This window comes from Ixodes scapularis, unplaced genomic scaffold, assembly GCF_016920785.2.
Source record: "Ixodes scapularis isolate PalLabHiFi unplaced genomic scaffold, ASM1692078v2 PGA_scaffold46__3_contigs__length_2488377, whole genome shotgun sequence".
In the NCBI taxonomy this organism is placed as follows: Eukaryota; Metazoa; Arthropoda; class Arachnida; order Ixodida; family Ixodidae; genus Ixodes; species Ixodes scapularis.
In genome coordinates, this window is record NW_024609875.1 from 1,044,766 (window position 1) to 1,115,742 (window position 70,977).

General features: G+C 47.1%; 3 protein-coding genes across 3 annotated transcripts; 2 read left to right on the top strand and 1 right to left on the bottom strand.

The window, feature by feature from the left end:
• Window positions 1-13,601: 13,601 nt before the first annotated feature.
• LOC115308895 lies at window positions 13,602-18,015 on the bottom strand. Its single transcript, XM_040215249.3, has 11 exons — window positions 17,826-18,015; window positions 17,591-17,727; window positions 17,066-17,158; window positions 16,764-16,971; window positions 16,064-16,126; window positions 15,248-15,319; window positions 14,650-14,709; window positions 14,445-14,537; window positions 14,146-14,207; window positions 13,853-14,075; window positions 13,602-13,781 (listed from the first exon to the last, which is right to left on the bottom strand). Exons 1-11 carry the CDS (start codon window positions 18,013-18,015, stop codon window positions 13,651-13,653), a joined length of 1,332 nt encoding a protein of 443 aa, XP_040071183.1. The 3' UTR covers window positions 13,602-13,650.
• A 404-nt stretch (window positions 18,016-18,419) lies between these two features.
• On the top strand, window positions 18,420-22,874 carry LOC115333113. Its single transcript, XM_029995685.4, has 3 exons — window positions 18,420-19,600; window positions 20,137-20,254; window positions 20,733-22,874. The coding sequence occupies exons 1-3, from the start codon at window positions 18,545-18,547 to the stop codon at window positions 21,986-21,988; spliced, it is 2,430 nt and encodes an 809-aa protein (XP_029851545.2). The 5' UTR covers window positions 18,420-18,544; the 3' UTR covers window positions 21,989-22,874.
• Window positions 22,875-46,030: 23,156 nt separating this feature from the next.
• LOC120843814 lies at window positions 46,031-67,789 on the top strand. Its single transcript, XM_040215250.1, has 4 exons — window positions 46,031-46,413; window positions 66,576-67,393; window positions 67,510-67,585; window positions 67,681-67,789. Exons 1-4 carry the CDS (start codon window positions 46,031-46,033, stop codon window positions 67,787-67,789), a joined length of 1,386 nt encoding a protein of 461 aa, XP_040071184.1.
• The last annotated feature ends 3,188 nt before the right edge of the window (window positions 67,790-70,977 follow it).

The following is a 70,977-nucleotide window of genomic DNA, read 5'->3' on the forward strand; positions in this document are numbered from 1 at the left end:
ATAGAAAGTGTCATTCAGTTAAAAGAGATGTTTCGAATGCTCAGTGAACAGCCTGAATGGCTGCCTGTTCTGGAAAGCCTGGTTGTCATGAAAGAATTTTAAATCACGTACTCCGGCCGGGGACTGGCCGGCGTTATTTTTTTACCTGTCACGTTTGTAAATGTGTGTCAATATGTAGCAATAAAGACAAAGAGTAGCCTAGCTTAGTGGGATTCTTCTCCCGGCTGCGAAAGCGGACGGACGCAGAATCATGTGCTCTGCAGGAGCGGTGATAACGGCCCCCGTCGGCCGCGGTGAATCGATTATCTCAGGAGACGAAGATTTCAGGATGATTTTGCCCGCACTGCCATCAGGGGAATCGATGAAGAACGCTGTCGTGCTGCACGGCGACATCGCTTGTCGCCCGTACCGCATAGAGGACTTCAGGCAACCACTGGGCGAAGCAGGTGTCCTCGGGGAGGTGGCCAAGATAGGGTCATTTCAAATGTCCCACGTCTGGCTGCTAGACCTGAAGACCTACGCGGCCAAACAGAAACTTCTGGCGGGGCGGCTTACAGTGAAGGGTCCGAAATGTGTCGTGGTCGACCCGTACAAACAGGAGATCCGTATTAAGCTGCACTGGGTGTCGTTCGGCGTCACGAACGACACCATCCAGCGGGCCTTCAACGACTACGGGGACGTGAAGGAAGTGGCGTACGAGAAGTGGAAAGTATCAGGATTCGACGGCGTCGAGTCAACAACCCGCACCGTGCGTCTCGTTTTGCGGGAGGGCGTCAGCCTTGAGCGTCTGCCGCACCAGCTTCGGCTGGGCGGCGGCATGGTGCTCGTGGTTGTGCCTGGACGGGCCCCTGTGTGCCTCAGGTGCCATAGGACAGGCCACATCCGACGCGAATGCCGGGCCTCTTGGTGCAGCGAGTGCCGTGCCGTCGGCCACGAGCGGGCCGACTGCGTCCGCACATACGCTCGAGCTGCAGGACGAGGTGCGGGTGACGATAACACGGACCACCTCATGGATGAAGAGGAGGCAGAGAAAGTGGCAGCACCCATGGAACCGACGACTAGGCGGGCGAAGGATGGCGAGCCTGGCGCCGTCCCTGAGGTGGTGAGCGCTTCGCCTCCTGCGGGGCCGGCGACGGAGGCCCCCCCTTCGCAACTGGCGGACGAGGTCCAGTCGGCGACGTCTTCCGGAAACGACGAGACAGGCAAGGCTCCGGCTCCTGACGCAGACCCCACTGGGCCAGAGATGGACGTTGTGGAAGGCTCTGCAAAGCGCCCGTTCGTCGACGACACGGAGTCTTCTCGGGACCGACGGCTGCGCCAGCTGGAGCACAAGCGGAGGTTGGTGGAGGGCCGGAGAGGCAAGGACGGTCGGTTGCGGTCCTTGTCACCAAAGGGCCGGGTGAAACTGACTCAGTGAACTTCTGCGTGAATGCACCACCCTGTAAAACGACGACGAAGGTAAGCCCCGTACGCTCGGTCTGGTCCCGATAGCCCATGGTCCCTATTGAACGGCCTGTACGCCTGGCGACCCTCAACGTGCGGGGGCTCGCGGACCACCGACGGCAGAGACAAGTATACCGCCTCGTCGTTGAACACGACCTCGACGTTCTAGCCTTACAGGAGACCAAGGTCGAGGGGGCGGATCAGACCGAGCGCATGGTGAGGCCTTTCAGGGCACGCTACGACGTGTGCGTTTGCCACGCTGTAGGGACGTCGGCAGGGTGCGTCTTGCTTGTGCGGCGGAGTTTAGGTGCAGTGGTCCAGGCAGTTACGACCTGTGATGCGGGGCGGTAAATCGTCTGCGACCTCTCTTTTTCGTGCCTAGAATGGCGTATAATTTGTGTTTATGCGCATAACAACGCTGAAGAGCGGAAAGTATTTTTCAAGTTTATTCGTTCTTATTTTGACACTGACCGTATGACAATATGCCTTGGTGATTTCAACTGTGTGTGTTCCGCGCGAGATAAATCCAGTGTAACGCCTTTCAGAGACGCGAGTACCAGCATTTTAAATGAAATTGTTAATGAGTATGGGTTGGAGGACGTTGGGGAAGTCTTGGGGGATGCTTTGAACTGTCGCTTTACTCATTTTCAAGGATTTAGTCATGCCCGTTTGGATAGGTTGTATATTTCCTTAGAGCTGATGCCTCTGAGCTCCAGCTACTGTGTAACCCCGGTTTCATTTAGTGATCATTGTCTGGTTTCTGTCATTCTTGGCAAAGCCAAGGAGAAGGGAAAGAATTTTTCTTGGGAGCTGTGGAAGTTAAATAGTAAACTTTTGGACGATAAAACTTTTGTAAAGGCTGTCAAAGACAGCATCGAAAAGTTAATGAAACAAGATGAAAATATTTATGCTGCTAAATGGGATACTTTCAAACAAGAAGTTAAAATGATAGCCATGGAGCGAGGAAGCGCTATTCAGAATAGTGTTAAAAAACGGGAAGAACTTCTGCGCAGCACACTTAAGATTTTGATTGGTGAGGAAAGCCGTACGCCCGGCGTATTCAAAGATGATATCTGCACCGTCAAAGCCCAGCTTGAAATCTTGGATAAAGAACGATATCATGGTGCACTAGTACGGGCGCGAGCAGGAAAAATGTTGCTGGGCGAAGCGCCAACAAAGAGAGCAGTCGGGATGGAAAAGAAATATGCTCCCCGCAATGAGATAGCAGAAATTGAGATTAGCGGGGTGGTGACGAGTGAACTCGCGGAAATAGAACGCGCTTTTTGAGATTTTTATAAAAACTTGTTTTCTTATCGTCCTGTAGACTTAGATCACTTCAAAAAAGAATTCTTGTGCTTTTTACCGCGTTTGGATGACGATGTAGTGTCAAGGTTAGAAGAATCAATTACTGTAGATGAGATTGAAAGGGCAATGGACGGATTAAATGCGGGGAAATCGCCGGGCCCAGATGGCCTTAGTGCGTCCTTCTACAAGATGTTTAAGCGTGAGATAAGCCCTTTGATAAGTCAGGTATTTAATGAAGCGTACGACCAAAAAATGCTGCCACTCTCGTTTTCTCGCTCTCACACGGTCCTTATCCCGAAAACTGACGATGGAATTAAATTGAGACAAGTATCGGCCTATCGCCCCATTTGTCTAACAAATGTCGATTACAAAATTTTAATGAAAATCCTGGCCAGGCGATTACAGTCGGTTATCCAAGATGTGGTTGGACCCCACCAGACGTGCGGAATAAAAGGGCGGTCAATTCTGTCAAATATACATACCGCTAGGAGCGTGCTGGAATGCTGTGATTGTATGGCTCGTGTGGTCGCAATACTCCAGATCGACCTGGAAAAAGCTTTTCATCAGGTGTCACACAAGCTTCTTTTTAATGTCCTGGAACATGTAAATGTAGGTTCTGTCATTCTTGAGGGCGTGCGTATGGCGTATAAAGGGTGCACTACTAATCTTATTTTAAACAAAGCTGTTGGTGAACGTATCCCAGTCCATCGTGCTGTGCGCCAAGGGTGCCCTTTGTCCCCCCTTCTTTTCTGCATTTTCATTGAATCTTTTTGTAGGTATATTCTTAATAGCCAAAGAATTCATGGGTTTCAACTACTATCGAGTGAAGTGCGCGTATTGTCATATGCTGACGACATTGCCATTTTTTGTGTAGATAAAGGCAGCATAAGCGAGTCAGTGAAAGCTATTAAACTTTTCTGCAAATATAGTGGTAGTTCGGTAAACTGGCAGAAATGTCTTGGCCTCTGGCATGGTGAATGGGACCCGGCGCCCAGTGCATTTGAAAACATGAAGTGGGTAACAAAGCCTCCAAAATACCTAGGTGTACCTTTAGAAAATTATCGGTATAGTGATCTGTACTGGAGAAATCAGGCTGTAGAGCTGCGCGACAAAGCCGAGAGATGGAAGGGCAGGGATTTCTCAATGTTTGCACGTGCCACGGTGTGCAATTTGTTTTTGTCAGCAAATTGTGGTATGTACTTCAAGTGTTACACTGCTCGCGCGTCAACGTACAGAAATTACATAGAGTTTTTGCCGTTTTTATTTGGGGATCGACCTGGGAGCGGACTAGCCGAACGAATCTTTTTCGGCGTGTCCGTTCCGGAGGCTTGTCATTAGCGCACTTATTCCTGAGGCAAGTGGTAAACCGATTTATTTTTGTTCGTGATGTGAAGGATTGTTTCCTACGTACGATGTGTCAACTGCGCTTAGGCAAAGCTTTGCCACATTTCGTTGTTTCTTCTGCGTGTCCCCCCGCCGGAGGAATCCGTGGTTACTGGCGAGAGGTTGCTCAAGCAACACAGTTTTTGAGCACTCGTTTTTCTATGGAGTATTTAAGTGAAGTGCCGCGGAAAAGATTGTATAGGGATCTTGTTGATGTTGCTCTCCCTGTTCCCTTATACCGATCACTCTATAGTGCGGGCCCTGGTCAAAACGTGCTTCAGCGCGTGAAGAGAATGGCAGTGCCTCCGTGTGTGAAATCTTTTTTCTTTAAACTGCATATTGGAGTGCTGCCGGTTAAGACATGGTTGGAGGAGAAGGGCTTGTTTGTTGCATGGGGGGTAAATTGTCTTTTGTGCAAAAAACCGGAGACGGTAGAGCACGTGTTTCTAGAGTGCTGGGACGGTGTTTTCTTTTGGGACATTCTCCAACGTACGTTGAAGAAGGATTTACCTTTGGACCCACATGGCATTCGGTACCTAGCCGTTGAAAACGACAATAACGTACCGTTCGATCTCGTTTTTCTTGTGGGGCTTCATAGCATTTGGAAGTCACGCATGGCCGTGCGCCACGCAGAAATTGACGCAAAACAGGTTCACGAGTACTTTTGCGAAATGATGCTGCAAATTGTAGAGGTGTGGAAGTCTCAAAGTTGTGTACCTGACTGGCTACCCGTGCTGGAAAGTGTGACGCATTTGAGTTGATTTTAACCTTGCCATGTTGGCCGCCGTAAGGCCAACATAGTTTTTATCATTTTACAGTGCTTTGTTCTGTTCTTGTCAAAAACCGGCAATAAAGAAAAAAAAAAAAAAAGTAGCCTAGCTTAGTGGTAAAGTTGTCTGCCTCATGCGCAAGCGGTCCCGGGTTCAATCCTAAGTGCGGGCTTACTTTTTTTTTTTACGTTTTTGTTTTTTCGAGGCTTCTGACAATACTTCCGACATTTCTTTATTACGATTAACACTGAAAAAAACAAAAAAAAACACGGAAGTTATCGTTTTTGGGTATGGGACTTCCTTTCCGGAGGTGCATGCGGGACGGCGGGGCTTGGGTTACCGGCTGGACGCCGTGAAGTGTGCGACGGGGCCAATTGGATTAATAGTGTTGTAATTAGCAGCCGCATACTGTCGCCGCAAAGCTGCGTGAACGCAGGCGGGGGTGTGTTTTAACGAGCTCCGCAGTGATAGAGGCGTCGTTTGACACTCTTTCGGACGGCATTGTAGGCGCGAGTGGAGTGCCGTCAGATGGCACTGTAGACACAGCCTTTAATATTGTTACAATTTCTGCTTTCCTTTTTAACTGGTTTAATCACCGCACAGAGAGGTCCGACATCTTCGATGGCTGTCTTCCAACTGCCTCGCGCACACGCACGAGCACGACGAGCGTTCCCTTCGTCACGTGCCGGTTGCTTCTCTTTTATGTTTTTTGTTCACCCGGCACTCAGCGTCTCCGCTACACTATCCCCCTCCCGACCTTTGAAGACCGAGCAAGTCCTACAGAAGTCCCTGATACAAACACAGCCGGTCGCGGTGGACCACGAGGGCCCGTGATCTATCCTTGCGACGTATGCGATAGACCACATCACTGAGACGTTTGATGACGATGAAAGGTCCTTGCCAGTTACGCTGCAATTTCGGAGACAGTCCTTTTTTGCGAATCGGGTTGTAAAGCCATACTCTTTCACCTGGAGAGAACGGGCGCGTTGTGACATGCGCGTCGTACCGGGCTTTCATGCGATCCAAGCCGCTCGCCAAACGCTGTCGAGCAAATGCGTGCACCCGCTCGAGGTTTGTTCTCAGTTCACCTACGTAGGACGCAGGGTTTGTGGTCGGCTCTGATGCTCGTGGAAGGGCTAAATCACAGGGCATGCAAAGGTCATGACCGAAGAGCATTGTGGCAGGCGTATAGCCAGTGACCTCATGAGCAGACGTGCGATATGCATAAAAAAAACAAAGGCACGATGCTATCCCAGTCATCTTGCTGATCACTGACGAACATGGACAGATGTTGTAGGATAGTTCGATTCATCCTCTCGACTAAACCGTTTGACTGCGGGTGGAGAGGCGTCGTTCTTGTCTTTTTGATGTTGAACAATTCGCAGACTTCTTGGAACACCCGAGATTCGAAGCTCCTGCCTTGGTCCGAGTGGATGCTCAGGGGAACTCCATACCGTGTAATCCAGTTCCTCACCAGAGCGTCGGCGATCTCGGAGGCGGTCTGGCTCGGTATAGGAATGACTTCCGGCCACTTCGTGAAATAGTCAACAATGACCAGCAGGAACCTGTTGCCAAGCTTAGATCGAGGAAACGGTCCAAGCACATCAATGCCGACGCGTTCAAAAGGTGCTCCCGTGACATGTTCTTGAAGCGGTGCTCGCTGTTTTACGTGAGGACCTTTCCGTGAGACGCACATGTCACATAGACGGCACCATTGCTTTACGTCATTATGGCACTGCAGCCAGTAGAAGCGCTGCCGAATCTTTTTCAGGGTGCGGTTCACGCCGAAATGTCCTCCTTCAGGGCTTGTGTGCAGCTGATGAAACGCTTGAGAGCAGAGTCTTCGTGGCAGCACCAGTTGCCATACAACAGAGTTGCCCGCAGCGGACTCCCAGCGTCGGTAAAGAACACCGTCGCGCAGCAGCAAAGAGTCCCATTGCGCCAAGTAACTCTTGAGGGCCGGAGACAGGCGAGATACTTCCTTAGGAGGGGGCCTGTTATTCTGTCTCTTCCATCTTACCAATGGGCCGATGTCCGGGTCGTCAAGTTGAGCGTTTCGGAGCTCTTCTGGCGTCCACGCTTCGTAGTCGCAGGGTAGGTTGGTTAGTGCGTTAAGCGTGTCGAAGCTGCGCTTTTCAATGCTCAAGCACTGCTTGCACTTTTCACTACATGGCCTACGAGAGAGACCATCGGCATTGGTGTGCTTTGAGCCGGAACGATGTTGTATGTCGAAGTCGTATTCATGCAGGCGTTCCAGCCAGCGGGCGACCTGACCATCAGGTGTTTTGAAGCTCAGCATCCATGTCAGCGATGCGTGGTCTGTTCGAATAACAAACTTCCGGCCCAATAGATAGTGGTGAAAATGGGTGATGGCTTTGATGATGGCTAGCAACTCCCGTCGGGTGGTGCAATAATTGCGTTCGGGCTTCGTGAAGACCTTGCTATAGTAAGCAATGACGCGTTCTTGTCCGTCCTGCTCTTGTGATAAAACTGCGCCAATTGCCGAGGCGCTGGCGTCGGTGTCAAGAATGAAGCGTCCAGTCTCCTTCGGATACGCAAGTGTTGGCGGAGACGTGAGGGCTGTTTTGAGCGTCTCAAACGCGCGCTGACATTCCGAGGACCAGGCGAACTTCGCTTTTTTCTCAGTCAGAGCATACAAAGGCTTGGCGATGTGAGCGAAATCGGAGACGAATCTTCGATAGTACGATGCCAGTCCAATGAAGCTCTGCACGTCCGTGGTGGATCTCGGGGTTGGCCAATCAACGAGAGCAGAGAGTTTCCGAGGGTCTGTGGAAACGCCATCCACCGAAATGATGTGGCCGAGGTATTCCACTTGCCTTGTAAACAGCGAACATTTCTTCGGTGTGAGCTTCAGGTTCGCATTTTGCAGGCGTGAAAAAACCAAGTTTAGATTCGCCAGATGGTCTGTGACTGCCTTGCCGAAGACGATGATGTCGTCAAGGTATACAAGGCAAATAGTGCCTATGAGCTCGTTCAAGACCGATTCCATTAGCCTCTGAATTGTAGCTGGAGCATTGCAGAGTCCAAATGGCATTACTCTGAACTGATACGAGCCGATACCTGTGGTGAAGGCGGTCTTCTCGCGGTCTTCTGGTTGCACCGGGACCTGCCAATATCCGCTTTTGAGGTCGAGTGTCGAAAACCATGTGCACCCAGCGAGGGCATCCAAGATGTCATTAGTCCGAGGAAGTGGAAAAGAGTCTTTCTTAGTGACGTCGTGGAGTTTTCGATAGTTTATGCAAAATCGAGTTGTACCGTCCTTCTTTGTCACTAGCGTAACTGGTGATGACCAGGGGGAACATGCTGGTTCAATCACGCCCTGTTGAAGCATTGTCTTCACCAAGTCGTCGACGTGAGACCTCTGTGTGAGAGGAATGCGCCGAGGGGGTTGTCGAATGGGAGAATCCTGTCCTGTCACAATCCGGTGTGTCGCCACCGATGTCAGCCCTATATCTGCGTCTCCCGTGCTGAAAAGGCTTGTGAATTTTTCAAGCAGCTGGCAAAACCTCTCAGCATCGAGTTTATCGAGACAAGTAGACGCGCCTTCGTATAATGGTAATACGTGCGCAGCTAGCTTGATAGAGGATGTGCGAGGACAGATATACGGGAGGGTGTCGTTTATTGGCAACCCAGTGTCGTAGAAGACCGTCACTTTGGCGGCGCCTAGGAGAAACGAGTCAGTTCCGAGATGCAGCAATCCAGCGTTGAAATCGAGCACGCACTTGTGTGCTTTGAGGAAATCGACGCCCAGGATGCACTGCTCCTCGATAGCGGCAACGACAACAGGCAGCGAAGCGTGAAAGCTACCCACGGTGAAGGGTACAGTTGTGGAGCCTAGTACGGCTACCATGTCTCCCGTTGCGGTTTGCAGAGCATAGCTGTCAGAGCTTTGTGGAACAGCACGATTCGCTTTCATCAAAACTTCCGGTCTAATTACCGAGGTTGTAGCTCCGGTATCAACAAGTGCGCGTACCGAAACTCCGTCGACGACGCCCTGAAGGTAGATAGATGTAAGTGGTGCTGTCAGGACACGTGTTGATGTGATTATCCGCGGCAATGTTGCTGTTGGGTTCCGGCTGCTGGGGTGATACGTGGGACATTGTGCCCGCGTGTGGCCCTGCTGATGGCAGTTCCAGCAAGCTGGGGCTGGAGGCGCATGTGTTGCTGTTGTCGGGGCTTGCGGCTGCGTAGGAGGCCCCAGAACCGTAGATCGTGATGCTTGTCGAGCAGCTTCTATCTCCAGCGCGCCCGTGTGTGCTGCTCGGAGAGTCTTGGGGCGTGCTAGCCGAACCGCATCCTGCACCTCAACGGAGGAGATGGCGTCAATGAACGCCATGGTTGCCACAGCGTCAATTGTGTCTTGTGGGCAACCAGGAAATGCAAGATGGGCGAGGCGCTCGATGTCGTCGGCGACTTGAGAAACTGTCTCGGTTGCAGACTGACGACGGTTGCGAAGTTGGGCGTGATGAAGAAAGCGGAGGGGTCCTTCCCCGTAGCGCTCGTTCAGTGCCGCGACCAAGGCTTCGTAGGAATCGCGGGTGTCGGGTGGTAGGTAGTGTAGTACTGTCAAAGCTGGTCCGGTTAGATGGGCGGCCAAGGCTTGTGCCTTTTGAGCCGGAGACCATTGGTTAGCGTCAGCAATGAGGTTGAACTGGGATACGTAAGGCGCCCAAGGAACGGTACCGTCGAATGTCGATGGCTTGAGACGCAGGGTTGAAAGTCGGGTAGCGTTCTGAACCGGGGGGCTTGCGGTGCGCTGCTCCTCGAGTTCAGGGAATCGAGACTCCAAGCGGTGAAGACGTTCTGTCATGGAGGCAGTGAAGTCCTGAATGGATGATGTCATAGTTTGGAGAAGCAGGCTCTCTCGTCGAGCGTAGGACGCTTCGGCTTGTTGGAGCCAGCTTTTGAAGAGGGCCATGGGTTCGGACGCTGTCGGGTCTGAAGAAGCGAGATTTTCGGCGCCGGTAGTTGCGGTGTTGTCCCCTTCGGGACTGGTAGGAGGTTCCATTGCCCGGGGAAGGCGTCGGCCCGAACGGAGCTCCACTTCTGACACCAGTGTTACAATTTCTGCTTTCCTTTTTAACTGGTTTAATCACCGCACAGAGAGGTCCGACATCTTCGATGGCTGTCTTCCAACTGCCTCGCGCACACGCACGAGCACGACGAGCGTTCCCTTCGTCGCGTGCCGGTTGCTTCTCTTTTATGTTTTTTGTTCACCCGGCACTCAGCGTCTCCGCTACAATATAATCTATTGATTGTGCCCTCGAACAGATATGAAGCCGTATAAAGGTAATCCAAAGCAAAGTGTTCCCATAAAGAAAAATAAACCTAGAGCAGTCCATACAAATATTTTAGGTCGTAGACAATTATTCTAGTTAAATCTAGAATTTAAAGACATTTAAAATCATAATATTGCGGGTCATTATATGTACGTAAAGAGTCACGGCTTTATTCAGAAATCGTGTGTAACATCCCACTTTGAAAGGGTGCTTGCCCCTTAGCACAGCAGTGGTCATTTTGTTGTACCGAACCGAAACTCTTTTTGGTTCAGTTCGGGTTACGGTTCAAATATTTCGGTTCGGTTTCGGTTCCGTTCAAGTTCATCCCCGGAGCGAAAAATATAACGTTTCGAACCCCTTTAGACCGGTTCATACGGGTTCCTATAACGGCATAAGGAAAAATGTAAAATTCAACTGAGTATTCACACACCACAACTTCCATATAGTGGATTACTGCGGTGTGAAAAAAGCGATCATTTATTGTTGTTTTTTTTTTTCGTTCTTGTTCACGAAACACAAAATTGAAGATATCTAATGCAAGAATGAACGAGTGCCTCTCCAAACCTGTTAAATGCACAGCCTTTTAAAACGGGAACGCCCTCGCCGAAGATACGGCAAATACTTTGCCGGGAAGCATAGGCGTAGATTATGGAGGGGGGCATGGGGGCTCGTCCCCCACCCCCTGGTGAGAACAAGAGGGAGGCCTTTACCGAGACGCTCTTTACGTGCCAGGTATAAAGTTTCTTGTAGTGGCATGTAAAAAAAAAAATTCCCACATTGTCTTGATTGACAAAAAAAAAAGACATGAAACATGGAATTTCAGCATGCTTCCGGGGGGGGGGGGGGGGGAGGGGGGGGGGGGCAGGGGGGTTCCTTCGCGCTTCCGCGGAAAAGGCACCCCCCCCCCCCCCCCCCGGGAAAATGGAAACTCTACGCCGCTGCTGTGAAGTGAACATCCCAATATGGCATAATTGTCGGGATTGTCTTGCTCATCGCCATACCCTGCCAGTGGGTTTTAGCGCTTTTACGCCCAGAAAGCAACCAGGGAGCGAGCTCCGAAACCATCGTGCAGACGACAAACAGGCTTGTATATGACATAAAAATTCACGGCCTCCGATTTCGCTCAATTTCGTATACCTCTATACCTAAAGATTGCGCACTAAAAATGTTTACAAAAATCTTTTTGCGAAAAGGTGTGTATATTTAGAATTCGACTCTTGCATGGCGTATCAAATATCTTTGTCCGTACGGCCCACCCGTCATATTGTAAAACGTATTTGGTAAACTACATATCATCATATAAATAACCATGAGCCCATGTCGTAATTTTATGCAAAGCAATTAATTGCTTAGTTTAAAAGCACCACTACGATTTCGCTTTCATATTGCGATACAAAGTTTTTTCCAATCACGGGTATTTTAGTTGAGATACCAGACTTCGCGAGAACCCTTCGATACTGATGTATCTGGCTAATGGAAGATATTGCAAGTTGAGTCGTACAAACACAACCATTTGTACGTAAATCAAAATTCTTTTACTGTTTCATCGAAGTTAAACCACACAATTTTTTTTTAATTTTTGGTACTTAAAACTAAAAGCGGATTGTGCCAACGATGAAGAACTATGCGGAGGGCAAGTTCGTCTGCTTCTCGCGCAGCGGGTAGCGGTGACGTCAGAACGCCGAGCCCTGATTGGCTGATCGCGCCCCCCTATCTGAGCGTCGTCTGCTCCTTTGCAACGTCGTCTGCTCGCAACGTCGTCTGCGTCTGTCTTACCTTTCCTGCGGCTTTCGGAAGTGCAGAGGCCAGATTCACGAAACGATCTTACGCCAAAAATGTGCGTAAGACAAAACTTAAGAACAAATTCGTATTCACGAAACGAAATTTTCGTAAGTTTTGCGCAGGTTACGACAAAATCCTACGACAGCTCCGAAGCTGTCTTACGCACTTCTTACGATCAAATCAGCATGGCCGACAACGTCGCGGTCGCGACGACCCACAGACGTTTATTTTTTTACGCGCGGTTCTGACGCGTCCCGACTTCAAGCAGCAAGAAAAAAGTAAAAAGTACTTGAAACAGACTACGACGAACAAGAACGCTGGATCCACAAACACCCGGGAAAAGCTCCCACGGCCACGATCCCACCGAACGCGACCAAACGAGCTGGGCAGTTAGGCCTAGCAGGCTCTCCGCGACTCGGCGACCGTCTGCCCACGACCGGCTGGCGTGCTGAGTGGAATATGCCCGCGCGACCCTTGTGAACCCTTCCCGTATAATATTTTGATTGCTGACCTCAGTTTTAGATTAAAATGTCAATTTCTTCCTCTTGTTATATCCTTGTTTCCCGAGGCAACGGTGACTCTCGCCGATGAAAAAGCGGTGAATCTCCGACAGACGCAGCAAAGGTAAAGCAGCCATCGCTTTGACCGCTTTGACTAGCAGACGTAAAGCAGACGACGTTAACTGCGCCAACCCGCCGACGCCGTTAAAGAGTGAGGGGTCTCGCCGCACACGAATGGAAGGAAAAAGTATTTGGGAGGGAACTTGCCTCGGTTCTAAGCAAAAAAACCTCGACGCCCCGGGACACCTCGCCAGGGAGTCCTTTCCCTCCTTGATGCGCGTCTGCTGGTTGTTAGACAAAAACAACGTACCGCTCGAGTTATTTCGTCTGCCCTCTCTTAAAGGCGAGGTCAAGTTCGCTCCGAAAGTCGCAGGAAAGGTAAGACAGACGCAGACGACGTTGCGAGCAGACGACGTTGCAAAGGAGCAGACGACGCTGAGATAGGGGGTCGCGATCAGCCAATCAGAGTTCGGCGTTCTGACGTCACCGCTACTTCCTTTCTTATGCGCAGAAGACGAAAATGAGCCCGCTTGCGAGGCGTATACTCCGTTCACCCCTAAGATGAGGCTGTGGTGGAAGCTACGTCCTCGTTGGAGCAGTTATACGTCCGTTTTCCGCCACGACTTAACGAGGTCTTGCCTGCATAAGATAGAAGACAACTTTAGTTTGCACGTATTGAAGCTAAAGGAAGGAAGCTTTTGCACCTACGCTTCTTGTGGGAGTGGCAGACGGCCTGTTAACCCAGGTGAAAATTCAAAGTGGGACCATTTTAAGTGGTTTATGGAACTGGGACCACTTTACAAGTGGGACCACTTTGAAAGTGGGACCACTTTGGAAGTGGGACCAGTTCCATAAACCACTTTGGAAGTGGGACCACTTTGGAAGTGGGACCACTTTGGAAGTGGGACCACTTTGGAAGTGGGACCACTTTGGGAATGATACCACTGTGGGAATGGTACCACTTTGGAGCCAGGAACAGTCCCTTGTCCATAGTTCAGTGACATCATATGTAATCGTGAAAACCAGTTCAACATATGCAGATGAGAATATAAAGAATCGGCAGTAGTGAAATATAGTTTATTTCCTAGCTCCAGATGCCGTCTTACACTACTGCAGAAGGGCCCTGCGCTTGAAAGCTTTTCGGGTGTCTTGTATTTTTTCTGACAATACAGTATTCATGTTTGCAACTGTACTTGTGATGTCTACGTTCTCTGTCCGACCCCAGTGTGCCAACGTTTCTGAAAAATAGTAAGGCAAAAACAAATGTTAGTATTAAATAATGACACAATCTAGTTCTTAACTCACTTACCAAAGACAAGGGAGACCTTTTCTGGGGTGAGCTCTTTGCGAGCAGTAGCATCCAGATTTTTGCGGTCCTTCGGGGCCAGCCTTCCCCCATAGGTTCTTTCATTGAGCTTTTTCGAGCCCCAGAGAGCTTGTGCGGTGTCTTTAGCCGTCTTTGCTGCCTTTTTGTTTGCATAAATAGTTTTCCTTTGAGTTTCGGAGATGGTAACTCCTCCTTTGAGATGGAACTACAAAACAGACCAAACATAAAGGAACATTTAAAAAGGTAAACTGAATGAAAGGCTGAACTGAACTTACTCTGCCATTTTCCAAGGTGCTGAACGGTGGAGCATTCTTTGGCCCGTTGTAATCAGCGACAACTGCATTAAAAAAATTTGTGAAATATCTTAAGAGACCTTTTTGTGCATTGAGTATGCTAACTTTTGAAAGAGTTTTGCCCCTGTTCTTTAATCTAACTATATAAGAAACAGAAAAAAATTATGAGCTATGGAAAGTTTCAACAAAATTTCTACAAGCAATCATTTTATATTTTCCTAATTATGGCAGTCTTTGTACTTTCCAGGTAAAGGCAGTTTTTCTCTTAATTATAATATTACCATCAGTAGACTGGGGTTGTCGCTGGCGGCCACTGTCAGCGGAAGACAGCCAACTTGACGTTTTCGTCTTGCTTTTGGCCACCCCATTAGAACCTGAAAAATATGTTCTTTTCAGTCTGATTTCTTGCACAATAATAAGGCAGACGAATAAGAGACTGAACTTCAGCTGATCGCAAATCATCCTGAAGAAATAAGAACTGGTTACCCGTGGCTGAAGCTGTCGAAACGGCAACGGGGGCACCAAATCCCACGGTGACATCTGAAACTTAAGAAACGGCTTGTTTTTATAAAGCACTGATGTTTTTTTTTGTGCTAGCCTCGACAAGGACTGGAGCTGTCAATAAAGCGTTCATGCAGAATGTTGTATAACATTCTGAAGTGCTATGACGCTATGTATTTTCTCAAGTATCCACTGGTTGCTAAATTTGTGCAACAACTGTATGTACAGTATAATTATCTGGAAATAAATAATTAGCAGTCTGCAAGCGTGAATTTAGAAAATGAAGCTTGCAAAGAGAGTCGAAAGGAACTTTATAAATAAGATGTTGCAAAGTAGACACTAGCAAATACACAAGAGAATGACTAAAAAAATAAAATTATGGCAAAAAAAGAGGAATAGAGCAATGTAGTAGTTGATGCTGCAGGAAATAAGAGAGCATGCATGTTTGTACAAAGAAGGTTCCCCTGCGAGACTTAAGGTAAAAGTATTTAATGGACACTCTAGTACTCCTTTTGCAAAACAACCGGAGCAAAACTGATGTTAACTGTTTATCCTTCCGGTTAAGTAAGAAGTGAACATTCACCAGGGGCAGTGGGTTCATCCCATGAAGGACTTGGATGTGCATCTTCCATCCAACTAGCTGCTGACGTGTGATCTGAAACATAGACAATTTCCCCAGTGTATACTGGACGAGCAAAGTAACACATGAAGGGAATTACAAAACATGTCATACAAACTATGCATAACCATAAACATACTAGTAGTGACAAGTAAGCAGAAATCGAAAGAAAGGGCATGAGCCCATATTTTAGTTTGAATGTAAAGAGATTCATAACTCTAGAACTGTACAGGGTGTTTCAAGAAAATTGGCCTAATTCGTTTGTGCAAAACTATATGCATCACACACAAAAAAAGATTGACGTCGTTTTGGTCTGTGCTGAAGGGCCTATTTAGTGAAAGTACTAAAGTTTGGAATTAATGAGTTTAATTATTTTGAGAAATTAAATTAAAACATTTTTAAATTTAAGGACAAAGTTTAGTTAGAAACTTGTCGGGCATCATCCAAAGTTACATACTCAATTAATTGCAGAAAGATATAAGGTACTATATCAGCCACAAAAGTTTATGGGAACCATGGGAATTAACTAAAAAATTTATTTACTGCAAGTCTGGGCTTGCTTCCCCAGTGCGGATGATCTTTGGGGGATGAAAAATCACCCACACCCATAAAGTATGTTCAAAGTGCAAGGTTGCACCACAGATAAATTTTTTAGTTTCCTCCTGTGGTCCATAAACCTTTGTGGCCGATAGTACATGTAGCATTTGGTAACCTTCCGAAAAACCACTAAAATTGGAAACATTTTTGTGTTTTAGTTTTCTACCAGAGTGCACAACTCACCTGGGCTTAGCTTGAGGGGATTTAGCTGCTGGGCTCGTCCCTGTCTCTCTAGAAGCTTCAGCACTAAGGTGTAATAGAAAAAAAAAAAAAAACATGTAAACACACTACTTAGTGTCCATATCTTCATTGCTTGTGTTTTGTAGCTTATCATAAAGTGTATGCAAGAAGAGAACTATAACCCCAGTGAATTTGTACTTACCAAGGTTTAGGAAAACAAATCATGGAAAAAACCTGCTTTGTGATACATTTCATATTGCGGAACATAGCACTATGTATATTAGAGCAGACAATTGGGTCATGTCAGCATTTCTCCTTCAGCCCAGCACTGGATGGTAAACTGGATAAACTCTATACTGTTTGTTATTGCGAGGTGGCAGTTCGCTAGCCGCAGCGCCCTTGGATATCGTAGGACTTGTACGCCGTTTACTTAGGGGGCTGCACAGAAGCTACCATGACAATTTATTTCTAAGACATAACAAACAAAATAACAGCACATGGATAACTGAATATTTCATGCGGATGCGAGCGGTAATGGCAATTTCCATTATTGTACCCTCTACTAGTGGCCTTCCCATTGCACATCTGTTACTAGAGCTGGCGAAGTTTACTTCCCCAGTGTGGCACACCAGTGCAAAGTATCATTTGAATCAAATTGAACGAGCTTATAACAAAGAGTAGGAAGAAAGGCGACTATGCTCACTTGAGTCAAGTTTGCCATCCATGCCATTTTGCAACGACTCTATGACTTTCTGCAGCCTTGCATTCTCCCTGCTCTTTTCTTCATATCGTTGACGCCAGTGTTTGATTTCCTGGTTTTTCAGCTTCAGCTGTGATGATGACACAGCCATTATGCTGTCATCCGTCTCAGTGTCAGAACTAGCAACCTTTTGCCTCCTCTTCTTTGGGACCTACAAAATTATTTTAGTGGTATGCAACTCCAAATCAGGGAGAAAAGAAAAAAAAAAAGCTCTTACCGGCGCATTTAAATGTATAGACTCAGCATTTTTTTTTCAAGCTCTCCAGCTGCTTCTTCAAGATATCGGCGTAGGCGCTGTCTTTCGCGCTCTGCCGGTTCTCCTTCTGTGTCTTCTTCTCCTGTTGTGGTAAAGAAGTGCACCAGAGTTTCCTCGCATAAAAACATCGTTACTGTGCAAGCGCTGCTTGCATATGCTTATATTCATGCAAAATAGGGGGTAATTAAATGGCAAAGCATCTCTCTGCAGTTATTTTGATGCCACAGCCAAAATTGTGCACCGAAATATGGAAAGCAAATCTGGCTGCCATTCAACAAAACAAAGCAATTAATTAGGCTCGTGTGCGCGCGTATCGTCGCCCTAACCGCAAGTCGAAGCAGTCCAAACGGGTCCAACCAACGAGCTTGAGCAGGAAGTGAAATTCATGCAGTATACGGCTACTACAAGAACACTCGAGCTTGATCTGATCACAATCTTTCAGAGGCAAGGAAAATAGATGCAAGCTTCGAATCAGCATACGCGCCTAGCTTTTTTGCACCGTGAAGCAACGTACCTGTCTCTCTTTTCGTTGTGCTGCTTGGGAGGTCACAGGCTCGTCAATGGCCTCTTCAGCCTCATAATCCGAAGCGTAAATCCGTGCCTTCCGGACACGCTTTGCAGATCTTTTTTGTTGGAGGCCTTCTTCGCTTTCTGTATAAAACAATTACGATAATTAAATAATGCACGGTGAACAGCAGTTGCGTTCTCAAATGTTCTCAAGCTTTAGCGCAGATTTGTCAGATACATACCTGCCATCATTAAGATTTGGGCCGAGTAGTAGCCAGAGTTTTCATGCTCGGGGTCGTCCCAGAAGGCTTGGTACACAGCCGAAGGGTCGAAGTCGGTGTCGTCGGATGGGTCAAATTCTTTTATGTTGCGTGTAGAAACAACATACACCTTGTCTCTGAACTCATTTGGGAAGCGAACGAGCGCAAACATATTTTAAACTTCCTATTCACTTCACGCGCCAGTGAACCCGCACGTGGAGCGAAAGTGCACGTACGGTAATTATAAACACATGGCGCACGCAACAAAGAGCAGAAAAAAAACACACACACACAAAACGCAGTCTTGGCTAGGCTTGGCTATAAATTTTAGGTATATCACGTCAGTAGCAGAGGTCAGTTGGCAGTAGTTTAAAACAAAGTTTTTAAATACTGTTTTCCGATCTAACAATTAATAATATTTGATATACTCAAAAAGATGTGAATTTAAAACGAAATTTACTATGCCCTGCGTAGTTCCGCTTAAGCCCGTAACTAGACGGATGAGACGGATGCTTTTTGTTGGATATAGCCAACAAGTGGCATCCATAGCCTCCCTGCTCCCTGGCCTTACGGCATTAGGCATCGGGTGCTCCAGGTTCGTTGTTCCATCCGTCGTAAACAACAGTTCTAACCGTTCTTTTTTTTTTTGACGCTTTGTGAAATTTGTTTTCACGCTGCACAAGAACAGTAAGACAAAAGAAATGCTTTCCAAGCACAAGACTCGGAAGCGTTACTTAGAGCCGGATGCTGAGCCACATGAGCGTATGCCTAAATCGACAACTCACAGACTCAAAACTGCAAGAGCACCAACCCCTTCAACTAGTACTGGCTCTTCCACGTCCTCTACTTCCTTTGAAGCTCAAGTACCGGACTGCGCAGATGGCCCAGAGGGAGATACCTGCACCGAGGAAGAATGTAACTCGCCGGAGCACGAAAGTGCTCAAGGTTCAAACCATGATCGGCCGTTCGTCGAGTTTGTCACGCCTCTGGGGAACGGTACTTCACTCTCTGTTGGCGACGCTCTAGTGTTAATCATGGACTATGCAATCGAAGTTGGACTTGCGTGGACCGACATCGAAAAGCTTCTGAAGCTACAAAACCGGCTGCTGGGAACGAGCAGCCTCCCAGAGAGCAAGCATTTATTTCGTAAGTTTGCCAGTGCCTCCCCGGATGACGTCACGTTTCACTTCTATTGCCCGACGTGTGAAACTCTGCTCGGAAAAACAACAGGGAGCCTAAAAGAAAGACAGGCCATCTCGCCTACCTGCTCGGTGTGCGGTGAGCGCTACACCGGGAGAGATCTCATGTCGAGAGGAAATTATTTCATCAGTCTTCCGCTGGAGAAGCAACTTGAATCGGTTCTGGCTGACGAAACCGTGCGAATCAAGCTAGCGGAATCCCTGACGACTGCCGCTGCACCGAGGTCATCCACTGTGAAAACGGACATAACCGACGGCGATTTCTACCGCGACCAGCGTGCTAAACTTGGTTGTGGGGTTCATGACCTCACCGTTTCCATGAACGCGGATGGCAGCCCGGTGTTTAAGTCTGCGAACTATTCCATTTGGCCCGTCCAGTTGACGCTGAATGAGCTGCCACCATGCTTGCGCTGGCGTTCTGTCGTCCTGCCATTGTTATGGTACGGTGCAAAGCATCCAAATATGACCCTACTGCTTCAAGCCTTCACAACCCAGATGGAAAGGCTAGCCGAAGACGGGGTCACCTGGAATGCTGGGGGCGTAACCGTAAACTCCAAGGTGAGTTTCCCGCTTGACACACTTGTAGCAGCTAAAATGTAGAAGCCTCTCTTGTTGTAGCTGTCTGCATAGCTGCAGGAGCTCCTAGTTGTGTGCTCATACAATTATAACATCCATCTGCACGCATGAATGCAGCTCCACGATAATTGCTGGCATTTTTATAGGTCTATCACAGATCTGCTGTACATAGTTTTCACATGACGTCATTCTGTTCGCCATACCCAGGTACTAAGTGTCCCCACAATACAGTGGACCATACAATGTCGTGCACTTCCGCGAGCATTAATGCTCTTGAGGCTTGGCCGCCTGTGCAAAGGACTGGGTACTGAGTTATGTGGGTGCAAATTATTTAATCGGACAAGCTTTTATATCGCTTGTTTAACACCATCAGATCTGTTGCAAATCTATAAAAGGTTTTACATCAGTAATAGCCCCGACTATCTGACACAGATAACTTATAGCAGATCTTTTTTCCAACTTTTTTATTTGTATAGATTGTGGTCACAGGGAATATTAACAGAAAAGCTTGTTTGCAGGTCTACTGCATCAGCTGTGTGGCAGACTCCCCGGCAAGGGCAGCGATGCAGAATGTTATGCAATTTAACGGTTACTATGGATGTTCCTGGTGCCTCCACCCCGGAGTTTGCATAAATGGTAAGAAAACAAAATGTGATTTTACTCATTTGAAGCTATTTATAGGATACATGCATATATTCCAAGCTAGGGAGGCTTTCTCCAAAAAGGAGAAAGCCAGCCTCTCTAGCGTTTTGTCTGATTCCTCCTGCCCATCCTTCCTTTTCCTTGCCTGAAGATCTAAACCTATCAGTGACTACAGGAATACTATTTTAGACAATTAGACAAACCCTTTTTCAATAAGCACTGAAATTTTATGCTTTATTACTTTCAGGTTTTATATTCTCTGTTCATTTTGTGCTATTAATATCAACTGGAAATAATTCATACAAAATAATCATTCACATCACCTTCCCTGCAACATGAGAAATCTCTACTGTAAGCATCTTATTTTTGCGATTCGTGAAATTCACAATAATTAGGTCCTCATGAAAATTAAGTTGTTCACAGCATTTGCATACTGCTTGTTATTTATAATTTTGTGGACTCCCTCATGCAGGTTGCATCAAGTATCCTGCAAGTGCTGGTGCTATGGATGACCGGACCGAGCGTGGAATGGTTGAGGACATGAAGGAGGCTGCAGCAAGCAACCGCACCATCCATGGAGTCAAGGGACCATCGCCCCTTCTGAACGTACCAGGCTTCGATATAGTCTGGAGTTTCCATCCAGACTATATGCACGGCGCCCTTCTGGGCGTAACGCGGCAGTTTGCGGAGCAATGGTTTTCTGCTGTGGGTGAGGATTTTTACATTGGGCAGCCTTCACGGCAGTCTATTGTAAACGAAAGGTTGTGCAGCCTGAAGCCACCGCAGTGCTTGAACCGTCCGCCACGAGCACTGAAGCTCAGGAAATATTGGAAAGCGGCCGAGTGGCAGGCCTGGTTATTTTATTACTGCCTGCCATGTGTGAAGGGTGTTCTGCCAGATGTTTACTACGAGCACTTCGAGCTCTTTGCCTCCGCTTTGTACATTCTGACGAAGACAGAGGTGACACGTGAAGATGTAGATCTTAGCACGGAGAAACTGACAGAGTTTGTTGTTGCCACCGAGTTCTTGTATGGCAAGACGCACATGAGTTCGAACCTGCACATGCTCCTGCACCTTCCGAAGGCTGTGCTCCTCCATGGGCCATTATGGGCACTATCATGTTTCCCGTTTGAGTCCAACATGGGGCATCTTTTGAAACTCATTTCCTCGTCGAATGGTGTGCCCTTCCAGATCTTATCTCGGATCCTCCTCCGCAACAGCTTTTTCGAGCTGAGGAGTATGGCTTCAGATGAGGTCCGGGAACACCTTTCGACGAGGAAACCTGACAAGCCAGGTGACTTGCACCTTTTTGGCAAACCTAGGCAGCTGCCCGACTCTCTGCTTGGACTTGTTGAGGAGCTGGCCTCGGAAGTGATGCAGGACATTGTCGAGTACGACCGTGTGCGTGTTGCAGGGCACACATTTCACAGCACGCAATACCGTGCTCCCATAAAGCGGGACTCCACAGCCCTAAGGCTGGGGGATGAGTTCATAAGAGCTGAACACATCCTCTCTTCAAGTGGTGAGAATGGCAGTCGGAATGTGTATGTTGCTTCATATGCTTATGATGTCTCTGCCTTTGGAGGTGTGCAACACCTCCAGCTTGCTCAAAGGCGACAGACTATGCAGTTGCATAAGGTTCGTGGGTGTGTGCGTCCATGTATGTATTTAGACATTGATGGCACAATCATCTTCGCCGAACTGTGCAATAAGTATGAATGGTCATAGAAGTCTAACACTGGTCACTATAATGGTGACAGGTCAAGAGTAAAAGATGAGCTGGAGAGGAGGAAGCAGAGCGAAGGTTGCACTTCAGCCTTCGTTCTGCTTCCTTCTCTCCAGCCTATCTTTTACTCTTACCTGTCACCAACTGTGGGCATCTAGGACAAGGAACACTCCACCGATTTTTTTCATGGTCGCCAATTTGCCTCACTTAGCCCAACACACCGATAGGCATTGCAGAACTCCTAACCATGATATTTTGTTCAAGTAATATTTTGTTGTGAGGTTGCTGCATTATCAAACCTTAAAGGAGCTGTGCAACAATTTCAAGGCTTTGCTTAAATAATTGTGGAAGTTGATGCCTGACACTTCTGAAGTGAACTACAGAATACAGATTTTGCCTGGATACCTTAGTTTTTATTTTAAAAAGTTAAAAAGATCCAGTTTTTCGCCGCCTCTCGACCTGTACATCGTCTTCCGGGTCACGTGCGCAGTGACACGATGGGGTAGGCGCGGGGTTCCGGTAAAGTTCTCTCTCTAAAGCCACCAGTGAGCAGCGAGAACTCATCCGCTCGCAACCGCATGACCACGTGCTGGTGGGCGCAGCGCGAATAATATGATGAAAGGAGGAAAGTCTCATCCGGGTCCGGCCATACCCGTCCACCTGTCCCCCTCCCCCTCCGGCTTGTGGCGGCTGTTCGCAGTAGCAGAGAGGGCTGGTGGTTTTGTGGACCTAGGATAGATGGCACCATTAAAAATCTATATAATAAAAGTTCTGTCGATAATTACCAGGTTCTCGACGCATTTATATTTATGTTGGAACGACAAGATTTATAGAAAAGTTATCTCTTATCGAGCACATATTCGCACAACTTGCTATATTTCTACAAGACCCCCCGTTGACATCACTTCGCGTGTTTCTCATGGCCGCCGCTCGCGGCTGCAGGTCATGGAATATTCTAATTTTTTCCTCTTGATTATGCGGCGGAATCGCAACATTTCGAAGGGAAGAGGTGCGTTTTCTGTCCTTTGTGACAAGATGAACAATGTCAAAAGTAGAAGATGCCAATTCTTTCAACGTTAAAGTCGTTGCACAGCGCCTTTAATTCTCACTGGTTTTGTTTTTTGTTATTGTTTTTCTTTCTTTTTCTTTTTTTTTTTTGCATTTTTGAGACAGCAACATCAAAGGGAGTCTCAGGTCCAGTGTTTGGGCAGTAGAACATGTTCCCAACTGATTACATGAAGCTTGATGGTGTAATATGGGTGCTGAGGAAGCTTACTTCAACCGTGATGAAGCAACATGAGACAAATGCACGCTTTCTTAGAGTGCTAGCTCGACTTGCATTTCACCCTTAGGCCGTGGATTCAGGAAATGTAGTGAATTTAAGCAGCTCGAAAATCGGTGGAGTACCCTTTTGAAAGGGGACACTGGCTTGAGTACTGGAGGCCACTATGCTTGTAAAAACTTTTTTGTACTTCCAAAGCTGGAAAAACTTATATCGAAAAAGATCATTGCATGATAGTTGCCGCAGAAACTGTGGTCAGTGTCTTTTTGTCAGTGACGTCGTCCAAGCGATGCTCCCAATGTCGCAACGTAGGATGCTAACAAAAGTTGCTACAGCAACAATTGTGTAATACTCTTTTTCATCACGTGTATTTCCTGCTTAAAGGCCCATGCACCTTGTGCTTTACACTTTTTTTGTACTTCTCTCTCTGCTATACCTTCCACACATCTCCCTTTCACAATGCAGCTCCCCTTGCAGTTAGGAGAAGACGTTGCTAAAAGGATTAGCTCCCCCACAGACGTTGAAGGTCAAGCGTCGGTGTTTTAAGTGACACAATATGCCATTTGCTACTCTGAGTACACATTTGTCTAGATACATCAGTTTAGTCACATATATCCAGGGTGTTTGCCAGCCGTGTTTTGAAGAGTTTTGGTTTTCATAGTTTGTTTTCATTGCAACAGTTCTGCTTGCATTATCTTTGCACCTAAACATGATCTGAATAATAGCTTTTAGTTTTGATACCTCATACATCGTGGAATATAACAAGAATGAATCTTCTGAATTTAATAAATATAGGATTTTTTAATAATACACAATATCATGATTTCATTGCTCTTTGCTGTGCAATTACTGCTGATGGATGAATTTTTGCTTTTAATTTATTGGTAATTTTTAATGCACACCCTTTGCTGAGTCTATGCCATTATTGAAGTTGTGATCTTAATAATCTGACAAGGGGAAAAAGTAAGCTTTAATGTGTTGCAAAAGCGAATGCACACCCAGTGTCAGTATTCCATTTAAAACAAAGGAGAAAGGAACTTGAGCAAGCATTTTATAACATTAATTTTTGCCCCCTTGGCTGCAGAGATGTAATTTGAATCATTTGATTTTTGTTGTGAACTTGCTGTGTTTTTTCTCTTTACTCGATTTTCACCGAAGTTATACTTTTCGTGTAACACCTCTTTTGATTAAGCTAGTTGGTTCGTTGGTTTCTTGCTTTCGTCATTTGTTCCAGATTTTATTGTTACTGAGATTATGATAAAAACATTGTATTGCTTTTTTTCTGTGTGTGGTGTATAGCTTTATTTTGAACTTCTTTGATGCCCCATTATGCTTTGTGGTATCCGTAAATAAACAAGTAATTAATTGTCATGTTTAGTTGTTTTTGTCTTTTAAACATGGTTTCATCAGGCATTTATTTCAAGCCTTAAAAGATACTAAGCACTCTATGAATAAAGTTCTGTTGTTAGCAAGCAGCTTGCAAAAATGGAGGCACTTTTTTATTTAGCCCAGTTACCTAATTAATAAAGATGTACAGAGCTAACTTTTTAAATTTAGGTTTGAGGTGTCACTTGAAGAGTTGTAGAGTGCCCAACTGAGGAATTTACAGCAAAATACCATCACAGTTTGTTTTTTTTCCTCTAAAGAAAATTTGTGAATTAAGGCACTCCGCGATTAGTTGGGTTCATTTTGACATTTTAAAGGCTTATGGACCAGAAGAGAAAAAAAAAGAAGCAAGCGAAGCATGTTACATAGAAAATTCTTAGATCAGGTGTTTTAAGGCGCTCCACGAGTTTCCAATTGACACTCTGGCCCTTAAATAATTAGAAGCTTGTTCATTAGTGGCAGATAATAGGCTCAATAAAAAATTAGTTAATTTCATTTGTGAAGTGCACTTGCATTTTCTTTATAGCTTGGTTTGTGTTAATTGGAACACCCTGCATACAGGTAGTAATTAACATAAAAAGTTTCCCTTTGCGTGAACATCTCGATGTAGAGACTATATGCGCATAATTAATTGCCGCATAAGTCAAGCTAACCCTAAATGAGCACATAGGGTAGATTCCATGTGTGCCCGCATCCAAATCAAAATTATGTTCGATCACTGACCACTGTCAGTGGAAATGGGATCAGCTGATAGTAAAATATTAAATCAAAATGGCATGACCACTTGGGGATCTAAGTGGGACCACTTAGATTGAGTGGTGGGGTGCAAGTGGGCCATGTGAACCCAAGTGGTACCACTTAAGATAGAAGTGGTACCACTTTAAAAGAAAACTGATACCACTTACAAGTTAAGTGGGACCACTTACAGGTAAAGTGGGACCACTTACAAGTAAAGTGGGACCACTTACAGGTAAAGTGGGACCACTTGCAAGTAAAGTGGGACCACTTTAAGTAAAGTGGGACCACTTGTAAGACCACTTTGAATTTTTACCTGGGTTAGAAACTTCAGGAAGGATGTGGTGTTGTAGGAGAGAAGCCAAGGCGTAGGCCAGTTGTAATACCTTATGTTCATAAGTTGAGCCACAATATAAAGAGTGTGGGGCAAACACTTGGGGTTCCCGTGTTACTCTCAGCACCTCAAAACTGGGCAGATTGTGTGGAATAGTGGAACGAGGGGAGACACGCGTCGGTGTCTGTCAGAAGAAGCATATGACCAGGTATGTGGAGTGTAGCGAGGGCGTGGTTTACAAGATTCATTTATCATGTGGCAAAGTATACATAGGCCAATCGGGACGTTGCATAAATGATAGGCTCAGGGAGCGTGCACTGTCAGTTCGATCGTCACCCTCGGGAGACCAGGCCGTGCACTGTGACAGATGTGGGTGTGTCCCGAAGTTTAACAACACCATTATTTGGCCCGAAACCGGAACAAAATGAAAAGGGAGATATCTGAAGCTTTTTTTCATATCCGAGTACGTTGAAGGAACGTGTGTCAGCGCGTTCCTTCAACTATTTGGCATTGAGGTGAATATCTTTCGTAAAGTAGATAGCGGACAGACGAACACTGATTGGGTGATGTCGCATTCCTGTAGTACATGTTGCGATTTCACGGTATATATATATATATATATATATATATATATATATATATATATATATATATATATATATATATATATGGTGTTTACTGCGAATAAACTTTAGTTGCAAGTAGCACTCTCTGTTGATGGTTTTGTTGCTTGTCCGTTGTTTTTAGCGCTTTTGGCATCACAAACCACTGTCTATTGGGCCCGGACTTGCCCGCAGCCCGCCATCTATTTCTGACAGCCGGGCGGGCCCGGCCCGAACCTCATTTTCGCAGGCCAGCCCTGCCTTATTTTAGCCCAGTATGAATAGCTCACAAATTGCGCGGCATGGCAGCTCGCTTGCAACTGCTACAGATAAGTTGATTACGATACCCAATAGTAAATACTGTAAGCAATTTTGGTTGCTTTTATTAGTGTACCAATCTGCAGGCCTAGGACGCTTGTCAAAAAAAATCACCCGATATTCCTTTTTTGCGATCAAACACGCGCGGAAAGCACGAAAAAACAAAAATGGCAAGCAGAAGTAAACAAAACCGCGTGTCACAGTTGGAAAGCAAGGGAAACACCGCGACGAGTTCGGACAAAAGACGGGCAAAGTTCTAAATTGCCATTCTCGCTGCGCACAACCGTAAAAAAAAAAAAAAAAAAGGAGTAATGCCGTTGTCTTTTGTGGTGGTCTGCGAGAAATTTTTCAGGAAAGTACCCCTCAGGGGAACTTCTTCCCCCCTATTGGTATGCAAGCCCTCGTGCGTACAGATGGTTTACGCCGGTGAGGCTACGCATTGTATAGGCGCATGGATGTGCGTGTTTGTGGTGAGAAGCGATTTTATGATGGCGGCGCCGCCGGGGACGAAAAGGAACGCCGCGCCGCTAATCTGTGGAAGAGCCTTCGCTGCACACAGCGAACCATACCAAAACAGACAGCCACAGACTCATGCTTCAGCGTCTGTTTATCCCCCATTGTGGTTCCTCTCTCAACCCCCAAACACGCTTCCGAAAAGCAAACCGATAAAAAAAATGACCCGTTTCGCTTGCTTTGGCACCTTTTCTAGACTTGAGTACAAGGCCCGCACCCGGCCCGGGCCCTTCATGAATGTAGCCGTGAAGCCCGAGCCCAGCCCGAGGCCCGGGCCGGCCCGTGGCCCGCGGTCCGGCCCGTACCAGTGCAGATCTCTACTTGGAACGCTGACGGCTCGCACCTCTGTTATGACTGGGCAGACAACGCCGCCTGGCGGCGAGCGACGGAGTTAGCGCTATTGCACTCTTCAGCTGGGGAGTGACTCGAATGGGAAGGCCGGAGAAGCCTTCGCGTGCGAGCTTCAGGATTTCGGCGGCTGTTTCTCCGCCTCAGTCTCAAGGACCGCTCACCCGATGGCGCTGCGTGTCCGTCAGCGTGCTTTTAACACAGAGCGTCCAAAGTCAACGCGCTAAGGGGAGCGCGCGCGCTGACCGGCGACGAAGAGTACGCAGCAGAGGAAACAAGGGAGTGGACATTCGGTTCGCCTGCGTACGTATTCACAACTCATAAAAGGTGTTTAGGTGTATATCGAGCTCTATTTTTCTCTCCACCAGGGAACATTAGAAATCAGCGTAGTTTCTTTACTCGTAACGGGTACTATGTTGCTTTATTCACATGATAAAAGTGTAATATATTTAGTTGATGTTTTTTTTTTTTTGTTTTTTTTAATGCGAAAGCTTCTTTTACACCGCTTCGATCCCATTGGCTAGCCCGTGCCGACCAGGCACTCATTTGCCAGACATGCAGCGCCATGGGGTGGCCGGTCGTTGAAACTGAAGAAATTGACGCGGGGCGTCAGGTTCAACGACGGGCCACATCATGACGCTGTGTGTCCGTCAGCACCAGTCAGCGTTTTATTACTGAGCCATGTTTAAGTTAGTAAAAATTGAGGGCCAGTTCTATGTTGTACACCATGATATGCCATTACACGCTATTAATTCTTTCAAAACGAAAAATTGTATCTATTTCAGAGCCACAACACGCTGTAATTGCTTTCTTTTGATTATACATGCTTTTTTTTTTTTTTTTGCTAATCCAGTGCCTTCTTCGTTCCACAACTCCATGCATCGTTCTTGTCGTCTGTTTTTATTGTTTGATTAGGCATACTTTAGTATCTTGGTGTTTTGTCAAGCTGATTCACCCTGTGTGCTTCATAGCATTGTCTATACGCGTCATTACGTGCCCTATAATAGTAGTCTGCAACGTCAACACGTATTATACATGTGTATTGGGCAATTTTAGCGCAGTGCTCGACGCCATGATATCTAAAGAAAAACGATCTAACCCTATTGGAAAACCCCAATATAAACAGCGTATTATGGATATTGGTAAACAATATCTTTTTAATGTATTGCAATACAATATAAACAGTGTATTTGAAAACATTACATTTATTGTATTGTATTACAATAAGGATTTGTTATGGGATTCCAATATCCATAATACGCTGAAAATATTGGAATCCAATACCGTATAAACCCTTATTGGATCCCCATGTGTCGTATGGGGATCCAATAAGGGTTTACGATTCCAATATACTCAGCGTATTATGGATATTGGAATCCAATATATTATATCGGCTACCAATAAAACTATGTGCGAGTTGTAATATCACGTTCAGCACAACATTTCTTTGCAACGCAGTCTCTTGTGTGTATTTCTGAGTGAGAAAATAAAAAGTGTTGTTGTTGTCAAATTATGCATAAAGAAGCAAAACACTGGGTTTATCCATACCAAATATATTTAACATATTCCTCAACTGGAGGATCCGGCGTTTACTGCAAAAGAAAGTTAATTGTTTAGGACCCTCATTCAAAAACTTGCTGTTTGAAAACAGAATGTGAAATCCTCACCTTTTAATGAAAGCAGCACCTGCTAGCTGTAGCCATATAGAAACTGCAAAATAAAAATTTGTGATTAGTTCGCAACAAGTAGCAATCCTTCACTAAGCCGGATAGATTCAAAATTATGTCTGCGTTTGATTGTGGAAAAATAAGCTTCCATTCCACTGCCACGGATCATTCTGAGCTCCGTCAATTAAATAAACCTATCGGCTCGTCTGGCTTCACAGTTCCTGCTTTGCACCTAACTAAAGTATCTGGAATGCTCACCTTTGAGGAAAAACAAACTGGTGCTTGCTTGCTAGTAGGCCATGGAAACTGGAAGAGAGATTTGCGATTAGTTGCGTTCAAGTAGCAATTACATTGAGTAGCCCCGTAAAGTACACTAAGTCGAAAAGATTAAAACAATTACATGCGCAGGACATAGATAACCTCTTGCAACATAACTGGGCATACGTCAATGTCGCTTGCGTGTATTACAAAAAAATAAGCTTCAATGCACGAGCCCCCAGTCGTTCCGAGCTCTGTCAATTAAAAATGCTGTACCGGTCGTCTGCCTTCAGTATTCCTGCTTCGGGAATCTGGAATTCTCACCTCTGAGGAGAAGCAAACTGGGACCTGCTGGCTCTTAAGCCTTGGAAACTGTCAGAAAGATTTGCGATTAGCTGCGTCCAAGTACCAATTTCTTTGACCAGCCACCTACAGCACACTAAGCCAGATAAAATCAAAATTACATGTGCGTGACATAATATGCCTCTTGTGACAAAACTGGGCACATGTTTTGTTGCCTACAGCAACACTGAAGCCCGACAGACAAGCGATACGGCATATTTAATTGACGGAGCTCAGAACAACTGGGGACGCTTTCACTGAAGCTTGTTTTGCTACAATACACGCGTATATTGCAGCAAAACAAGCTTCAGTGAAAGCGTCCCCAGTCGTTCTAAGTTCCATCAATTAAATATGCCGTACCGCTTGTTTGGCTTAAGTATTGATGCTTCAGAGCAAACTAGAAAATCTGGAATCCTCACCTTTGAACGAGAGCGAACTGGCACCTGCTGGCTTGTGGGCCGTGGAAACTGCAGGAGAGATTTTTTGATTAGTTACGTACAAGTAACAATTTTTTTCGAGTAGCTGCCTACAGCGCATTCAAATTACATGCACGGGACATAGATGCCTCATGCGACGGACACCCTTCATCCTTGTTTTCCATTAACTCTGCTCACCTTCACCACCCGCCTCCAATTTCTGCGCTACTTCTTTAATCTCGATTCCCTGGTTCCCAAAGGCCATGCCATGGCTTGTGCCAGTCACAGGTGTGTCAGCTCTGCAACTGGCGCCATTGTGGCAAAGACGCCAAAGCACCTGGCGCTTGATGTGCTCTTTTAATATTTTGAGCATTGCTGAAAACAGGTGGATGGGTGTCTGGTATGCCCTTTGATTAGTTGCGGATCGTTTCGAATCAGAGGGTAGGCGCTTCTGCGATCTGAGCGCATGCTCGGTATTTAACAATAGTTGAAATTGAACTCTGCAGGAATCTTCAATCATAACAAACAGAATGTGCATGCCAAAAGGCTTAGCAATTGAAACACTCACCATCTATCTATTTTCGTTTCTTGTCCGCAAGAAGCTGTCGTATATGTAGCCTCCCTTGCTTAAGCCGCTCCTCCCTAGTGTCCCGGTTGGGTCTCGTCCTGATGAATCGTCGGTGGAGACCTGAGGTGCAGTCAACATCAGATTAGACCTTTTGAGACCGAACCATATACTTGCTGGGAGGAAGTACACCCAAACGAATTTTAGCCATGTCATTCATAGGGAGTTTTAAAATGAAAGGCCTGACGTAAAATGAGATGTCAATACTGACGCACCCCTTTTGCGAACCTAAAATTTTGAAGGCCTTGTCCCCCTCGCTAGGGGGACAAGGCACATGAATCCCGGCATGTGGATGAAATTTTTACCTTAAGATCCTGACTCAATGCCCATCCCCGAATATTCGACCACCACACTTTTAGAAAAAGATAACTTTTTAGAAAACACCAAGTCATCGACCACCCCTACAAAAGCCTGAACCAAGCCTACTCGTACCGTGGCTTGTTTGCTCCGTGCCGCCCCCGAGTTAATTCGGGCTGACAATGTTTCTTTTTTCAAATGGAACCCACATTCTTAGTTTCGGTTTCACTTGTAGAGGCAGGTGGATACTTTTGTAAAGCTTCCTCCCTATGCGCTTCCGAGTCAACATTTTTGCAATGGCCAACCCCCGGGCTTTGATTTTTGCGCTCCTTGACAAATGCTGAAACTCATATAGCAGTGATGTGATTGGCCTAAGCCATTTTGAAGCGCACTTTGGAGCAGAAAAAGTAGCTTTTAAAGCAGATATTCTAATAAAAATAAAAATATTTGTCTTAAATGCTGGACACGCGAAGAGAATCTTGCTCGCCGAAATAAACCAATTATGGTCAAGTTCGGCCACCTGGGAGTCTTTCAAGATGTAACTGAAATTCCAATGACATGACAGATTTCTTATTGCTTTTCGAAACATTCTGCAAGGCTGGAGCAAGCTTTGCTTTAGCTTAGGGTAGTAATGAATGTCCAATTTCAATGGCTCCAAAGAGACATTGCGACATCCCACAAGTGTACAGTGCTGTAGGCGTTGCCAAGCAATTCCGAAAAACCGCTTGCCACCGTTTTACAGATTGCCGACGTGCCAGATTATCGTCAAAAGTAATTAAATGTAAAACAATGAATTGCAAGCGTCCCGGCTGGTGCCTCTGTCGTGCAATTATGTTCGCATCGCTGGTTCGCATGCACGTGAGGGCAACTCCGGCAGGCTTGCAGGGTGCACGTGCTTTGTCGCGCGAGCGAAACGGCTGTTCGATCGAAACCGAAACCATGCCTTTCTGCTCCGTCGCCAACTGGTTGCCAAAAGTCTATGCAAAATGTAACTGCCCAGCATGCGACAAAAAAGAGTCCAGCGCCGCGTGCTTGCAAGGCCGGCAGGCGAGGTACAAGCTAAACACAGAAAAAAAAAGAACCTGAGCGCATTGATGCAAGACATTGCGAGCCAGGGTCGCTTTGTGCAGCGACTGAACTCGAGACAAATAAGCGCACTCTGCGGGTTCAGCGTGCAGACATTCCCTTCTTTGCTTTAGCTCACTTCAACTTTTCTTCGCGACACATTTTTTCACGTACCGGGGTCCCTCTCGAAAGAAAGCCCACCAAGAGAAACCTACGTAATCAATACTTCGACACAGCAGTCTTTGAGTTAGAGAGGGATTTTTGTAGCAGCATATGTTTTAAACAAGAATGTGAATGTTGATGAACATGCGGCGGTCCTTATGTTTCAGTTTAGGAAGCTCCATATCTGCAACGCCGTGTGGCCGTTGATTTCAGGAGCGAGAGCTTCAGCTCAAAAAGTAACTCCCGCCGCGCCGAAACATAGTTTCGTTTCACAGCGTCACGTCATGGCTGGTACCCAGCACGCTAGCGTCGACGGCATGGCGGAAAAAACCATGCAAAAAACTATGGACGATTGATGCAGGGTATTTTGTGTCGGGCGGCCGTTTGCGCCGCCTAGCTCATGCATGCTCAGTTACGGTACTTAGTTTAGTCTCAGTTCTGAAAGGCGACCAAAATTGGCCCTTTGGCGCAGGCTTGGCGCAGATTACCCATATTTTGGCAAAATGTAGCAGGATGTAGCAGGGTTAGCCCCTTGGCGCAGTTTGGCACTATTGGCGCAGCCATCACATCACTGATATAGGCAGGCAATAGCTCACTGTGAAAATACTTGCTCTTGGTGGCCGAGAACAAACTCGTGTTCCTGATTGGCAGCCATGTGCAGCGAAGAATACCTGCACATATCCTAAAGAACCCAGTCTTAGTCTAATACAGATGCTTTGGCAGGACAGAGACACAAAAGCCTGACACAAGACCACTATAAAGACAGGAAATAGAGTGTCTGTCAGGAATAAAACACACAACTCAGATAGGCATCAATCACTCACCTTGAAAACACTTGCGATGAGCAGCAAAGAGCAAACTTCTGGCCTTGATTGGCTGGTGCTTGCCACCAAGACCTGCATGTATAAGAAAGAACCCAATCTTAGTCAAACTTGGGTGTTTTTGCAGAAGAGACACAACAAAATACCAATGCAAGACCACAACACATAGGAAACGGCATCCAAGAGGAATGCAACACAAAACTCATATAGGCGGGTAATAGCTCACCTTGAAAATACTTGCTCTTGGTAGCCGAAAACAAACTCGTGTTCCTGATTGGCAGCCATTTGCTGCGAAGAATACCTGCACATATCCAAAAAAGAAACCAGTCTGAGTCTAACACAGATGCTTTGGCCGGACAGACACAAAAGTCTGATACAAACCACAAAAAGCAGGAAATAGTGTCTGCGAGAGATGAAAACAGACCCAGGTGGAGAGGCTGGTTCTGTTTCACCTTAGTCAAATAGTGTAGCTTATTTTGCTAAAACAATGCATATTTCCTAAAAAATGTATAATATATATTTTGCCCCATTTAGCAGAGTTTACTGCCAAGGGTACCTGTACACCAGAATAAGTCAGACTTAGTTTTTTTTTTCTTTTGATGAGCGACAACAGAATCCTAAACAGGTATTGAAACAAAATATAAGCCTACCAAGCCAGGCTAGTTTGCCTTGATGCAAGTACAGTGCCTCAACCGACAAATGAGGTTCTATTCTTGGTCACTTGTCATATTTGGTGGGAATAGTAAAGTAAATGAAAATAAGGCTATCTCTCTTGCAGCCGACAGCTGCAAACAAAATTCATATACCTCGATAAACGACCTAAAAATAAAATTGGGTGGTGGCGAAGTAATTTATGGTGTCAAATTTCAAATTTACAGACTGTGTAGTTCTGGTTTAAGTCCTCCTGGTGTATATTTTTATCCTTATTGATTATATTTAAATTTATTATTATTTTTTAAGGCACTAGCACATCATTTATACGCTAATTCACCTTTAGAAGTGTTTTAAGAATACTCCACAGCTTCCTAGTGCTCGTAATAAATTCTCAATAAAAGCGGCTTTCAATTTTTTTCTTGCTCTCGCTGCTGCTTGCTTCCTCACCCTTAAAATGCTGACAACTCGACACAAAAGTAATAAAAAAAATGTGCTTCAAATGTGATGAAGATGAGCATTTCCAAGTTGTACCCTTGCTTCATGCCCTGACCATGCGAGCATACCGTAGCTGAGTGCAGCGACGAATGGTCCCAGGTGCTGTGACCCGACCGTATATAGCCTTACAGTGGCGCGACTCATGCAGCCCCTATGCTTGATGATGGAGCCAGTGTGCGAGGTGCGACCTGCTTGAGCTGTGCAAGCCACAGCTTTACAGCCTGCAAAGGGTGGGAAGATGCCCCTCCCTTTGCAGAGCTTGCAATAGCTCAACAAGAAGCTATTGCAAGCACTAGGGAGCCAGTGTGTGAATAAAAGCACTTCTGGATGTGAATTAGTGTGTAAATTATGAGTCTATACGTTAAAACTTAAAAAAAAGTATTATTTATAAATATAAAATATATATATATACTGTAAACGACTAAATTTTCTAGAGGACCTAATTTTCGCCGATTTTGCGAATCGCCTACAAACGCGAAAAATATGTCCCGCGAACAACTCGGGCAATATGTGAACACTACGGAAGCTACGCTCGATTCGCGAAAATTAGAACCCGCGAATAATTTCATATTTTCAGCTTTGGCCCGATTTGCAAAAATTTGAGCCCGCGAAAATTAAGTCGTTAAGAGTATACTAAAAAAAAGGCAAAAAGAAAAGAAACGTCTCCAGGTGGGTTTGAACCCAGAGCTCCACTGCCCTTGATTTCAGTTCCCTAAGGCCCGCTTCAGACGGGGCAACCTTTCTAGCAATTTTCAGGTTGATGGCGGGTTGTTCCCTAGGTTTTCCCAGATCAGCACGAATTTCTGAGATCAGGTTCGGCTCAAAGCAGACAAGCAACTCGAACAAACTGGAGAAATTTGAAGCGGCAGCAGCCAGTAAGGGACGCAATATTTTCATGTGACACCCCTGTGGTGGTGAGGATGACAGCTGAAGACTTGGTCCTGGTTTGAAATGGATCGTTTTTGGAAATAAACTTTTTTCCGAAACATGAGTGAGTATTCTCAACGGCACTCAAAGATATAAAAACATGTTTTTAGCACGTAGTTGTGCGTCTATATAGTGCAAGAAAAATCAAATTTTATGATGATGATGGCAAGTCGTAGCAATTCGGTTGCAGCTTGTGAACGCAGGCGGCCTGTGTTGCTGGTGTTGCGACGTTAAGTTGCTGGGGTAAATTGCCCCGTCTGAAGTGGGCCTCAGGCTCGCTTCCACAATTCATGCTCAGCGAGCAAGCCCGCTTCAACCGTTCACACCTCAAGGCAAGCTGGACAGCTACAAGCCACCTAAATGTCTACCGCCGCATCCCTGGCCAGGTCGTGACGCGACATAACTTATTAAAAGTCTTGCTGTCACTGCCACGACCGGCCAGAGTGAAGTCGATAAAGAATCACATAAAACATTTCGTAGCTTTCTTGGAACGACCACCCTCAAGGGAGAGTCGTCCCTCTGCCCTTCGTCGATTGTTGGACTGACGCGAAGCAACTAGCCGTCTTGGCCCAGCAGTTACAAATCATAGTGCTCATTAACTCGCCTCCCAGCGTTCCCGGTGCCAACCGCAATTTCCGCCAGTTTACCCGACACCCGCTGACAATCTCGTCTGCCAGTGTTCCCGGTGTCAACTGCCATTTCCACAATCTTTCCAACACCCACTGACAAACACCCATCTGCACTCCAGGCCTCGACAAGCGCTTACTTGCCTACCGCATCACCCCAAGCCTAAATCTGCAATGAGTCCTGGCTGCTTCCCCTCCTGCCACTCGTTATCCTGCCTTCCAGCGAACATGCAGTGGATCTCCTCTGCCTCTGAAGACGACTTTCCTACATCTTAAACGCGCTCCCCGTCTCCTGCCAACCACTATTCTGGGATACCCGAGAAAGCGTGTCTGCAACCTCGTTCTTCGAGCCCTTTAGGTACTCGGTTCGAGGAAACACCTGCTGAGCTCTGCCGTGAGACAAGTCGCCAAAATTTCAACATATATGTCTCAACGGGCATCGATAGCGTTAGTGAACAACCCGCTCAATGAATCCGTGAGACTCCCTGGGGACGACTAGAAGCAGAGGCATACCGAACGAGCCCCACGTTGGATGTGCCATTTTAGTGTTGGTTTCTTTATGGAGTTCGCTTAGCTACTAATAATCACCGCAGAATCGGTATGCGCTCCGCCCGTCACCCTGGGAGTGACATACAGTAACAAGAAGACAGCGAATAAGTTGACTGTAGCTCACGGTTGCCCGTCGTTCAGAGCCGGCAGTCCAGGCATGCCGACCCTTGTTGTCGCCCGTCGATCAGAGCTCACAGTCGGAGTCAGTGTCCAGGCCTGCGGATCGTCCTTGCCACGCCAGCGCTGCGTAGGCTGGCTGTCCCGGGCTATCACTGCCCGAGTCTCGCTGCGGGACCACCCCAAGATCGTCGTGGCCTAGGCTAGATGGCCAGGACTCGCCGTTTCTACCGGTCCGGACTTCGAACCTCGCTGGTGGACCGCTCCGGGGTTCGGCATGGGCCAGGCCAGGCAGCCCGGCTCCAATGTTCCTGCCCAGCTCCAGCCTCGCTCAGCACGCACTGTCTCGCGCCAGCTCGTGACTTCTCCGCCGACCGTCTGTCCTGTGCCCTCTGCCTCGTCTTTCACCCTTGGCTCCCAGAAAGTTAAGGAAAGGAAATGTACCATTATGTTCAGTGAAGTTCGGTGAGAAGACCCAGGACTCGGACAAGAATACCGTTATCCTTGGTGTGACCCTATGAGACTCTCTTGCTGCCTTTGCTGGGGTTTATCTAACTGAAGTACCTGTACGAAAAGTAGAAGAAACATATGTGCATAGCACTCATTATTCACAAGAAAATTTGTCAACATCCAAAATGACCCATGGAGAAAATTATGCGAGGAATTTGTCAGCCACGTTGGCCAAGTCACCTCTCGTGGCCAATGTTTCATTGCAACTTTAATTGTAGTAAACAGTCATAGGGTATATTACAAAGTGCAATTTTGTTTTGTACGAAACTACAACATACAAAACAGCACTCTAATACAGTATGTATAGGGTTGTTCGTTTTCGGGTAAAACCCGATTTTACCCGATTTTCACACCCCAAACATGTTTCAGAAAAATCGGGTTAAACCCGATTTCTCCCCGAATTCTAAAACCACATAACCAACCTATTTCTTTTTACTCTGCGTGGAGTTCGCGTTGCACACACGCTATCTACCTGACCTCGGGAGAACAGTGACCTATAGTTTATTTCGCAAACTGCATGCAGCACTGCGGACGCCTCCCCCCCCTACACCGCTCTCAACCAACCGCCCAACTCACAGTGCCATTTTACGGAGGCCGGCTGAGGAAAAGCGACAATAGGCGTTGGGGCCTCGGAGGGACATTTCCGTCCCCCCGCTGTGCAGGTGGAACCACCTCGGCACGCCATGTAGCTTTGACCCTGCTACATGCAGCTAATGAAATGCACTATCAATACCCTTTCGACCGCTCTTAGGTGTCGACGCCCAGCGAGGTCTCTGGGGTAGCATGGCCATCTCACTGGCGTCCGACCTTTCACACGAAGAATGTCCGAGTCTGTCAGTTGCGTAAACAGATCGGAAAAATTTAACAGGTTTATTGCATAGCGAAATATCTGCTCGAAGATAACCATCCCTCGAACGGTCGGGGTTTTTGTTGACATCTGAGGGAGAGGAGGATTCCATGGGCGATGCTTCCCTTGAAGCGACAGACAGCGATCGGAGCTAGAAAACCCTGATGTCCCCCGATTACCAGCTTGAAACAGACCCCTAATTTTAATGTGTTAGCGTTAGGTAGCTTGTAATACCCTTAAATAATAAAAAAAATTGTATCTTTTACTGAGTACATTTGTAAATTTAACCCAAAAAAACCCGAATTTCGGAATGTTTCCACAAAAAACCCGATTTCTCCCCGATTATCAGCTGAGAGATAGCGCCGGAGTTTTACCCCCCCCCCCCCCCCGGAATTTAAAAAAATATAAAACCCGAAAAAACAAACAACCCTAAGTATGTAGAGGTACCTCTAAACAAATTCCAGGGTTTTATGGAGCCTCCTTCAGATAACTGATGTTGAACATAAACTATGTGCACCAAGGAGTGAGCAAACAGTGACTTCCAATTAGTCTCAAGCACCAGCGACATGTCGACAAGGAGTGCAATGTGTAGAATGTCGTCTAGAAGTGTGCAGCCAAGATGAAAAGGCGAGATATAACGATATCAGAATAAGTTCACACCAAAAAGGTTCCGTTACAATCTAGGTACAGTAATGAGTCAACCGACGTACAGCCGCGATTCACTTTGCGTTGAGGCGAAACATGGCCAACAAAATATTAAAAAAACGCGTTTTTTTTTTCTGTACATTATTTGCTTTGCACCGTTGATAGATGGACAGTTGGGCGGCGTCACAAAGTCACTCGCTAGCGTTTTTCGAATTCGTTCATCGGCACTCATGGTCTACCCGGGAGGAGAAAAGTACGAGCTCAGAGCCGAGCCGCCGAGCGTCGATTGCGACTTTCCTAAAGAGAAGCTCCGGTAACACTTCGGCGACTCGTTAGCTTCAAACAACGCCTCTTCGAACGAGCCTGACGCGCCAGCGAATCCAATGTGCCGAACGGTCGCGGCAGAAAGCACGCCGGAAGGAAGGGGGCTGGAGGCTGAGTATCCGAAAGAGACGCGGCGCTGGTTTCTACGTCCATTTCGCACATGAGATAACAAACTGGCATAGCTAGCCGAGTGTGAACAGTGACTGACGTTACATTGGAGCACACGCAGTCGAAATGACGCCTGTAACAGAGCACAGCTCAAGGCTTTCAACAGGGGACACATGCGTTCAAAAAGGCCGCGATTTAAAAACTTCACGTCTCCTTTCTGTCCTTCGGTGCTTACTTTGATCCGCGTACACCAAAGCACTCAATGCTGCAAGTAATAGAGTCGTGTATACGTACCTTTCGAAGCAATTCAAAGTGTGTAGGTTTCGCTCGATGCCCACGAGCACAGAGTGCGACGAATGCCAATCAAGCCGGTAGCGCGACCAGCGCGACGGCGCCGGCTGGCTGGGCGCTGGGCTGGCCGGGTCGCCCGGTCGCGCAACCGACGCCCGCCCGCTGCGCACTGCGCCTGCGCATGCTCGGCTTGGCAACTCTCAGCGCGGGCTCGCCGGGCGGCCGGGCTCGCTCCCTTTGAAGTTTGAACAGTTCGAAGTTCAAACTGCTTCCGGAACGCGAGCTTGCGCGCGCGCGCGCGGGTTGGCGATAGAAACTAATTTTCTCGAAAAACGAGGCTGTAACGTATCGTTTGATGGCGCAAATGCACGTATTTTTCACGTCCTTTTTTGTACAGTGTGTGAATCTCGCGAAACAGGCGACGAAAAGTGCTGGGTGAAATGTGCTCGCATGTCGTCGTGGATTTTGTGTACCACGTAGGATTACACAGAAAGGTGGGTCAATATCGATAAATGTGCCCGTAAGAAGCAACTACTTGCACGTGACCTGTCAAACCTATTCACCCTCATTATTTTATCGTGCGAACCGACATTGTCACGTATCGCGTTCGATTTCGGTCCCAACACCGGTATCTTCGAATAGTATATCGTGTTTGATGTTGTATTTCTCACATCGTATTCGATGTGGTGGTTGTGTACCAAAACCGATAGTTTCTTGTTGTATTGCGATGTTGTGTTGCAACATCGAATTGTATCCCGGTACGTTGGGTTTATCGTTTGGCGATCAACTTTTGTTGCATTACAACTGCAATAAACATTTGTTGGAAAACGATCACTCCAATGAGCACGTCGTTATTGGTCTTTCTCATTAAAAGGTAGGTCGCGGCGGGTGTTCCGGCTAGTTATTCTGAATGGTTTGGTGGTTGTCTAGCATTTTAAGCGCGTGAGGCTGTGTTTACTGTGTGCCGTACTAACAGCTGTACATACTTGCACTGTCGATCAATGTGAATATGTTCACAACGCAGAACGTTCATGTCATGTGCGTGTGATTCCACACCCAATATATTTCTCGCGTATTGCCGTGTGGATATGCCAACGTAATTCATGTTGGTAACTTGGTATCCGCGTTCTGAGATATATGCACGCGATATCATATTGTATTCTCCTTTGGTCCCATGATTGACGACCTATATTTGTATATCGTGTGGCCGTACAGTACGTCCATGTCGGTCACCAATATGCACGCGACGTCGTATTCTATTCCAATAACCGTAAGTTCTATCGGGATATTGTGCTCCGATATCGTGTTGTATACCAATAACCGCAAGTTATATCGGGATATTGTGCTCTAATGTCCTGTTGTATACCAATAACCGCATACTATATCGGGATATTGTGCTCCGATATGAATTCCCATCGTGCGTATTGGGTTAATCGGATAACAATAAGTTTTTATTGGTTTCCATCATCTTCATTGGAATACAATATTTCCAATAAGCTGAGTTCATATTGGCCTTTTTCAATAGGGAACTGACACATACTTTCCTACATCCGATTGTAAAACGCTCCAAACATTTTATTCTGTGACAACACTAAACAATATTTGCTTTTAAAACCGAGCTCAAAGAGGAAACACGTTTGCGTTTTCCTATAGAAATGCATTTTTGGAAGTTAACTGTAAACTCGTTGTTGTCGGCTTCAAAATTCAGGAGCACAATAGCGCTACCTGAGCATCCAGCGTGTATTCTAATAACTTTAGAACGCCTACATACGGACAACTGGATCAGGTGATTAGCCGAAAACGGCTGATTGGTTGGGCGGGCAAGTAGCTAACATCGTAGTCTTACCTCTAAGGTGAACTTAGTGTACAGTGTTGCGACGGCCTTCGCTGAAGGCTTTAAACTAAAAAAGAACGTCTTCCTGAAGCCACGAGACTATCTGGAATTGCGGGCCCTCGCAAGGAGAAGCACCGGCGTGCGTGTGCGTGCTTGTGTGTGTGTGGGTTTGTCAGTGTTGGGTTTCAGCAAGAACGTCGACTCCTTACATCAGCCATCGGAGCGCGGCAAGAACGTCGAGGGGTTACATCATCTGCTCCTCGCTGAAAGAACACCCGGAAATTGCATCAGCCGCCCCCGTACTTCGGACACCTCGTGAACACTCGAATACCGGGGAAGGCTCCTCTCTCTCAGGGGGCCTTCTCGCCTTTGGAGGGCTATATCACTTGGGAATGGGGAGCCCGAAATCGCCGATTGCCGATTAACCAGTCGACCATGCTACTTGTATATTCACTGTATATAAAAGTTCTTCTTCAGTACTCCCACTCACGGCCTGTTTCCTTGGGGCCATGCTAGCAGCGAGCCACAGCCCCGACTTTTGCTTCCGCACCTGAGGTCGTCACCCTCCCCAACGCAACAACTGGTTGGCAGCGACGGGATCGACTCCACGCAGACCATTGATCACACTTCTGGCTGAGTGTCAGGCTTTTCCCTTTGAGTACTCGCCAGGCTTTACCTTCTGGGTTAAATAGTGTAAAGCGGGTGTTTTGTTTTGTGACTACCCGTGACGCAGCATTTGTCACCAGAGGTCGGCATTTTAGGTTGCCCTCACTCACCCTCACCCTCACAGCCACACTCACCTAAGCCCCTCACCCACCCTCACAGCTACACTCACCTTCAGCCCCTCACTCACCCTCATCCTCACAGCCACACTCACCTTCAGCCCTTCACTCACCTTCACTGAACCTCACGGCCCTCACGCCCCTCACACACTCACCGCCCTCACGTAGTCATGGCCCTCACCGCCCTCAGGCCCCCCACGCACTCATGGCCCTCACGCCACTCACCGCCCTCACGCCCCTCACTTACTCATGGCCCTCACACCCTCACCGCCGTCACGGCCCTCACACACTCATAGCCTTCAGGCCACTCACCGCCCTCACGCCCCTCACAGCCCTCACGCACTCACGGCCCTCATGGCCCTCACGCCCCTCACGCACTCATGGCCCTCACACCCCTCACGCGCTCGCCGCCCTCACGGCCCTCACATCCCTCACGCCCCTCACGCACTCATGGCCCTCACGCCACTCAGGCCCGCTTCAGATGGAACAATTTCGCCCAGCAACATGACGTCGCAAGGCCAGCAACACGGGCCGCCCGCGTTCACTAGCAGCAACCAATTGATGCAGTTTGCCTACATCATCATGAAATTTTGTTTTTCTTGCACTCTTTAGACACACCATTACGCACTATGAACGTGTTTTATGCTTATAATCTCGTTGAGAATACTAACGCATCTTTCTGAAACGGTTTATTTCCAAAAACGATCAATTTCAAACCAGAACCAAGGCTTTTGTTGTCATAATCACCTGCACGAGGTGTCACGTGAAAATATCGCGTCCCCGTTTGGATGCAGCCGGTTTAAACGTCTTCGAATTGCTCCGAGTTGCTCGCTTGTTTCGAGCCGGACCCGATCTCAGCAATTCGTGTCGATCTAGAGAAAGCTAGGGAACAACCCGCCACCAACACCAAATTGCCGAGTAACTTGCTCCGTCTGAAGGGGGCCTCACCGCACTCATGGCCCTCACACCTTTCACGCACTCACCGCCCTCACGGCCCTCACACTCCTCACGCACCTTACGCACTCATGCCACTCACACACTCACCGCCCTCACGGCCCTCACGCACTCATGGCCCTCACACCCCTCACGCACTCACCGCCCTCCCACCCCTCACGCACTCATGGCCTTCATACCCTCACGCACTCACCGCCCTCACACCTCTCACGCACTCATGGCCCTCACGCCACTCACCGCCCTCACGCCCCTCACGCACTCATGGCCCTCACACCCCTCACGCACTCACCGCCCTCACGGCCCTCACGCACTCACGGTTATCAGGGCCCTCACGGCCCTCACTCACCCTCACACTTATAAATTTTCCAAGTTAAGAAACTCACTCACCCTCACCTCACCTGTGAAGATGAGGGTGAGTGAGGGTGAGTGAGGGTGAGTGAGGGCCCTCATCAGTGAGGTTTGCCGAGGTATGTTTGTTACACGTCATAATAGTATTTTTTTGGGATTTCGCCAGTGCTCGGAACGATCATGGACCTCAATTCGCTGCGTAAGCCAGAATTGATACGTATCTGCGAGGAGTTAGGTGTGGATATCAGGGGATTAAAAAGAAAGCCGCTCATTATCAAGGCAATTCTCGACTTAGGTACAGATGAGGCCGAGTTATCCGAGTGTTGGGAGCAAGTGCAGAGAATAGACAAAAAAAAAATTGAACTAGAGGAACAGGTGCGGAGCGACCAGCTCAAGTCGCAAGAGGCGGCTTTGAAACGACAAGAGCAGGAGCAGAGCGACAGACTCAAGTCGCAAGAGACGGAATTGAAACGCCAAGAGGCAGGAGCTCGAGATGAAGAGACTTGAACTCGAGCTAGTAAAGTCAAGGGGTGATCGGGAAAGCAGCCCGGCATCCAGCGCAGGAGAAGGCAAATCATTTAAGATGCATAACCTAATGCAGCGTTTTAAAATCGGAGAGGACGTTGGTTTGTTACTGGTGAACTTCGAGCGCACTGGCGAAAAGGTCGGGTTCACTAGGCAAACCTGGCCGTAGCGCCTCTTAACGCTTGCCCGGCGGCAGACGTGGTCGCAAGGCTCACGAAAGACAAAGCGGAGGACTATGAAAAGGTCAAAACAAGCCTCCTTAGAAAGTATCGTCTTTCCGCTAGGCCTTTCGGCAGCGTTTTCGCAGCGCCGAGAAGTCGACCGAGTCATTTCCGGAGTTTGCTTACAATTTGAGAGCAAAACAAGTGCAATGGCTCAAAGGCGTGGACGCCCACGGGGACCACAATAAAGTAGTGGGGTGGATTTGCCTATGCAGTTTTTGCGTTGCCTCCCTGAGGAGACCCGCTTTTGGGTTCAGGATAAGCCGGACGCAAGTGCTGTTCAGAGGGCCGCGGAGCTGGCGGAAGAGTTTGCGACTCGCCGGGCCTTAGACAAGAAAGGCCACCCGCGTAAAGAGAAAGCGTCGCCTGGCAAAAGAGATGACAGGAGGTGGCCAGGGGGTCGATTTTCGAGAGACGGGCGGCCGAAGAGGGTCGAGGGCGAAAACCGAAAGGAACCAGCGCGAACGAAAGGAGAGGCCGGCGACGGCGCCGATGGCAGGGTGAATCACGAGAAAAAGAAGTCGTTTGAGGCTCGCCGGCTCCTAACATGCTATAACTGCCTAAAGCCCGGTCATGTTGCGGCCGGATGCAGAGAGCCCAAGGTGGTCTTCGCCTACGTAAATGATGGCGAAGAGAACCTCCGGTTACTAGAGCCATATTTGCGCGACCTAACGGTCAACGGCAGGCAGTGCCCAGTGCTTCGCGATTCGGCCGCCACTATGGATGTGATTCACCCCTCTTACGTGGACTCTACGAAGTACACAGGAGAGTGCGCGTGGAATAAACAGGTGGTAAAAGAGCATAGCGTGTTCCTGCCGGTCGCGCATCGAGGGTCCTTTCGGCGAACTTGAGAGGAGGCGGCCGTGTCGGCCAATCTCCCGTTGGAGTATACGTACCTGTTTTCCAACAGGTCGGAGGAGCTGCTGCGTGAGAGGGGCCAAACGTTTTGTGAGGGCACCGTCCTGGCCTTAACTAGGGCTAAAGCCCGAGACTTGGCAGCAAAACTAGAGTACGGAAATGAAGCAGAAGTTCCCACCAGGAGAACCCCGCTTTCGAACGCCTCGCGTTCGGCAGTCAGGGGTAACGTTGGCGCTGCCGATCCAGAGAGTCGAAAAGAACTAGAAACACCGATAGAGAAAACCTCGGAAGGGAAGGCTCAAGAATGTCTCGACATGGAGTGTTCAGAAGGCCTTTGTGTTACCCCCGAGTCGGGTGAATTGCAGAAACTGCTGGGTGTCGATCGCGATTCTCTGATTGCCCAACGGGAAGCAGACCCCACAATTAAGGATCGAGAACGGAAGAAGGAGTCTCCCGACGAGGGAATGTAGCGTTTCAAATAAGGAAAGGGGTGTGGTATCGGAAGTGTAAAGACCGAAAGAGTATTGAATTTGATCAGCTTGTGGTGCCTGCAAAGTACCGGCGCGATCCCATCCACCTAGCGCATGGCAACTCATGGTCAGGACACTTAGGAGTGAGAAAAACGAAAGATTGCCTCCTCCAGGTGTTTTACTGGCATGGGTGCTTCAAAGAGGTTGAGGAGGTCGTCCGGTCCTGCGACACGTGTCAACAAATTGGAAAACCTCATGACAAGACCAAGACACCGTTAAAGCTCGTGCCAATAATTACAGAACCCTTTCGCCGTTTAAAAGAGCTCAGCTCAGTGGAAGTGGTGAACGCGTTGCTTTCGGTGTTCGAACGCGTTGGATTTTCCGCCTAAATCCAAAGCGACCCGGGGAGTGTGTTCACCTGTTCTCTGAACAATACGTTTTTGGAGAGATGTGGTATTAAGCTGATTCATAGCTCCGTCTACCACCCGGAATCCAACAGCGTAGAAAAATGGCAATCGGTGATGAAACGGGTGCTGCGAGCATTGTGTTATGAACACAAGACTGACTGGGAGGCATGCCTCCCAGCCACGATGTTTGCTTTGAGATCAGTGCCACACGAGGCAACTGGTTTTAGCCCCACCAAGCTAGTATACGGCCGATCTTTGAGATCTCCGCTCCAAATGCTAAGAGAGTCATGGGAGGGTTACGGGGAAGACCCCACTGTAGTGGAGTACGTGCTCGAGCTCCTTGATCGCCTTAACCGCAGTCGAAGTGTTGCCGAAGGTAATATGAAGGACACTCAGGTGAAGGCAAAGCGGTATTACGACCAAACCGCTAAGCCGCGAACATTTTCCGTCGGCGACAAGGTGATGCTCTTGAGGCCATCGACGAAGAATAGGCTCGAGGTGCAATGGGAGGGACCCGTGGAAGTGTTGCATAAACTTTCGGATGTGAACTACGTCGTGAGCACGCCCGGTAAACGTAAAATACAGAGGGTGTATCACAGCAATCTAATAAAGGCGTACCGGCAACGTGAGACTGTGATGAGTTTGACGGTACACCACCCCGAGGAGGTCAGTCTTGCGTTTCTCGAGATTAGTGAAACCCCGATCGCGTGCTCGGTCGAACAGGTACTCGAGAAGGCTGTTGTATCTGCTGATTTGGAACCAAGGCAAATAGGTGATCTGAAGGCACTGCTTGGAGAGTTTATAGATCAGCTCCAGAGTAAGCCAGGAACAACCGATCTTGTAGTTCACGACATCGAGCTTACCACCGACCAGCCCGTGCGGTCAAAGCCCTACCGAGTCTCGCCTAGACAGAGGGAAATCATGGAGCGGGAGGTGAAGCGCATGCTTGATCTTTGGGTGATTGAAGCAGGAAAGAGCGACTTCACTTCCTCTTTGATACTTGTGGAGGTACCGGGAAAAAAACCTCTTGGTGTGTTGACTACCGGCGCCTCAACCTTATCACCAAAGATCATACGTACCCATCCCCAATATTGAAGAACGGGGAAAATGGTGAGCACTGCAAAGTATATCTACACGTTGGACCTCGTTCGAGGTAAAGCCCCTTGATAAAAGCGTTTTCTACAAGTACCGCCAACTATTGTTGTCGAAGCGCGCGAGACACGTGCCATGAGCGGGTGCTGCGCCGCCATTCGCTTCCAAGGCCCGCTCATTTCAGTGCTGCGTCGGCATTTGCTTCCAAGGGCCGCTTGAGACATGGGCCTCCTGCACACGTGCGTATGACGCTACTTGCAAGACAAGCGCAAACACATCGAGGGGCTTTAGTTCGAGGCTTCTGGCAGGTCCCCCTTTCGGTGAGACCGAGCCGGTATGCCGCTTTTATATCCCCCTTTGGAACGTTCCGGCCTCGTGTCCTCAGTTTCGACCTCAAATACGCATCGTTTTTATATTAAAAATAGTGCAAAAGAGACGGGACAAAAATACGAAGAAGCACACAGGATAGCGCTTGTCCTGTGTGCTTCGTCTTTTTGTCCCGTTTTTTTTTTGCGCTATTTTAATATGAATGTCCACTACCAACTTGCCCAGCAGACCAAGCTTTTACAATGCACCGTTTTGTTTTTAAAGCTTAATGGATCGGGTGCTGCGAGGTCTAGAGGAGTTTGCCGTTCCGTACTTAGACGACATCGCCGTGTTTTCCGAGTCCTGGGAGGAACATCTTGCACATCTTCGGGTTGTCTTCGAACGACTCCGAAATGCAGGGCTTACCGTAAAGGCGGAAAAGTGTCAATGGGGAAGGGGAGAAGTAATGTATTTGGGACACGTGATGGGTCGCGGTTGCCGCCAACCGTCCGAGGTAAAGCTTGTAGGCATCGAGGAGTTTCCTCAACTACTCACAAAAACCGACATTAAGTCTTTCCTAGGCATTGCAGGATACTACCAACACTACATCCCAAATTATTTGGATGTTGCTAGCCCACTCACTGACGCCCTCCGAAAGACAGAGCCTCAAGAAGTCCGTTGGAATGATCGAAAAGAGCAGGCTTTTCGCGCTTTGCAGAAGTCTCTGATGAGCAAACCAGTCCCGAGGGCGCCAAATTATGAGCGCACGTTTATCATTCAGTGCGACGCCAGCAACCGCGGTCTTGGGGTCGTGCTAAGCCAGAGGGACGACTTAGGTGGGAAGCATCCCATCTTGTACGTCAGTCGAAAGCTGACAACTCGCGAAGAAGCCTACAGCGCTTCGGAAAAAGAGTGCGCTTGCTTGGTGTGGGCCGTGCAAACGCTTTCGTGCTATGTAGCAGGCTCGTGGTTTATCATCGAGACGGACCATTATTCCCTCCAATGGTTGCCGAATACGTCACCCAAAAATGGCCGACTCCTTCGCTGGAGCCTAGCTTTGCAACAGTTTTCTTTTTAGGTCAGGTACAAAAAGGGTAAACTGCACACCAACACGGATGGCTTGAGCCGACGCTCATGAGTGAGTAGAGAAACGTATTTACTGAGCGAGCTCATGGATACCAAAATTTTACTTTATTTTGCTAAACAATTGTACCCAAGCTGCGATACTATTGATTTTGGTTTCGTGCCTTTTGTTGATTTCTTGTGGGTGCCGAGCCCTGGTTGGGGTTTCGTTTTATTTGTAATCTTGCTAAGAGCGATTTTCATACCTTTTAGTGCCTGGTGTGTGTTTGAAGGGGTTTGCTAAATGCACATTTGCAGTGCGGTCTTGGTTCAATGTTCTCATCCTCTCAAGATTTTTCGCAACCTGCTCCAAGCGCTTGGATGTGAGCGGAGAGAAGGTGCGGCACTCAAGAAAAGCAGGAGGCGGTGATCCACCTAATCGTCGGCAGTTCTGCGGTCCCTCAAAGGAGTGGCTGCTGACCTCTTCTCTTCGGGACCGACTTTCGGTCGGCGTAGGGACTGTTGCGACGGCCTTTGCTGGGAGCTTTGAACTCAAAAAGAACGTCTTGCTGAAGCCACGAGACCATCTGGAATCGCGGGCCCTCACAAGGAGAAACACCGACGTGCGTGTGCGTGCCTGTGTGTGTGTGGGTTTGTCATTGTTGGGTTTCAGCAAGAACGTCGACTCCTTACATCAGCCACCGGAGCGTGGCAAGAACGTCGAGGGATTACATCATCTGCTCCTCGCTGAAAGAACACCCGGAAATTGCATCAGCCGCCCCCGCACTTCGGACACCTCGTGAACACTCGAATACCGGGGAAAGCTCCTCTCTCTCAGAGGGCCTTCTCGCCCTCGGAGGGGCTATATAACTTGGGAATGGAGAGCCCGAAATCGCCGATTGCCGATTAACCAGTCGACCGTCCTACTTGTATATTCACTGCATATAAAAGTTCTCCTTCAGTACTCCAACTCCAGGCCTGTTTCCTCGGGGCCATGCTAGCAGCGAGCCACAGCCCCGACTCTTGCTTCCGCACCTGAGGTCGTCACCCTCCCCAACGCAACAGGGTGTTTTAATGCGTAAGTATTAGAACGCACGTCTAAAAGAAAACCGAGCGGTGTCTTTTTTTTTTTTTTTTTCAGCGCCGAAGAGAGAAGGAGGAGAAGAGGGTGACGCGTGCGCCGCTCCGTCTCTCCCGAGTCTGGGAAACTGACAGACACCACCGGGTTTTCGTCAAAACGAGCCCTTTCATTTCGTCAAAGTCACGCGCACCGCTGGCGCTGAGACACTGAGGAGGGCGCGCTGCGAAACACGTCCAAGATAACAAAGCCGTAGTGCTGAATGAGATGGTGCCATCAGAGAAGGTCAACGTGGGACACAGATTGGAAACGAGGACACGCCAGCGCTCGACTTCGATCTCTGTCCAGCATTGGCCTTCTCTTATAATGCCATCTCATTGAGCACTACGTCCTTGTTATCTAAGAAGGCTTGCGGCGCGGCACGTTGGAATTTCCGCTCAAGCGTCGCCGGATGTTTTTCGCTTTGGGTTTTCGTAGGAGCGGTGCGTGGGCCGTGATGTGTGTCTAGTTAAAACCATTGATGCGATTTCCTCCGCGAGTGATATGAATGGGGTTCCTTCCGAGAGTGGTAGGAATGTGGCAACTTCCACGAATGATATCAATGACCGCATCTTAATGAATCGACGTACTCTGACAAACAGAGAACAGCACAAAATCAGAAAAATTGCAGGATCATTCAATTACGGATTTTTTAGATAATCCGTTAGCACTGATCTTGGGAAACGTCATGCACATCCCCATTTAGGAAACTCTAACGATAACCACCTAACCAGGCCAAAGAAAAAGACAGCAAAAACTAGATGAAGCAAAAGAGAAAGCCAAAAGAGAAAAGTGAAGGGGTCTGGGTTAGCGTTTCCCAAAGGGCGACGTGTGTGGAGTATCAAAGGGTCACGCTAAAGCATTCACTAAGAATCCGTGCCACAATGGATCTTCCTGTAGCTATTTTAAAGCTTTATAAATTTGTTTCAGAAAGCCGTGAAAGCTAGACTTGTGCCTTTTATGCAGGAGAGTTATGCGGCTAGGGGGACATAGTATATGGAACTCCCCATAACGATCAGTCGGCTAATTAAGTAAAGTTCGTTCGTTAACTTTTCATTGAGTAAAAATCGATATACGGCTCCAAGAAGTAACTTGCTGAGCTTCATCGCAAACCACTAAATCAATCATTTTTAGAAATACTTTTTGCGCGTTTGAACCGAAGTACTGCCCTGAAAATACAACTCGTGCAGCAGGTACAAGGCCGGGCTCTGAGATAAGAGTAGGAAAAATCGCACGGGCGCCTTCTCACCGGTAGCCTTGCATCTGCTGCACGAGGGGTAAGTTTAGCGCACTACTGCGCTTCTCACGCGCTCAAATTCTTTCTAGAACAGAGTGATTTTGTAGTTTTCGATAACGCTCAGCAAGGTTCTAGCTACTACATGTGTATTTCCACTAATTAAAAAGTTAATTAACAAATGTTACCTAACTAGCTAACGGATTGTTACAATAAGCCTCCTCTCTTATGTCCCCTTGGCCGTGTAACTCACCTGCGAAAACCGCATAGGTGTAGCTTTCACATTGTATTTTTTTAAAAATCTGTAAAATTTAAAAAAAAAGAACTGTATATAGTTACTCGTTCAAAGGCGGAAATAGCGTGCATTGCCAAAACAACGTGGAAACTATATTCTCAATTTAGCGGTGCAAACCGGTTTCAACCATTCGTTTTGATCCCTGGAGCTGAACCGGACCTGAACTGAAAGCCGCGAACCCGAACAGTAACAGAACCCATAAGAGTTTCCGTTCGACACTATGGCAGGCAATACATTTGGCAGGCGTATAATATGCTTTCGGACAACACGGAATATTAAATGTGTTTGCAAAGCCACCGTTCGTGGTGTATGTGTTACCAAATTCGTTCTAATATACTTCATAGCATGAAGAGGTCACCCTCGGTGCAATGTAATGCTGTGATTACAGTATTGACGGTGTTTACAAATACAGGTTAAACAAATTTAACCACATACTGAATGCCATGTGACTTCGAGACATTCATGAATCAGTTCTCGTGTTTTTGTGAAATTATTTTAGAACTGGACACAAAAACTCAGGTTCCTGAAGGGCTCGTAGAGAAGTATAGTGCGCCGACTCCCCGCTGAATTGCCTGTTAAGTAACGTTATTTTAAATGTTCGACTTCCGGGTGAAAAAAATTTTTTTTTAAACTTTCGCAATTGATTCTATAGATTCCTAAAGTGTAATAACAAAATCATAGCAACAAATCTGCAAATTATAATGAAGAACTTTCCGACTTTTAAAACTCACGACCTTTTTTGCCATCACTTGTATCTTGATTTTTTTCATTGGACCAGTCTGTTACAGATGCTGCAAAATGTGAAGTCATGCATTTTTATTCTCTCGTCGGGCGGCTGTGTTTCTCACGACGATTGCACGGCTTGTGTGTAACGTACCATTTAGTAGAAGCAACACGGAGAGTACCGATGCACCCATGATGGATCAGGAAATGCGATAATCTGACTGCAATTGAAAAGAAAAAGACGAGTTGATTTTGGACATCTCTAAACAAAGGTCGCTGAATTTTAAATTGCTAACGATGGGGAGGGGGGAGGGCGCGATTATTTAAGTACTCGGTAATATTTACTTATTCCAAATTACCCCGGAGCGCCACACACATTATTGCCGGGTAAAGGGTGAATACAGTGGCGAAAAATAATGACCTAATCTTATATTCATATAATAAACCAGCAAATAACAAAAACGCAATGCACAATCCAAGCCAATTCACAGCATGGTAAAAACAGAAGAAAAAAACACACATAGAGAAAAACGCAAGTTGTTTATCGGATTTTCTTCAGAAAAATGTGCCCTTTCCCTCCCTTTTATCATCCGCCCCCTGCGCGTGGGTAGAGAGCCTAGATTAGAGAAGGTTGTCCACCTCACCCCGTGGACTACAATTTAAAGGAGGACGCCTCCTGCGGAGGTTGTTCTTGTAAGCGTTGCAGGGGGGTTGGGGAAAAAGTGAGAGCCAATCGCGTACGCTCTCACTTTCCCCAGCAACCCTCCTACAAGGCTTACAACAACAAGCTCCGCAGAAGGCGTCCTCCTAGTTCGCAATTGCGCGTGCGCTGCCTCGTCACGCAGCCAATAGGAAAGGCCGCTTGCAGACCACCAACGCTTCAGGATTAAAAGCGCTAAAAGACAAGGACGAGTAAAAGAAGACACACACACTGTAGAGCGCAATTGCAATAGAGGTTTAATTTGATTTAAACCAAAGAAGAAACATATATAATAGAGACTTCGTTGTACTGTCCGTTTTTTTTTTTATTTTTCCTTGGTCTCAGGGTTATTATGGATATATGTCTTGTCAAGAACCATCCACGTCGTGTAACACATACAATCTTTCTAGCTTGAGTTAACGAAGGACTGAAGATACGCCACCTGGAAATCGTACACTGCTATCAATCGGGCGCTAATGCACGTGTCGCCGTAGCACTTCGTTATTTGAAACGCCTCCGAAATCTCTCTAGTCATTTTGTTACCATTCGTGCTCACGATAACAGTTTCCTGAAGCTTTGTCCCACAATCGCATCGGTTGCAGTGTATCGCAAGATTACCCGTTGCGAATATCTTACTGCCAGTGCGAGTTCCCTTATTCTGTCGTTGAGCAACCCTCCGGTTTGTCCTATGTAAACCCTCCCGCACGTTAAAGGTATTCTATACACCAACCCTTCCTTGAACTCCACCTATTTAGTTACATGCTTCTTCTTAAATATACCCACCCTCAAATCTTCCCTTTCTATTCTCGAGCACAGTTTACCCCATTTCTGAGGCGCTGAGAGTAGTCCTTTGTTAGCTCAAGCTAGAACGATTAAATGTGTTTACATGACGTGGATGATTTTTGACAAGGCATAAATGTTTCTTCTTTGGTTTAAATCAGACTAAACCTTAGTTGCAAGTGCGCTCTACGGTGTGTGTGTCTTCTTTTGCTCGTCCTTGTCCTTTAGCGCTTTTAATCCTGAAATGTACCACCAACTAGCCGAAGTGTATACCCTATGGACGACCAACGCGTTCGACACCTCCTCGCAGCTTGTATTGCAAACGCGGCCCATAGACCAGGCGACCCTGGCTGAGCAGTTGGACACTCTCTGTTCTCTCTAAGCGTCGGTATGGGCGTCATCACGTGTATCGACGTCCTATCGGTCTAACGAGCACGCATACTATAGTTTCCACTGGCCTGTCGTTTAGGGGTGAGCAACCATAGAATAATGTTAACTTTGATTCAAAACAGTCACAGCGACTTTTAGTTTCTGTTCTATAGACCAATCTAACCCTCTGACGTCACGCCACTACGGTGGCGCTGTTGTCTGTACTGAGCATGCGCAGATACTTTACCTCGCGCGAATCTGGTCTCTGCGCAAGCGCAAGTGCGGGCTTTTTTGTAAACAGTGTTGGTCGGTAGCGAATGAAATGCAGATTTTAGGAGCGATTATTTCGGGACTCAAGAGCTCGTGTCGCAGAAAATTCGGCATCGGCGTCGGCGTCGGTGGGACCGGAAAATCCTGATTGGGTGATAGAGCCACGACGTCACAATCACGTGTGAAGTCACACGTGACTGTGATGTCATGACCCTATCTACCCACTAAATTTTGCACCATATCACGTGACACGTGAAGCTACCGACTAGACCACGCACACAGGCTTGCACGGCTTGGACACGAGGGCGGGTTTCTTTGAAACGGCTCTACCACCGGGGCCCGATAGCGCTATCGCGCTCCACGCTTAAAGGTGCGCTGACACCCCATAGATCGTTGTTGTTTTTCTTTTCAAAAACGTACAAGTTGTAGTAATAAACACGCGAAAAATTCCAACACGCAAAAAATATTTTCTTACGCGCGCCCGCACTTTTTTTTTTTTTAATTTTGGTGCTTTTTTTTTCCCCGCTCCTTAACACCTCCTCGCCTGTTTTTTATTTTTGACGTAATTGAATATAAAATATAGAAGCGTTGTAAGCGAAAGTTTCTAATATTTAATAACGGCATTCGCATAACTGTTCTTTAACGCGATTGCTAACGCACCACGACCCTTCTTTTTGAAATGCCGAAACTCGGAGTCCGGAGTGATGTCGTATCCTGGCTTTCTATCCTCCCTCGGAAAAGATGGCGGCGTTCGACGGATGTAGCACTGAAGATGGTTGGTGAGTCGAGGAATCGAACGAAGTTCTCTTCTTTAGGTGCCCGATGACGTCTCAGGCTTCGAAAAGAAAATCTTCGAACGGTCAAAACAACTGGGTTCGGTGTCTGTGTAGCGTAGTTTTGGTTGTGACTCCGCCGGGGCAGCATATCACGCAGATCCGGCGTGATGTGGCCCATCACGTCGCTCACAAAAGTCCACTGCGCCTTCTCTTTGACCTCACAACGTTTAAAAGAATTTGAGATCGCTGAAAGAGCCGTAAAAGAACTTCAGACTTCGAAGTGAATGAAAGTGAAGCGTCTTCTGCTCACAGCGATAAACGGTCGCACGGAGCGGCTCATCGCGGGGCCGCGGGCGAAAACGAAACGGGTGCATGAGAGAAACTTGAATTGCAGGACGGCTCAATCTTCGACGTCACTCTACTAGCGAGTATTGCGCGGGAACTTTAAAGTCGGATTTTGGTAATTGTTTTATAGAGCGCAGCTCTTAGGCGCCCGCTCCACCGTTTGGCGGCGTCGCCGTTACCGTCGCCGTCGCCGTAACCGCCCCGCTAAATTTAGCGGGAAATTGAATTGGTGTTGGGGTCACGTGACGTCAATGTTCCCGCTAAATTTAGTGGAGAAATAGAATTGGTTTATAGGTGATGTGACACGAAGTCATGTAACGTCATTTTTCCCGCTAAATTTAGTGGAGAAACAGAATTAGTGTTGAAGTCAGGTGGTGTCAATTTTCTAGCAAAATTTAGCGGGGAAACTGTGGGAAGAGGTGATTTTATCGAGGAACAGAAGAGGATGGTACGCAGGAGGGGGAGGGAGGGTACGAGGTTGGAGGAGGGAGGGTACGGAGGACGATCAGGGGAACAGGGGGGGAGGGGAGGAGAGGAGGAGAGGAGGGGGAAGGGGAGGGGATACGAGGAGGAGGAGATAAGGAGCGGAGGGAGAGGAGGGGGATACCCCCCCCCCCCCCGTACCCTCTTCTCCTCCTCCTCAAGACTTGCACTGTAATTTCAAATTACAGAGATTTCTAGTATTCTTACATTTTTTACTTAGGAAATACTGAGTTTCCAAGTTTCGAGTGTTGGGGGCAATGTCCAGGCATCGTTTTCAACTGTTTGGGAAAATAAAAATGAAATTAGTTTTACCTGTCAGTGCCCCTTTAAAGGCGAAGCTTAACTATCCCCCAAGATTATTTTCACAAATTTAGAGAAATTAAATTTCTTTGTTACATGAGCAGGAAGAGGGAGAGGGAAGGGAGGAAGTGCAATGTAGGAGGGGATGAGGAGGGAAAGAGGAAGGGGAGGGGGGGAAGTAAGGCAGATGGAGAGGAGAAGAGGCACTGTAGGAGGTTGAGGAGAGGGATTGCGAGGTAGGGAAAAGAGGGAGAGAGAAATGCGAAGAGGGGGTCGGTGTGTCATATGTCGTATTTCGCCGCTATATTTAGCGGGGAAACTGATATGGTGTGTCACACGACCAATGAGGGGGAGGAGGAAAGAGGGAGGGGGTGTAGGCATTGCCGTAAAATAGGGGAGCGATGGGGAAAAAAATGAAAAGCGCTGTAATGCCGAATTAGTGTACAGCTCTTGAGGAAGAGGAATGAAGGGTACTGAGGGGACGTAAGGTCACATCCTTATCCTCTTCCTCCCCTCATTCTTGAGTCTCCTCCGGAGAGGGGGTTACGTGACCTCGGGGGGGGAGGGGGTCATGTGACCTCGGGGGAGGGGGGTCACGTGACCTTGGTGGGAGCCACGTGACCTCGGGGGGGGAGGGGGGCCACGTGACCTCGGGTGGGGGTCACGTGACCTGGGGAGGGGGTCACGTGGCCTGGGGAGGGGGTCACATGACCTCGGGGGTCACGTGACCTCAGGGGGAGGGGCGCCACGTGACCTCGGGTGGTCACGTGACCTGGGGGTAGTCACGTGACCCAAGGGTCAGTGACCTCGGGGGGGGGGGGGGTCGCCGAAGGAACCCGAGCCTCGTGGAGGTAGGGGGTCACATGACCTCGGTGGAGGGGGTCAGGGGACTTCGAGGTGTCACGTAACCCGAGTTGGGGTCACGTGACCTGAGCGGTCACGTGACCTTCAGGGGGTCACTCGGGGGGGGGGGTCACGTGACCTCAGGGGGAGAGGGGGCACGTGACCTGGGGTTCTTGTGACATCGGGGTCCCCGAGGTCACCGAAGTTACCCAAGGTCCTCCCGAAGGAACCCGAGGTCCTCCCGAGCTCCTGGGGGGGGGGGGGGAAGGGGGAGTGGGATGGAGGTCGCGTTTACGCCGACGGCGAAGGCAACGCCGCTCAAGCCGGAAACGGACGCCTAAGAGCTGCGCTCTAAAAAAGAGGCGAAGAAAAACTAAAAAAATGCACATGGCTCGACACCACGACAGAAATTGAAGTGTAACTTTTTTATGTTTTGGGAAGAAAAAATCAAAGACGTTTGCGATTCTCTATAATGCCGAATTAGAGCACAGCTGTTGAGGAGGAGGAGGAGAGGGTAAGCTGGGAAGGGTCCCGTTTGACGTCACATGTGACGTCATAGGTGATGTCACGAGCAACGTCATGGGGGTAATCTTTCCCTCTAAATTTAGCGGAAAAATATCTCCGCTAAAATAAGTGGAAAATTTTCACGCTAAATTAAGCAAAAAAAAAATTAGCAGGAAACGATTACCGCTATATCCAGAAAAAAAATTTCCGTCAAAATTAGCGGGAAACGTTTATCCTCATGACGTTACACGTAACGTCACGTGTGGCGTCATTGTGGGAAATGTCCGATATTGCAACGCGCGGTTACGCCAACGGCGACGGCGCTCAACCCCGAAACGGGCGCCTAAGAGCTGCGCTCTAAAATAACGTGTAACGTAAACCCGTTATTGCAAATAGGTAACGTAATTACGTCACTGTTAAGAAAAAAGTAACGTTAGCGCAGAAAGGTAACGAATTATCGGTAACGCCGTTACCGCCAACATTGATTAAAGTAACACTGATTCACATAATTACTCGATTTCTCCGTTCCACGTTAAATCCGACTTCGGTCATCGCAACCTTCCGATGGAGCTAGTAGAGAGTTCTAGTAGATCGTTCCGATACCTTCCTCGATAACGATACGATGCCTGCCCAAAGGCGGACTATCGGGTATGCTTATTGGAGTTAACGGCAAAAGGCGTTCTTCACTGCGTGATTGGTTGAACCGGCAAGTTAAAGCAAACCCTCGACGCTTTTGATTGGCTCATTGGCTGAGCTCAGAGTGAAACATCTTAAGGACGATTCACATAGTGGCGTCGAGTCCTGCCTGAGTGCAAAGGTTTACAACGTACTCGTTGCTATGGCAACAGCTGCGGCGGGTCCAACTATGCCGCGTTTTACAACTCTTTTGTAGTAGGCTGTATCAGGAGCCCATCGGTGGCGCCACCGGCGGCCTATTATTGACACTAGGCGATACACGCGAGTCCTTGGGAGAAACATACAAAACTAGAAATATTGAAGCTGGAAAGCTGTGGTGAAAGGCGGGTATTTTTTCTCATTTGCTACGATCATTATATCGGGCGTTCGGAGATGGAATCAGTATTTGTCCAGCTTTCGAACTCTGATCAAAACAATCAAACGTGCCGGAGCACCCACGCCTGAGCTGGCAAATGAAGCTTGCTCTAATAGTTAAGTAAACAAAGGAACTTGACGTCATTAAGACTGCCCTCGAGAAGCCCACTATATGATAAATATTTTAAAAGTTCCGTCATGACATCAACTTTGCGGAAGTCAGTAACTTCCACGTAACAAAACCTTCAGGCTTGTCGTCTGCTAAACCAAACTCGTCCAAACCGATTCCGCGGCTACTAGGTAACTTGTGTCGCCTTGAGCCGCACTACATTTTTCGGCCAACGCAGTTGCTCCTGACCAGAAAACATTTATTTGTAAGAACTGTGATGGCTGTCAATTCTAATGTTTGTGCACCAGCTATTTGACAGGCTTCCCGCAGAGCAGTTAAGTGTTTCAGTGTTGACAACAGCATAGCAATGGGTAATTTCCGCCTTTTCTTTTTTTCCCATCAAGCCCCATGCATTAGCTCGTGTCAAGTGATGGCTGCCGGTGGTGCCACTCGACTCCAACAAGACACGCCTCGATCCGCTATCCAGCCTACGAGAATAAAGATAAGTGCTTTTCACCCCGTTTTCTTGCAGCCGACGCAGTTGTTGTCATAAAAACCTGTACGTTGCAAGCCGCTGCAGTTGCCCTCGGGGAGAATAACGCAAGTTTGAGAATCAACCTTAAGACAAAAGTTCGTTGTACTTAATAAACTTATTAACTGCCTTTAACATATGTAACTAACTTTCTTATTTTATTAACTGAAGTGATTAAGAGGAGTGTTGGTAACAGCTACTAAACAAGCCAGTTAGTAACCGCTCTTTTTCTTTTGGTTATGTAGAGCCGCTCAGCTCGAGAGCCTATATATGAGGCCATAGCTGCCGAAAAAATAACACTGCGAAATATTTCTTTTGCTCGCACGGTTGAGGGCTTTAGGCGTTCCATCTCCCACACTTAATGTTACGCACAAATTGTTCCTTTTATTTATTTTTCCTGAATATCTCGTAGATGGAACACATTCACGGACCATGCTCACGAATGAACCAATAGGCTGCTCTTCCGCCTTTTATGCCCTCCGTTTTTTAGGTGCGCCTCTCCTCAGGAATAACCTACCTAAGTAATTTATAATTTTGCAAGAATGTTGCTTTTTTTTTTTACTAATGTCGTACCTCAAAACTAATTTTTTTGTGGTCGAAGCGCCGAAGGAATGAATATCTTACTCAAAAGGAAATGTGCCTGCTGTGACTACAGGGCACATTTCCTCTACATAAGAAACTATACACGCTCTTTTTACCGCAAAAATAAACTAGGCATCGCCGAACGCTCATTCTTTACCAAAAGGTAGAGCTAAAAGCCACAAACAGATGCAAAAGTTTCAGCCCGATCCGATAATTTAATCAAAAGTTATAAGTTATTTTTGTGAAAATTTCAATAAGAAAATGGAGCCCATTTTTGCCTGTTTTCCATTTTTGTGTTAAAAAAAGATCGTGTAAATTTTTTAGTGTGACACCCTGTATTTACGTCACTCGATATAACAACTAGCTCATCTGCGGTTCTTTGCGTTCATTTGTTTACTCTTCTACACATCTACCATTTTCTACCATTTTCTACACCTGCTCAACTGTTTTGGAATGCAATAATAATTTATTTGAACTTTCTCGACTGGTAACAACCACAGTTACTACTTGAGGTGTCAGTGGTGTGCCAAAGAGCTAGTAGAGTGGTAGTAATTGCCACATACCCAAGTAGCACAACTCGCTGGTTTGGGAATGGGGCGGTACCGGTCTGCCGGCAAGATCTTACTGGCCCGACGCTGGAAACGCCCCGTGGGGCGACAACGGGCCAGTGAGATTGCCAGTCACTGGCCAGCGACCGGGACTGACTGGGACGCCCGGCACTGGGCGTCCCAGTGAGTTCCCGGGATGCTGCCAGCACAAACCCCCAGCGTAGTACCAGTAATACGGTAAGATACCAGCAAGACCCCAGGCTAGCGGCCTCAAGCCATACAGTTCCCGGTCTTTTTTCCCAGCGAGTTCCCGGGCTGCTGCCAGCACAAATCCCCGGCATAGTACCAGCAGTACCGCAAGATACCAGCAAGACCCCAGGCTAGCGGGCTAAAACCATACAGTTCACGGTCTTGTTTTCCATGCTAACATTTGGTTTTGTGTGCAATTCACACCTGGATAGAAATGATGTAGTTCATAACAAGGGTTATTTTAACACGTAATGTGTGTAAACAATAAATGAAACATACAAAATTGTTACCGTCATTGTTTATTGTCAGTTGCAGTGAAGCTACAGTCGGCTGGTAATCATGCGCTTGTCGCCAGAGGAGTGCGCTGAATGAAAGAGGCTGCAATTCACGGGCCTAGGAAATTTTCTTCACACTTCTCATGCAGCTTGTGATGCAAGTCGACCATGCACCTGAGAAGGCAAGTCTTTCATTACAGCACCTGTAAAGAGAATCGACACCACAGTAGAATGACAGGTAAATCAATACCAGCTGGACGTGACAATCCAGAAATTCCAAACTGGGGTGAGGGGCATGAGACAAGCAGCCCATGTAAAAGGAATTTTTTTTGTAGCTAATGCCCTAATTGTCTTTATTTTATTTTCAATCTGGAAACTATATCAAAACAAGAATCCCTAAGGGACACACCTGTAACAACACACTGGATGACCAAGGGGCGAAAATGGTCCAGTTATCTCATAATCAAGGTCAGCTATTTGTATGAAAAAGGCCCACTTCAGAGAAAGGCTTGTGGAAATCATCTATTTTAATTCAAAAGGGCATGTCGAGAGACGGGCGAGCTTGGCAGAGTAGTTGGCATGTTGTTTAACACTGACGTTTGTTACGATAGGTGTGCAGTCCCCGATATCCACATTCAGCATTTTTAGGTAAACATATCGATTCATTAGCATTACTGAGACAATGACAAATCATATCCTTGACATACACAGCTCACCGTTGTACACATACTAATGAGATTGGGTAGACACAGGTAAACATGTAATGCATTGCAGCGTATGACACCCCGGTTCCCACATAATGGTAACTTGACGACTAAAAGTCATCTGCAGACTTCATGAAATAAAAAATAGCGACTTACACAAAAACTAGTATATATATTATCAGCGTCCACCATCAAACTCACATTAAGTGTTTTCCATCGGCATGCCCTAGCCCCTTAAAATGCCCGCAAGCCTCACTTACTTTAAGCATATGACATCCCATGAGATGAAACATTCCCTCGTTATCATCATTAAGATGTCTACAGGTGCGAACAGTTCAGGAATATCAATTGAAAGATACCAAATCAGTAGTGAGGTAGTGTACAGTGGCTGGTAGATGCAGGTTAATATGTATGGGACATCTATTTTCTAAGTGATATTGTTTATCTGGTCAATTTTCTTCACATGCCCATCACATACTGGGACAAGGTTCTCAATACAGTGGAAAACAGGAAGGAGGAGTGAGTTCCAGATTTAGTTTTGCACAAGTTATGTGGCAACTGACTTCATCCTCTTAGAATTTATTAGAGTGGATCTGGGTGTAATGATGTCTAGCCCGACAATACTGCCAGGAGCACATGTCCCAAAACCTTCGAAAACGGGTAGAGGAAGCTTAAATCATAATTTCCGTATTGCGATGAGAGCTGCTCACACTGAGAATTGATGTGAGCAGTGTCGGCCATCCCTCTGTCTGAAATATCTATGCGTCAGCCACCCCCTATCAGAAAAAGTTTTAGCTGAGCGCTTTTTACGGCCCGCTCAGCTCAGCCACTGAGCGGGAAATTAACCAGGCATGCACGTAACGCTCAGTCGGCAGTGGCCATAGGGGTGCAGGAATTGTCTTCTCCATCGGCATCTGCGCTCCGGTTGGTCGTTGCTGACTGAGCGTTGTGTGCATGCAGGTGCTTTCCTTTTGAGTGGAGCGGGTCTAACAATGCTCAGATAAAACTATCTAATGTCTATGTCACAGCCTCAACAGCCAAACGAGCAGTCTTCTTCCTCGCTTGCACAATAGACCAAAATTGCACTGCATACTGCTTTAGAGGCTTGTTGGCATGTTTCACACTCACTCTCTGCAGAATGCTTGGACTATCGGTAAGCGAGGGAAAAAAAAGTGTGAACACATATCATGCATGCCAAAAGAAAACATCAATGGGACTACACGAGACTGCATTAAAGTTGCTATTTGGGCGCGTTTTATACTGCACAGCCACTGGCTGAGTGACATAAGTGTCACACTTGCCGAGCTTGAAGTACAGTCGTGATCTTTACGAGTGTGAACAAGCGATCGTCGACTGTTCAGTACTGGGAGCATCATGCACCAGCGGACTTGCTCTCCTTTTCAAATGCCTTGCGAACCAAGCATGGTAAATCATCTGATAAGGAGAGAACGTCACCACGGACAGCACTGAGCAGTTGATAATCACCTGCTTACCTTCATATGGATCAAGTCTCTACTTGGCCAAAGTAGGCAGTATGTGTGCAGCAGAAACGGCTGTACTGAAATCTCAAAAGGATGAAAGATCAGAACAGGCTTAATGAGGTTTCACGTTGCAAGTATGCCCATGCAAATTTCACTTTCTAAAACATAAACACGCATTTCAAATTGTCATCCAGGACAAGCTGCTATTACACAGCTGTATACATAAGGCAGCTTACCATCAACAACCTTCGCGGACTGCCATGGACCTGATCCTCGGCTTGGCTGATGATGCCGGAACGAATTGGCCTAGTCGATCCTAGCTTCCGTTCGGCAAGGGCTTCACTGAGTATAACGATGAAAAAAGTGTTGTAGATTATGTGAAACAAACAAAAGCAATCCTAGCATCCACAATTCGCTAGAGGCACTGAAAACAAAAATAAGAGGTTGGGTCAATTATTTTAATGCAATAAACTTCGGACACATACCATGACTGCAGGTAAGGTATTTGCTGCCTTCAATCTAGATCTGCTTGAAAATTTACAAGCCAAATAACAAATATTTGATAAGCTGAAATATATTTTGCTGGAACTACAAAATATGAAGACTATCTCTGCAAATATGGTGCTGTCTAGTACATCAGAGATGAGTAGAATTGGATTACAGCGTCCCCTTACAAAGATTGAAGCAAAACAAGTATAGAATCTGCCGTGCCACTACAGTAAAACCTTGTTAATTCGGATCTCATGGGACCGGCAAAAATGTCCGAATTAACCGAAAGTAGAAATATCGAAAGGACAAAGAAAGCTGCGCGAAAACGTTGCCCTGTGACAAACCTTTATTTTGAGAAAAAATCTGTTATTACCGCCTGCTTTCTGGACGACACTTGGGCGAAGACGGCAACTTTCCTTAGCGCGGTCGAGTGCTCCACCGCACTCGCACTGTCGGAGCTACGCATCCCGTGCGCTGACAATGTAGCACAGCAAGGCCTCTTCTAGTTTCGGGTGCACCACCTTCCAAGGCCGCTTTCTTTTCGCGTTGAACTTCTCGCTCTCAAAAGCCCGTAGGATATCGGCCAAAATTTTTGCGTACGTGGCCAAAGTGCTTCTCTTGACGTCGTAACTTTCCATAAGTTGTCGAAAGAGGCCGCCCTTTAAGGCCCTCAGTATTTCCACTTTCGTCGCTAAATTCTTAGCCTAGTACAGCTGCAACGAAAAACGAGTAGCACATATGACCAGTAATCGGGGCGGCGAAATCGCGACACCCGGCGCCATTTTTCCCGAGCGCCGATAGCGAGAGTGCCAATCACGTTGCAATTTACAATGCGGGGGTGGCCGACGAAAAATTGAGGGATAGGATAGTTGTTAAAATGGCGGGCTTTAGGATCCCCGCGTTGAGGCATAAAACATGACTGTCACTCTCGCTATTGGCACGCTGGGGAACAATAGCCCCGCGTGTCGCGATTTTGCCATTCCGGTCGTCGGTCACTTGTGCTACCCTTTTTCCTTTGCAGCAATGCTTCTGCCGCTTCCTTGCCAGGAGAGTAACGCGCTGAAGCACGGCGATCCAGAGCAAAACTGGTGCGAAACACGGAGAACCGAAAAACCATGGGAAAACCGGAAAAATCACGTGCGCACTTCGGATCGATATTGGTTATACCTTTTGGAAAAGACGGTAGATAGCGCAACCTGCCGAATTCGTCTGAATTTACGATAGTGTGCCGCGTTCCCTCTGAATTAATGAGCGTTTGCTGCCATTGACTAATACATACGTTTGACGGGACCGAATCGGCAGTTCAAATTATCCAAATTTCCATATTAGCGGGGGTTGAATTAACGAGGTTTTACTTTTCAACAGAAACGACTCTACTGTGATCTCGTGGGGATCAGAGTTCGGAACAGGCATGAAGGATTTGGCACGAGAAATATGCCAATGCCATTATTCATTTTTGCAACATTAAAATGACTCTGAAAGTGCGACCAGCTGCAGGGTGTATTAATGCAAATCTTGTGAGTGCTGAATTGTAGGCACAGTGCCCTGGTTGTGTTCATGTGCGATATATGACCAAATGCCATAGAGACCAATACTGCAAACCTCATCGAAAACCAATGGGTGAGGTGGCGAACGGCGTGAGTGGCGCTGTTCACCTCTCTTGCCGTTCATTTGTGTTTGTGTGTTGCCACTTCCAATGGGAAGGCTTCAGCCATTATTGGGAACACTAAATAAACAAATAAAAATGCAAACACAACACACACAGCAATACTGGCAGCAAGTCGAGACGCACTTCTGTTGTAAACTCAGCATTCCGCTTACGAATGGGATGCGCAATTTCCCTACAGGATTTCATTCCACGTGAATGGCATCGGAATTGCTAAAGGCCAGTCCATAAACACAGTCTGCGTTAAAAACAATCAAATCAGCAATAAGTTTTTATTATATTGCTCAATATGTAAAGAACCTTACCATGAACAGCCTTGGCAGTCTTCCATGAAGCCTGGCCTTCAGCAGAGGAAGCTGTCATTCTGTGTTGTCTCAGGACACTCGCATCAGGATGGCGAAAGTGAATGCCAACTTCTACTCGGTAAGGACTGCAGTAAGTATAAACATGAAAACACAGATTAGAATATACGATAAAAAATATCATAGACCAACGTGAAAAAAGTGCACAAAAAGACAAGGACAAAAGGACAGGAACACATAGGACGCAGACTGGTGCGCACTCAGATATGTTGAACATAAAAGAAAAAGGATCAGAGAAATCAGAAAGGCTGTGTTCGGAGAATGCGAGCTTCAGAAACCAGGGCGTGAGCAAAAGATGTCAGGTAGACTGTTTTACAGACACTTTGGAAATAACAACAGCCTTTCCATGTAATAAGGTGGTGAGTTCATTCTGATTGAACATCCTGAAAAGAACCAACCAAAAAACAAGGAATAAAAGAGAGGAATACATACACTACATACGAGTGTAGACTCCCAACTCACAAATTGGAGAAGAAAAAAATAAAGAATGCGAAAGGAGCTTTAACAAAAGTTCGAACAGGTCCAAGTGGAATGTGCTAACTCCCACCCATATGCATAAGACTGTAAACACAATTTTCTTGGCATTTCAGGTAACGGACGGATGTGCGGACACATTGGTCGCCCATACTAAGAATAATAAAGGCCTAAAATAATCCCCTTGTATGGTTTTCACAGTATCTGCTAATTATTCACGTTTTCTCTAAAAGCCTCGTCCCACTAGAGCGACAAACACCGATTTTCGTCCGACGACACCACAAAGTTCCATGTCGCCGATGCTGTCCCACTGCAACGGCCAACGCCCGCGACAAATAATAGAGGCGGAGGGTACCGCGCTCTTCCAGACATTCTAGTTTACCAGTGAACAATACGGTGGAGGGGGGCAATCAAACAACCCCCCTTTCCCTTTCCGCCTCCACCCGCCGGCGGGCCGGCCCCCCCGCGCGCCCGCCGCTGCCGCGGTTTCCCCCCCCCCCCCCCCCCCCTCCTCCATCTCCCCAAACGTTCCGCCGCTACTGATGGACCTCGAGCGAGTATGCAGCCTATTTTTGAGCGAAGAAAAACAGCCTCGCATTACCCCATTCGCGCACAATTAGTAATACTGGTAAAAGCAAGCGATCTAGACAATAACAAGGATTTTGAACGGAGGAAAGAATAATCTAGCCCTAACAGACAAAGAAAGGAACTTACTTTGCAACAACCGTACCATGATCTTGGCTGTTGAGCAGATTTGACGTAGTTCCACGGCTCACAGTCGCTTCCTTCTTGTTTAGACACATTTGAAACTAAGGTAAACTCCACGCATCATGACTAATCGGTTAATTGACCTGAAGACAGAGATATGAAAACCCACACGCCCGGCCAAATGTGCAAAAAAAGGGCTGTGGATTGGATTGGATTGCATTGGTTGGCTCTAATGGATATCTAGCGACTTTACGGAAACTATCTTCAACACGCTTGCAATAAAACGACCAGCAATGCAAATTAAAAACAAAAAAAACAAAAAAAAAACATTAGTATACACAGTAATAATAACTTATTTAGCATGTAAACATTGCCACAATAATATAAATGCGTCCTGAACACGTAGCAAAAAATTAAATAGGAAACTAACCGCACAATGTATCCAACCGACTTCAGCAGACGTATAATCTTTTAAAACATCAGACGTTCTGTATGAAGGGACCCGACCTTCATCGCCGTGCTGCACCACCTTGGATTCCCACATCTCGGGAATTGGATGGTGAGCACCAGTGGCCGCACGACCAAGGGAGCCGCCCTGAGGTTCTACAAGGAAATCGCCAGCTCCATCGAGTTTCTGCAGGCCCAATTTTCCTGGGAATACCTGGCGACCGTCGGAAAGAGGCGGCTCTACTGGGATGCCGTTTCCGCATCCTTCCCGCCACCGCTCTACAGACAACCACCGACGCCCGACGACGCGACGCGACTTTACAAACTCGTGCGAATCCTTCCCATCCCTGTGGCGACAAGGGACTTCTTCGTCCGGATGCACATGGAGGTCCTTCCAGTTAAAACCTGGCTCCATCACAAGGGGTTCTTCGTGCCGTGGTCCCTAAACTGCGACCTTTGCGGGGCGCCCGAGACCATCCAGCACGTCTTAGTCGAGTGTAGCAATGCCTACCTCTTCTGGGACGAGATGAGGACGACGTTTGAGCTCAGGGACTCCTTCGAAGTGGAGTGGAGCGTCTTCAAGTATCTGCAACTCGGGGAGAGGGATAAGACGGAGGTGGCGCACGTGATGATGCTGCTGGGCCTGCACGCCATCTGGCAGTCGCGTACCGCAATGGTGCAATGCCATCTCGACGCGCGTCCAACCTGGAGCTACTTCGTGTCCACGTTGGGGTGGGTGCTATCGGTGACGTCGCGGCAGCCGAACGCGGGTGGTTGGGAGTGCATCGAGCGACAACTCGAGGAAGGGCGTCGCCGCTGCGTGCAACGACGTACGCCAGGCGTGGGAAACTGGCGAGTTCCTGTGAACTGTAGGCGCGTTGGCGTTGGCTGAGGTGCGCGGTGCGCGAAAGTGGACCGCGGCTCTTCCCCCCTTGGAACTTCGCGTCCTTTTTTGTTCGATTTATTGTTTTTTTTTTTCGTACAGATTACATAACCGCTCACGCGGTCTCATACTGTATCGTTTGCGTTTCCTCTCAATCGTTTCCGCCAAGTCTGGTCAGGTTTGTGGGACAGCTATTTACCGCACGGCGATAGCGTATCTTTCTTTTTTTTTCTCTCTTTTCAGAGTCTTTAGTTTTCTTACTCGTCTCTACAGTTTGTATAACGTTTCTATACGAGCTATCCACCTGTCGTTTTCTGAATTACTTTTCAATTTGGTCTTGTATAATGTTTGCGAAACCTACTGCAAGGATGTCTGTAAATAACTTGTTAATAAACTTGTTTCGTTTTGAAAAAAAAAAAAAAAAATGTCGGTTCGGCTTTGGTTGTTAACGCGTCCTGCTGGTAACGTAGTGGTCGGTGGTTCGAATCCCACTAGAGAGAAAGTTTTCTAATTTTTTTTTATCGCGTTTTTTTCTTGTTTTTATTATTTTAAATATTTGCTGTGTTTTTTGCAGTCGCCGGCCCCTACTTTAGGGTAAAAGTCACGCAGAATGTGAAAATAGAAAGTGCGAGCCCAAATTTGAGTTGATGCAATGCACAAACCGTGGCCCTCCTGTTTGCCGGGATAAATCGCTCCCTCCGTGCTAATAGGTTCGCTGGTGTAGTACGCAAACAGCGCAAGTGCTTTCAACGAAGTAAAGAAGCTAATAATAATGGGAATATTGAGAGAAAAATGGGAAAATGTGTATGTAAATGGTCAAACTGCCACAGTGATGCAGCCGAAGTTTGTCTGAAGGCGGTCACCTTTAGCCACTATTAAAACAAAAATACCGCTATTTTAAGGCAGTTATTTACCTGAGCTCATAGCGTGCTACGTATTGAGCACATGTCTTAATTTTCTGACTTCCGGAAAGTAGTACTTAATTTTGTTCTGGCACATCAGTGATATCCATCGCCTGCCCCCTGGTTTTACTTATTGAGGTTGTGCTCCGCAATTTTACTTTTTTATTAGGCCGATAATGTTTTTATTCCTGAGATCGAAGAACAGTGCGGATAAATAAACTAGCTTTCAGAAACGGTATCGTTCGGTGTGATAACATTTATGTTTTGTAGCGCCAAGGGGTCACATTCACAAACCCGGCAGTGTAAACACCCACAACGCCTTTGTGTTTCCCGTTTTATCGTGTTAAAAAAAAAAATGTTTTTGTATTTACTTTTTTTGGTGCGGTATGTCGCATAACATAAGCTATCGGGGACAGATCATCTGGCTATGTGAACATTTGAAATATTTCTGTTAGATGGTCGTAGCTACCACAGAAAATAGTCGATTCTTGCCTGAAATAGCATATTTTCACACTCAATTAAAATCACCAATAACATGATCTCAGGAAAGTTGTGTACATCTCGCAGCGTCATAAGCAAAACGCACATCTCTTTCTTGTCCAGATTCTGCAATGTAATGCAAATTATTGTTTTTGCAACTCAAAGCGCGTGCTCAATCATGCCACGTGTTCGTTAATTGTGGTTGTTGTTCTTTACTCGGATTCTCCGCTGTACCGTTTTTATTTTATTTTTCTTATCAGTGCCAGACACGTGCGTATACCACCGACCTTAAGTATAGTGCATCAAATTAAACTAGCTTCCTGAAAAGGTGGCGTTCGGTGTTGTGTAATTTATTCTTCATAGCGTAGGTGGTCAGAGTCTCGAATCCTTAACTGCAAATGTTCCACGCCGCATTATTTTTTCTTGCGTTTTCGCGATAAAACACGTCAGCCCTGCCATGCTGGGATCAAATACACCAGCGTCGGCAGTTATTTGCGAAGGATTGATCTACGCAAATATTTCCACTCGCTATTCATGAATTGCCACAGTTCGTCAAAATCTGGAGGACTTGACTGCATAGTAAAAACGAAAAAAAAAAAAAAAAAAGATAAAACGATGTCGGTCAGTAAACGGAACTTCCATGGCGGGGCTCGCCAGCCTGAACAGCAAAGCGCCGATGCCGGCCAGTCACTGAACTTCCGTGTAAATACTGGCCATCAAAGACAGCAAAGTGCCGATGCCGGCCAGTTACTGAACTTCCATGTAAATACTGGCCAGCAAAGACAGCAAAAACCCGATGCCGGCCAGTCACTGTAACTTCTTCGGCGGAACTGACCAGTGAGCAAGACGAAACCCCGACGCCGGCCGTGGCCGGTAGCTCACCGGCGCCAATGGCCGGGCGCCGCCATCCTGTTACCGGGACCGGCCGGCGTAGTCCCGATACCGGCCGACGCGGTGTGCTACCTGGGTAGGTGTAGCATGTGCTGCATTTGCTGGCATTTTACTTAAACATTCACTCCAAAGGGGTTCAGTCTGAATTCTTAAGAATGCACACTGCAATACCTGGAGACGGAATAAATGAGAGGCATTTTCCTTCTCTTCCCCAAATATAAAAATACATGCCTGAAACATGGAGAAAAAAGAAGACTACTGTCCGCCCCTCCCCAATACCACGGTGTATAGGCTTAAAATTTTCTCTCTTTGAAAAAAATGTTTGTATAGGAACTGTCTAAGCTAGGTATATGTTTTTTGTTTCCTCTCCCGATATTTTCTCACATTAGCTTTGTATGGTTCCGACACGATAATTCTAGAGGGCTCACCTTTGCCTGCTGGATTTAGAGTGAAATAAGTAAGACAGTAACAGCACGGTGATGCCGCTATATTTGTAGGAACGGAGTGTGCATTGTCTGTAGCCCAGAAAAAGTCTTACCAGGAACGTTTTGAAAAGTCGGTATTGATGAAAGTTAAAATACGCCTCGGTTCAATTCTACGAGTTGCGTCCTTACTATCTCGAGAAAGCTTTGCCATTCTAATTAATGCTTATTTCGTGCTGGTCGTGACGAGATGAATGCAACAATGGTGTTGGCTCCAGCGCGATTTGCGTATTTCAAAAGGCAACTAAGGCGCTCGAGAAATTTAGCTCCACGAATTTGCGTTTGGAGTGATTGAGACCGTTCACAAAAGATCGTTTCATTATGTCCCGATCGCACTAAGGCCTAAAGTGGCAAGTAATTTTGGGAAATCAAGACACCAATCCACATTTAGAATGAATGCTTCTTCGTGATGAACTTCCCTTTCCTTTGAATAGATCTTTGACCTCGTGATAATCAGGACGCCTTTGGCAACTGTCCTATTGTGAGCGAGTCTCCGTGGTATCGCTGACGTGGAGCCGGATGCCTTCTTGCTCCACGTCACCTTCGTGTCATCCCACTGCTTTTTTTGCTTTTTACCTTTATTAAAATAAAGCGTTAAAATTGGAAGTTGATCAATAAATAAATATGAAAGTATAAAATGATGTGCATTTTGTTGAACGTTCTATTCTTTCTTCTCATATTCAAGATTACACTTTGTGCGAAGATGTAAATATTGAATGCTATAACATATTAAGCTACTCACCACATATTTCTTTCTTGAATCTGTCCTAGAATAGGTTTCTCGCTAAAGTTTGCAGAAAAGTGTTGCTGCCGAA

What these genes read in the sequence shown, in the direction of transcription:
- LOC115308895 (XM_040215249.3), bottom strand. Translation starts at nt 18,015, where the DNA reads ATGTTTGCGCTCGTTCGCTTCCCAAATGAGTTCAGAGACAAGGTGTAT. An exon ending in CACAACGAAAAGAGAGACAG is followed by an intron (nt 17,159 to 17,590) that starts GTACGTTGCTTC and finishes TTACCACAACAG; the next exon opens with GAGAAGAAGACACAGAAGGA. An exon ending in GGATGAACCCACTGCCCCTG is followed by an intron (nt 14,710 to 15,247) that starts GTGAATGTTCAC and finishes CCGTTTCTTAAG; the next exon opens with TTTCAGATGTCACCGTGGGA.
- LOC115333113 (XM_029995685.4), top strand. Translation starts at nt 18,545, where the DNA reads ATGCTTTCCAAGCACAAGACTCGGAAGCGTTACTTAGAGCCGGATGCT. An exon ending in GCGTAACCGTAAACTCCAAG is followed by an intron (nt 19,601 to 20,136) that starts GTGAGTTTCCCG and finishes GCTTGTTTGCAG; the next exon opens with GTCTACTGCATCAGCTGTGT. An exon ending in CCCCGGAGTTTGCATAAATG is followed by an intron (nt 20,255 to 20,732) that starts GTAAGAAAACAA and finishes TCCCTCATGCAG; the next exon opens with GTTGCATCAAGTATCCTGCA.
- LOC120843814 (XM_040215250.1), top strand. Translation starts at nt 46,031, where the DNA reads ATGAAGGACACTCAGGTGAAGGCAAAGCGGTATTACGACCAAACCGCT. An exon ending in TCTGCTGATTTGGAACCAAG is followed by an intron (nt 46,414 to 66,575) that starts GCAAATAGGTGA and finishes TTCTGTATGAAG; the next exon opens with GGACCCGACCTTCATCGCCG. An exon ending in TTTCCGCCAAGTCTGGTCAG is followed by an intron (nt 67,586 to 67,680) that starts GTTTGTGGGACA and finishes TCGTCTCTACAG; the next exon opens with TTTGTATAACGTTTCTATAC.